General features: G+C 50.2%; 2 long non-coding RNA genes across 4 annotated transcripts; one reads left to right on the top strand and one right to left on the bottom strand.

The window, feature by feature from the left end:
* Positions 1-4,667: 4,667 nt before the first annotated feature.
* On the bottom strand, positions 4,668-15,369 carry LOC121136260. Of its 3 annotated transcripts, none has more exons than XR_005873407.1 (3): positions 15,276-15,369; positions 11,675-11,918; positions 4,668-5,132 (listed from the first exon to the last, which is right to left on the bottom strand). It is a non-coding gene; the product is annotated as an uncharacterized LOC121136260 (long non-coding RNA). The 3 variants fall into 3 exon arrangements; XR_005873406.1 differs by lacking the exon at positions 4,668-5,132 and adding an exon at positions 5,139-9,218; XR_005873408.1 differs by lacking the exon at positions 4,668-5,132 and adding an exon at positions 5,139-9,218 and having other exon boundaries at positions 14,128-15,303.
* A 35-nt stretch (positions 15,370-15,404) lies between these two features.
* On the top strand, positions 15,405-27,107 carry LOC121136259. Its single transcript, XR_005873405.1, has 3 exons — positions 15,405-15,500; positions 15,663-15,896; positions 26,843-27,107. It is a non-coding gene; the product is annotated as an uncharacterized LOC121136259 (long non-coding RNA).
* The last annotated feature ends 33,841 nt before the right edge of the window (positions 27,108-60,948 follow it).

Here is a 60,948-nt window from a genome sequence, read left to right as displayed (position 1 = left end):
GCTAGCCAGAGACGGAGGGGAGGGGACCTTGGGAGAGGTTAGGGTTAGATGAGGTCAGCAGGGTGGAAACCACAGGTAAGCCCCTGGTAGGTGAGGGACAAGGGACAGATCAGAGGACACACATGCTTGGGAACTCTGTTTCTGCGTGGGACACCCCTTCAGGCTGTTAGCAGACATGACTCCTCAACTTTGGATAGGACTGTAGGCCCAGATGACTGTCTTCTGTTTTGTAGCCCATCCAAGCCATGGCAACACTCCTTCAGTGTTGGAGAAAGGGTTGGTGTGAAGCTTCCAGAAGCCGGGACCTATATATGGGAATTCTGGATCTAGGCTCAGATTAAGCTTGGTGGCAGGGTGAGGGAGAGGACAGCTGGTATGCCATTGGGTCCCTAGAACCCAGTGTCCACTCTCCAGAAGGTGAGGCCCCTCCAAGATACATGTCATTTGTGGTTTCCTATGGTAGGATTTGGCCTTTGGACCTGATAACTTGTGTCATTGGACTGCCATTCCCAACATGCCAAACAGTGACCGTTCTCCATGGTTTCACGAGGGAGGGACACCAGGCCAGATGCCTCTTCCCCCACTTCTGTCTCCAGCTCCAGTCTCACTTTCCACGCTAATTTCTTCATTACCAGGAATTAGTTTGCAAATAGCAGAGGAAACTTCAAGGTCTGTCTTCCTAAGGAGGCTCATCAGGCCCCATAGAAATTCAGATCAGAAGCCTCAGTGTCCCTGCTGTTCAACAGGCACCCATGCTCACGTGCCAACACTAATTCTTTTATAAATAACTTGATCTTCATCAGGCGCGTATTATTTATAATAGCTGTTGTATTATTTAGATGTCAGCGGTGTCATGTTAATTACAGCTGCTGGGGCTGTCAGTGGTGCAGAGGTTCAAGGTGATGCAGGGGACCACAGCCTTCATTCTCTCGTCCTCCCGTGCCTGGTTCTGAGTGGGCAGGTGATGGACAGCCAGCCGACACGTGCAGCAGGCAGTGGGTATTATGTGAGTTCCTCTCTGTGGCCAACAGCCAGCCTGAGGGCTTATGAGTCAATCTGAGGTGGTGGAACCTGAAACCAAGTCTGCTGGTGAGGGGAGGCCTCTTGCTAAGAGGGGAGTAGCCAGTGCTGCGGATGGGTTCTCAGCCTCAAAGGTGAGGTGTGTGTGTGTGTGTGTGTGTGTGTGTGTGTGTGTGTGTGTGTGTATGTGTGTATACTATGTAGGTATAATATTGTGGGTGTGATGTATGAGTGTTTGTGTAGGGTGTGTGTGTGTGTGTGTACTATGTAGGTGTAGTATTGTGTGTGTGATGTATATGTGTTTGTGTAGGGTGTGGAGTGTGTAGACTATGTGTGGAGTGTGTGTGTGTGTGGTGTATGTGTGTTTGTGTAGGGTGTGGAGTGTGTGGAGTATGTGTGGAGTGTGTGTGTGTGTGCTATGTAGATGTAGTATTGTGTGTGTGTGGTGTATGTGTGTTTGTGTAGGGTGTGGAGTGTGTGGAGTATGTGTGGAGTGTGTGTGTGTGTGTGTGCGTGTGTGTGTGGGGTGCCCTTCTGTGTCACCTGCCATTGTCACAGTCAGGTCCCACTGTGAATCTGACTACTCTAAAGCTACACTGACCTGGTGTCAGCCACCAGCCATGTGTTCTCTTAAGTTCACTCATTTTCTAGTTAAGAACCCAGCAGAGGTGTGGACCACCATATTCCTGTGTGTCTCACCATATTCCTGCCCCAACCCCTGGTTTTTCGGTGGCTGTCTTCTTTAATGGAAGCCACAGTGCTGTGAGGTGGGTCATTGTAGGAACCATGACACATGGCCTGTGGCCCACATAGCACAAGCTTGCTTCTCAGTCATGGCATGGGCGGCTTGGTCCCCCAGAAGCGTTGCTCTCTGCTGTACAGTGTGATCCCCTGCATTCTCAAATTAGTTTGTGCTTGCTGTGCCCAAACTCTGAACCCCAAGATCACCAAGAGACCTGATCCTATGCAAAAGCAGAGTCTTTAATTTTACAGGCTAACTCGGTTCCCTCTCGGTCCACTAGACACAGCAGGTGAAGCAGGAGGACCTCGAGCAGCAGTGGGGCAGGGAATATATTAGGGTAGAACAAGGGGTGTGTCTGGAGTCCACAACAGTCTCAAGGTTGGTGCACTAACTGTCCTGAGTTGGTTTGCCAGGGGTAGCTGCAGCAAGGTTGCTATGCTTAGAGGCCCTCCCAGGGCAGTTGCTACGCTCTGTATTCCAGAGCCCTCCAGCTAACTTCTGATTGGTTCCTTGCCATATGGAGAGTATCTGGTGTTTATTCCCAGTAATTAGGGAAGGTCGGGGAAGGGGGGCTCAGCACATGTTGCTGAGTCAGAGGCCTACATCTTGCTGGGTCTTTTCTGCAGCCTGTCAGGGGCCTGGGTGAGGGTCTGGGTCCTTCATGCTTATGTTTTGGTCTCCTTTCTTAAAAGGTCATTCGTCATATTTTCTCTTAAACACCCTGACTGCAAACATTGTCCCACTCTGAGGTTCTAGAGTTAGGACTTTAATATAAGACAGTGGAGTCAACTCCTTAACAAGTCAGGTTGCCTAATTTATAGCCAGAGTAGTTGTAGAGAAGCACATGGTCAGTCATGGTAGCCTATTAGGGAAGACTCACACATGCCAAGACTTGGGGAATCATTGCTGGCCTTTGGGCCTCAGTTTCCCCACTATGCCATAAGCATGTGATTAGTTCTTTCATCAGCTTCTTCTGGAGATGGAGGAGTGATTGCCATCAGATTATGGGCATCGCTGAGTGGTGTGTGTGGGTGTCTCCACTCAGTTGTCTCTCCCTAACGCTGATCCTGCAGCGTGGACATGCAGGACCTGCCCAGCTACTCAGACCACTGGGGCAAAATGCAGGGTTAGGGTAGACGGCATCTGAGGTGCAGACAGTGGCTTTGTGCGGGGAAACACGGGCAGGAAGCAGTGGTGGATTTCCTGCAGGAGGCACCTTCATGGAACCATCCAAATCCAGGCCTCCCTCTGAGGAGGAGGGCTGCATGGTGCTGAGAGCCATTCCATGGATTTCAAAGCCAGCCCCACCACGGCGTGAGGGAGGCCGGGAGGAGGTGGATGGACCAAACATCAAGTCACCTGATCTGTGGAGGAGGACCCTTGCTTTGGGGCAGTGGCTCTGCTTTCTCCTAGAAGGTCCTGAAGTAGCAGCTGGAGGTCTGTCCCACACCAAGCCTCTCCTCTCCCCCTTGTCTCCGGAGAAACCTCACCTCACTGTCTCTAAGTAATTTGCATGGATTTGCATACATTGTTGCCTGGAGCTCTGTTTGTTTCTGAAGAGGCATCTTTAATCCTCAATGTAGTTACCCCCTCAGTCTCTTCTCTGCTGCCTTTGTCCTGACCCAGCCTCCTCCCTTGTTGGATTTTTTTATTCTAGTTTCTCATAATCATGCCTCAGTGGAAGGTGGGGCTTCTATTTTTATTTTTCATTTCTCACTTAGCAGCTTTCTTCTGTGGGAAGCTGGGGGCTCCCCAGCCTTTGGCAGAGCAGACTGGGGATGGTGACACTTTGATGTCCCAGTTGCTGGCAGGCATCTGTCACCCAGTAGGCAAGATGGCTGCCCTAGACTTTCTTGGCTTTCAAATGGGAAGAGACAATGAGGGAGCCCTGGGGATGGGGGCCAGTGTGTGGTCTTTTGCCTTTGGTGACTGCAAAAAAATGCAGGCTTAGAGCCTCCGGGCCCCAGGTGGGATGCTGTCCAGGTCTGGGTCTGTCCCTGTACACATCAGGGAGGCACCATCAGCAGAGGGACGGGGGTTTGCCTGCTGCTGCTGGCTCCTGAAGGCTGTGATCTGAAGTCACTTTACCACCATCCAGTGGCTCTAGACACCAATGCCAGCTGGAGCTCCCTGCACCCACCCCCACCAGCCTGCTCTCCTGTACCTTGGGATTTCTAAGGAGTCTTGATAGGGTGTGAGTCTCCCTCCCCAAGCTGGCATTTGAGCCCTGAGGACCTTGGCTAATAGCAAGCCCTCACTTCCACTCACTGTTGCATGGCTCTCCCGTTCCTGCCTGGCCTGCTGTCCTTGTGTGTCCATTTGGTCAGTGTGAGAGCGCCCCAGGCTGAAGTTAGAGCGGGCAAACCCTCTCTTTAAATGAGGAGTATGCAACCATCCGTACTGCAATACGGTACTGCAGCTACACATTAGTAACGAAGAATTGTAAGATCAAATTCCAAAAAAGTTTTTGCAAAAAAGCCATCATTTGTATGTATATATGTATGTGGTATGCATATATTTGCATTGCTTGGGAATACACATGTATGTGGGTACAGATGAACATGTGTGCACATGCATATGGAGTTAACCTTGTGTCTTCCGTGATTATGCTCCACCTTACAGATCGAGGAGTGGTTTCTCCCTGAACAGCAGATTGCCAATCTGGCGAGCCTCACTAGCCAGCCTGCTCCAGGATTCCCATCTCTGCTTTCCAAGTGCTGGGATTACAAACAGGCTGTCACATCCACCCAGCATTTATGTGGGTGCTAGCGATCCAAACCCGGTTCCTCACATTTGTGTGACAAGTACTTTTACCCACCGAGCTCTCTCCCCATCCCCAAATTCATGCTGAAAGTACATTTATGGTTTTGCGTTGGGCTTCACAACTAACCTCAGCTTCCTGTAGTGTCCAAAATGTGCTGAAATTTATACCCTGAGCAGGGCATGAGCGGTGTGAAAAGTTTCTACACCCAATAAGCCTCTCTGCCACCGATGAAGCAATCCAAATCAGACCAGATCAAACTGAGTTAGAAAAAGCCCCCATTTAATAGATATAATGCCCCCAGAGGAGACAATCATCTCTGGGGAGGGGCCACCATTTATCGGGCTTTTTGAGATGCAGCAGGGTTTGGAGGGAGATGGGGAGAGACCTGGGGTGGAACTTCCGCCATAACATCCCAGACTCTGGTTTATGGACGCACGAGTGTTCTTGTCTGGCTTCTTCCTGCTGACAAGGGATGATATGGGGGAGGGGAGTCAGGAGTCAGTGGGATCACGCGCAGTGGGTGGTATGAATGAAGAAGCATTTGGTCAGCTTCTGTCCTGTAGACCTCAGGCACCTGTTCCTCAAGGAGGTGGAGAAGGCAGGTTGCTAGGAGAAAAAATAGATTGTTGTTGTTGGCCCTATGAATGGGGCTAGCCATGGGAAGGGTGACAACTGCCAGAATGAAGGGACTGGAGAAGTGTCTGGTATACTGAGGAGGCCAGGGTGAGTGAGTGAGGCAGGAGCAGATGTGTCCTTTGTTGGGACATCTCGGAAAACCAGATTCCAGTTGTTGGGTAGGTTTCTTTTCATGGTACAGGTGAATACCAGCACTTGGGGAGCTGAGGCAGGAGGACTAGTTAAAGGACATCTGGGGCCACCTAGTGAGAGGGACCTTGTCTCTAGAAAACAGAGCCAAACAAAGCGAAACACAGAACAAAGAAAAAACCTGCTCAAAGCACAGCTTCTGTTCACTGTGGTGGTGTTTCTGCGTGCACAGTTGGGTGTGTGCATGTGTGTCTCACCATTGTCACTGCCACTCACGGGCTCGTCCCACCTCAGGCTCCGCCCCTTCCTCTCCCCAGCCTCCATTACACTTTCTGCCACCGTGCAATGCTGCTCTCCGGACACCATGCAAGGAACTGCCGCCAGAGAGGATTCCCCATGAGAGAGGGACCACACAGCACTTGGGATTTCGTGCCGGTTATTTCACCAAGCGTCTTGTCCTCAGGGCTTACCCCGTGGGTGTCCCCTTCCTGGCTGAATTGCAGTGCATATGAACTTAGCATGTTTCTGCTCCATGCACTGTCCACAGTGTGTTGACAGTTGTGAGCAGTGTTGTTATACACGCAGTGGAGAAACCTCTGTTAGAGCCCTGGATTTCAATTTTGTGTGTGTGAACAGATAGGCAGAAGTTGAGTTGTTGGGACCAACAGTGGTTGTTAACTTTTCAAAGAGCCACCAGGCTATTTTCCATACCAGCTGCACCGTTTTGTGTCCTGCTGGCCGAGCATCAGATTGTTTCTCCACATCCTCACCGACTCTGGCCACTTTCTGGCTGTGATAGTAGCCGTCCCTGGGGGCATGTGGGTGTTTCATGATCTGATTTGTTTTTATTGATTGGTGACTGTCTTTTTGCCTGCTGGTGGCTATTTGTACCTTCTATGTAGAATGGCTGCTCAAGTCTTTCCCACTTCTTTAAATTGGTTATATATCCTTTTGTTAATTCCTCTGACTGCTCCTTGGTTCCACTTTCAAAGTAAGCCAAGTCTGGATGGGTGTGGGGATCCAGGAATTCTGGTGACAGTGGGCATGGTGGGCGTGGGAAACCAATGACTAACAGATATGATGCTGTGAGCTTGGTGACACTATTGGCGCTACTGGTGGGATGATGGTGGTAATACCAGGGACCAGATTGTGCCCTGCTTAATTGGCCAGAGTTCTCTGACTCCTGGCTCCATAGGGGTTTGGTTTGTGAGTGGAGGAAGGATTAAGGGTCCTGCAGCTGTCACCAAGTCTGGGGACAGGATGACAGGCAGGCGGAGAGGAAGTGTTTATTGAGGACAGGCTTTAGAAGCTGATCCCTCTGGTTTGGAGGAAATTACAAGCTGGCCGATCAAGCACAGTCCCAACCAAGTCTGCAGCCGCATCTGACATTCATCCGCCTGCATTTTGACATTAAGAAACAATCCTGAAGTTGGGATTTGCATAAACCCTCAGAGGGGAGGGGTCACGGAGGGAGATTGAGCACCAGAGAGGAGCTCTGGGAGAGGGGACAGCTGTTTTAAACTGTTGCTGGTTCTAGAGGAGGGAGAGATCTCCTGCTGGCTGGGGCCATTGTCATTTGAAACAGCGCAGCTGGCTGGGGCAAGGGCCTCTGTGAGGCAGTGAGTGGGAGTCCCCAGCTGATAGGAACCACAGCTGAGGTCTTGACTGTCTTATTTTCTTTGTGAAGGTGACACATTGGTCACCCACTCTCCTAGGCAGGAAGACCACGATACACTTGGAGCTTGTAGTTTGTGGCAGACCCACCTGTGAATTGTGTCATTAGGATGGAGTCTTCCTCCACAAGACTTGGTCCTGTACAGGGCTCCTGGCGTGGTGGCAATGCGGTAGAATCAGTGACCCGGTTCGACCCATGGCTTTTGTCCTATCTACTGTCCTGGTTCCCAGGCCGCTACCCCGACGCTGGTGTGCCTCCTTTCTTGACTGAAGTGTTCCCTTGGCCTCTGTGTTCTAGAGGTCTTTCCAGGCCCCTGGTCCTTAGAGGAACCCTTGGGGTCCTTTTGGACCAAGTTCTATTCTCTAGTACTAATGGGTACAATGCCCCCTGTGGTAGCCAGGACCATCTGAGATTCCTCAGTGTGGAAATCTGCCCTGGTAGAGCCCAGAAGACTTGGTAGTGTCCTGAGTCAGTTCACAATCCACCAGTCCTAGGTGGCCCGGATAGTCATGCAAAGGCTGGGGTTAGTGAGAAGCAGGGACTGGAGAGAGGCTGCTCCTGAGGTGGCAGATGAAGCCAGGTAGAACATCAGAGAGATGCTGGGCAGTCAAGGCTAGACGGGGCCAGGCAATTGGGCCTCTCTGGTTCGCACAGGCATTGAAGAGGCAAGCAGAGTCCTCCTGGATTCTACCCTCTGGGCTGCCGGCTCACCCGCAGCTGTCACCAACATGTATCTTTGATTTCAGAAACTTGCAGGCTGGGGCTCTTGGAGTGTGTGTGTCAGATAAGATCCTAGAGGGGTAGGGGTGATCAGAAGTGTACCTTGGTTACGTGGCAACTCTTCTAGGGCAAAGTGTGGGCAGAGATCAGCTCCTCTCACCTTGGAGGGAGTGCCCCCAGGTGAGTGGACCAGAGCAGAGGCGTTGGCGTCTACCCCATCAGTCTGTTTGCAGTGCACCAGCCACGTGCCATCTGTAGGCTCCACACCCTCTCCGCCTCTTCTGCTATTCTGGGCAGCATAGGGCTGCCACTTAATAAGCCAGAGGCGGAGGCCATTATCGATCCGAAGGCCCTGGCTGCTCATAGCACAAAAAAAGTCAATTTTCCCCTTGAGCTCCAAGGATAGCTATCGAATGCCTACTAAGAGCCTGTGTTGAGGGCCTTGCCCAGTGGGTGGTAGACGGTGCTGGGAGAAGCTAGGTCATCTGGCCCTGCTCTGCAGTCACTGTCCATTTAACAGGGACATGCTGAGCTGGTGGCCCGTGGGCATCATCTCATCCAGGCCTCGACTCACACTTGTCTCCTGGGACTTAGGGAGCTTAAGGAGTTTGCTTGAGCCCAGCCAGCGTGAAGGATTCACCCAGCTTTCCTAACCCCAGAGCCCAGCCATACTGTGTCCTGCTAAGTCAGCTGAAGGCCAGGTACAAAGGCACTCGTGAGGTCAGGGGTCCTCTCTTTCTCCATGGCAACAGCGGCCCTACCATGGATATGGATGGCCGAGGCTCCTGTGCATTGACTCTGCCCCTGTGGCTATGGGCTTGCCTCATGCCTGGTGGCAACACCATTGCCTTGTGAGGAGCAGGGCACCTTCATGGGCATGGCCAGGAAGAGTGGCACTGAGAGAGCTGGGTGGACCAGCTTATGTCAGGTGGATGACTTCTCTGGGCCTCATAATGGGGATCCTGTCTGTATTGGCAGAACGTGGTGTCCCCGGGCTGCCGTGTGAGGCTGAGAAGCAAGAGCGGGAGAGTCTATGCTCTCTCTTTTGCTGTCCTGTAACCCAGGGCCCATGTCCCCTGCACACCGCCTGTACTCCGGTGCAGGGTTCTCCTGCCAAGGAAATGCCAGGGAGAAGACAGGCCACACCCACTGGAAACAGTTCTAAGGGTTTTTCTGCTGGTGACACCTGCTTGTGCAATGGTCTGGCAGGATACTGGATGGTGGCAGGTCCCTCGGGTCACTCCAGCAGGAAAGAGTGGAGATCTCTTTCAGAGCAGGATTCAGAGGTGGCCTGCGAGCACATTCTAAGTGACACCTGCTTGTGCAGTGGTCTGGCAGGATACTGGATGGTGGCAGGTCCCTCGGGTCACTCCAGCAGGAAAGAGTGGAGATCTCTTTCAGAGCAGGATTCAGAGGTGAGCACGGTCTGCCTTTTGGGTGCACGTGCCTTCCATGATCTTGAGGTGCTTGGGCACAGAGACCTCTTTAGGACGAGGCTCTGATGGATCACACAGGGCTGGCCCAGGAGAATCCTGTGGTGGGGAGGGGAAATGTCTCTTCCACTGACAGTGCTCTTCAGAGTCGCCTTCATACGACATAGATCTTCCAGCTATCACCCATCCCTTACAGCTCTAGCTACCTCTTCTCCTTTAATCCCGTCACCCACAGCCAGATTCCTTCAGATTGCCCCCTTTCCTTCACTCTCTCCATTTCTCCATCCATCCATCCATCCATCCATCCACCCATCCATCCATCCATCCACCCACCCACCCATCCACCCACCCACCCACCCACCCACCCACCCATCCATCCATCCATCCATCCATCCATCCATCCATCCATCCATCCATCCATCCATCCACTCAGTCGTCCTTCCTTCCCCTGTTCACTGATCCATCCACCAATCTATTCCCTTTTTTCTTTTTCCTCCTCTTCTTCTTCCCTCTCCTCCTCCTCTTCCTCCCCATCCTTCTTCTCTTCCTCCTCCTCTTTTTGTTCTCCCCCCTCTCCTGCCTCTCCTCTTCCTCCTTCTGTGTGTATGCATGCGTGTGAATGTAGTGTATGTACACATGTGCCTGGGAGTGTTTGCCTCGCTGTGTGGCCAGAGGAGGTTGATGTCAGGTGCCCTGCTATGGAACTCTCTATTTCATTCTTTTGAAACAAAGTCTCTCAGCGAACCCGGAGGTAGGCTAGTGTCTAGCAAGCCCTAGTGATCTGCTCCTCTTATATCTGACTCCATTGTGCTAGGGTTACAAGTGTTTGTCTGTGTACAGCCCCACTCGGGTATTTATGTTTTTACATGGATGATCTGAACTCAGGTCCTCATGCCTGACAAGCAACAGCTTTTATTCACTGAGTCATCTTTCCAAGTCTCCTTTTTTCTTAAAGAAAACAGGCAGCCAGGCGTGGGAGCACACACCTGTAACCCCAGCACTTGAGAGATCCCCAATCATCAGAATGAAGGCAAGAGGACCAGGAACTCAAGACTAGCCTGGACTATATGAACCTTGTCTGAAATAAGGAAGTTAAGAAAATAGTATTAACCAGGAAACCCAGGAGGCAGAGACAGGAAGAATATAAGTTCAATGTCTTTCTTAGCTAAGAACTGATTTTGACCTCAGACTATGCTGCATGACCACACACATTCGAAGGAAAGGAAAGGAAAGGGAAGAGAAGAGTTGAGAAGAGAAGAGAAGAGGAGAAAGAAAAGGATAATGAAAACAGATTGGAGACCAGCGTGGCAGAATATTGCCAGCTGATAATAAATGATGGGTGGCATTTCATAACGCCACAGTGTGGTCTTGTGGGTATCATGTGACTTTCTCTTTTTTTTAAGATATTTTATAGGACATTTAAACTGCACTGTTCACCTTCTCCTGCACTATCTGATCATGCCCCCATGAATCTTGGCTTGGGCATTCTGCTGTGCAGAATGAGGTCAAGCTGTCCTGGAGTGTCTCTGAAGGGCTTTGACACACTCTGGCTATGGTGGACCTGTCCCAGCCCTGAGGCTCAGATCTTCCGGGATGGCCCTCCTGTTTTGATAGGCTGGGTTGTGGGTCTGTGTTGAGGGTAGGGCTGCCGAGGTTTACAAAGAAAAATATAGAACAGTAGGGGAATTTGAATTTCAGATAAGAAGCCTACAGAGGTTTTTCCCTTAAAAGAATGCTTCCCACAGTATTTGGAACAACTATACTGCACAGTTAAGGGCTGATCTGACCCGAAAGAAAGGCTTGGCTCTGGGTCCTCAGTCACCTTTTTGCCCTTGGTTTGTCCAGCCTGATAAGTGCCTGATTCCTGGAGAACTCTGGGTTTGGCTGCACTCAAGAGAACGAAGGGAGACCATGGTCAGCTCCAACTCGGTGGCTGACCCTGAATAAGCACCCTACACTCCAAGTCTCAGGGAGCCTCAGATGTGCCGTGAGCCACGTCTGCCATCACAAGCCATCACTGGGACAAGGAAGCACAGTCTGTATGGGTCTCCAGAGAGTTCAGGGGCGTTCCTCACACATGTCCAGGTTGGCTAGCATCACCGAGATCAGCCATGCTGTCAGCACCGAGGCCGTGCTGAATCCAAGGAGTCCCATACTCTCCAGGGAGGTGCTAATCTGGGAGTGGTCCTGAAGACCCTAAATTCACAGTTAGTGTCAGAAGTGAATCCTTCTTGGGCATTCCTGGGCCTCCCGAGTCTTGGGGTGTGGGGCTGGATTCTGATGCGTTTGCCTGGGAAACACTCTCTGCAAACAGCTCCCTGCCCTTCTCATCTGGCCCTGTCCCCCCATTGTTTGGAACTGGCCCAAGCCTTGCCTGTCTCTCTGTGTTGAGTTCCCAGACCTGGGCCCTCAGTTGTTCTGTAGCTGGAGTGAGGTATACAAAGCCATGTGCCTCCAATATAGTGTGTACTTCCTCTCCAGGGTACCTTGGAAGTCTGATAGCCTCTGCTTCAAGTCTCCTCCCTAGGGATGGGCTTGCTGCCTCCCAAGCTCACCTGTGGTTCAACTGCTCATTCCCCTGTGTGCAGAGCACCGCCAGCCTCCTAGGTAGGGTGCTGAAGAGCGAAGCATGATGTCACAAGGAAGAGAGACAAAAAGTTCGTCTGCACAGAGTGGCAGGAGATCTAGGGCTCAAACTGACCGAGTGGCCATGCGCTGTTGTTGATGGCTGCCACCTGAACACGCCTCAGTTCTCCTTTCTCCGTAAAACACGTGGCTTGCACCAAGGCTCAGGGACTCCTGTCACAAAGAGGTATGATTTTGTGAGTCACAGCGCACCCTTTCCGGAACAGCAGTCAACTGTCAGCGGGGGGCCACATAGACACACAGAGGCTACACCCTGGATGCAGTGAGGGGCCTGGGGCTCAGCAGAGTCAAGGAGGCTAGACTGGGCCAGGAAACTCGTGCCCAAGCCACCTCCCCCGAAAGGAAGCCTGCAGGCTGGGAAACAATTAGGACTGCTCTGCCTTCCACAGTTGTCCACAGGGGTTTGGTCAGCTCTAGAGAGGGAGGATGGCCAAGAGTAGCCCTTGTTAGGCCTTGACAGCAATCCCCCCCCCCACCAACACACAGTTATGCACTATGATGACAGGACTGCAGGAGAGAGAGGGGACATAGAGGGGACATGGCCACTGCCATTCAGCATCTCTCTGGAGTGGCTCCTAGGACTCAGCATAGCCTCTGTGTTCACCATGGCTGATCTAGGTGATGCCAGCCAACAGGTGTCAGGAACTTTCCTGAACTCTCTGGAGGCTCATACAGACAGTGCTTCCTTGTCCCAGGAAGGATAGACCTCTGCCAAGGACGAAAAGACACCCTCAGACTTCTGCAGTGGGGATCAGGGAAGCTTCTGCTATGAAAGAGGCAGGGACAGGAAGCGAGCAGCTTGTGTGGAGCGGAGGGTGGTGGAGGACTCCAGGGAACCACACACAGCGATGGAAGATCGAGATGCAGACTGCAGCAGTCACCTGCCACGGGCAGCATGCTGTTACCAGGTGGAGAGGTGCATGGGTCCTTCAGCTCCACACGAGGTAGGCAGAGACCAAAAGAGAGCCATGTGAGATGGGGTGGCCTGGGAAAAGCCACCTGGCACTTCTGACTGTGAGGGATGATCTGAATACCAGGGGTGACCATGTGTGTGTGTGAGTTCATCAAGCCCTGAGCAAACATGTGCTAATTCTGAAAGCAACTGGTGGTTAATCACGTCTTGCTTGGACACACCTAGGGAATCTATGAAGCAGGGTGTCTGAGAGGACATTTGGGCATTTTCAGATCCTACTTGATTCTGAGGGCTTTGCTTCATCAATAGTTTAGATGTTTAAAGAGTCAAATCTTGATGGACTATTGGGGAGCAGCGAAACTGTGGAAGGTGGGGTACACTTGGAGGAGCCATGCCACTAATGGGGTATGTCTGAAGCGTGTAACTTGGCCCTGTCCCTTTTCTTCTTACTTCTTCTCTACTTCCTGTCTTCCATGAGGCGAGCTGGCTCTGTCTCTATGGTGCTTTCCGTACCACAGGCCCAGGAAGCAACAGTGCCAAGCACTGGGTGAAACCCTCTGAAACTGAGCCGAAGAAACTGCTCTACCCTTCAGGGTTTTGTTTTTGTTTGTTTGTTTGTTTCTGACAGGTATTTGGTTACAGTCACTAAAGCTAACTAAATGAAGAATCAAACTTATTTGCTGGTGTTCTGGAAAGTTCTTCAGGAAGATTTCAGTGCTTGTGTGAGTAGAATATGAGAACCAGGCACATGCTTCCAGCTGACAAGCTTGTCCTCCAGTTTTGCCTCCATGAAACAGGACAGTGTTCTTTTGGGCCACCAACAAGCTCCCAAATCACAGAGACCATATTAGTTACAAATGCTCAGCCTAGCTTAGACTCGTTTCTTGCTAGCTCTTAGGACGTAACCTGTTTCACTTTGTTTTTGCCTTGGGGCTTTTAGCCTTCCTTCCTTCCTTCCTTTCGTTATGTATGTATGTATGTATGTATGTATGTATGTATGTATGTATGTATGCATGCATGTATGTATGTATGTAGTGTAGTGTCCTATTTTCCCACTTCTTGTGTCTGGCTGCCTGACAGCTGCCTGGCTTCTGGCTCCGGGAATGTCCCGCCCTTCTTCCCTTGTTCTCTTCGTTCTTCTCTTTTGCCTGGATTTCTCCTCCTCTTTATTCTCTCTGCCTGTCAGCCCTGCCTATCCCTTTCCTGCCTAGCTGTTGACCATTCGGCTTTTTGTTAGACCAGTCAGGTGCCGTAGTCAGACAAGGCGTAACACATGCAACCCATCTTTACACAGTTAAACAGATACAGCGTAAACAAAATGTAGCACATCTCTGCACAGCTAAAGTACTGTTCCACAGCATAAGCACATCTTTGTCCAGTTAAACTAATGTTGCACAGCAGCACAGCATGAGAAGTGAGGTGGAGGTCTGTAGCGTTAGTAGAACTGACCGCGTCTGTATCCAACACCGGATTCCTGAGGCTCTGCAGTGTAGAGGAAAGCTGTGTCCTTGAGCCTCCATGGGCCTGGAGTCTTCCTCCACTGTCTAGCAGGGACCGAAGAGCTGGACTCCCTGAGAGAGTCCGGCCACAGATGGCTGCCCAGTTTCTAGGCTTAAAACAACATTACGGCGGAGGAACTGGGACTGGTCGGTATGAACTGGATCACTGTCCTGGAGGAGTCCCAACTCCACTCCATCTGAGTGTGTGTCTTGGAGATAAAGCCCAGTGAAAACTTTCATGATGAAACCCTAGTTTCAAGGTGATCTTGATAAGGACAGGGCGTTGCCAAAACAGCTACTCTTAGGATGTGTATGCCAAGGAGGTTCTTCAGACAGTGACAGCATGAATCTTTTAAACAGAAAAGGATAAGTCTAGAAAAGAGTTATAGTCCACCAGTGTTTCATCCTTGGGCAGTGGGTGGTGGTTCGGACATGTCTGTGTGTCTGCTCTGTGCTGAATTCTTCTCTCTGCCACTGAGAGTTGTACTTTCAAAACAAAAGGCCTCAAGACAGGAATATTGCTCATTCAGTTGTCCTTAATGTATTAATTCATTAGACATCTAATGACCTCTTTCTTCCTTCCTGTACACTGTAGAATATAAAACAGGGTGGTTTTGTGTGTGTCCAGGGAAGAGGGCAGAGCTGACAAGGTAGAGTGAGGCGGGTTCCCAGAGCAGGATGGAGTGGGGTGGGCTCTGGAGGAAGGCATCTCCTGGTGATGTTGGTGATGTGTGTTGGAGGCTGAGCAGAAGATGCTGTGGTGACTGATTCTCTTCACCCCCAACCCCTGCCACAGTGGGGGGCGGGTGCTCTGAGCCCATATAATTTTCCTCTAAGCCAAAGGTGCAGCTCGCTGAGGTGATGGTCACATGAGATGGGAGGAGAAGGAGATATTGCTGTCACTCACTGCTCCAGGCCTGTCCCATCCTCCTCCCGTGGAGAAGAGTCTGCCATAGTGTCCAAGGAGGGTCTGTGGCAGCCATCTGGACACACTAGGCTTGCATCCAGTTTTGTAGAGAGTCAATGAGAACCGGGGCTGGGTAGCCCGAGAGGAGAGAGGAGCAAGATGGACCTGGGAAGCTTTCAGTGTTCACTCACCCTCACACATTGAACAGTTCCTTTTGGTGGCTAGTGGGTGCTGGGTACCAGGCAGCCGAATGGATGAGGTAGGCCTGGTTGCTTCCCTACCTCTGTGACTGAGTACAGGCTTCTCCATGGCAACCCTGAACATCTCCGGCCTCACCCTTCCAAGCACTCAGCAGAGTTTCCCTGGAGTTTCAGGCTTTGCATTCTTGACAAGACCACATGTACTCCTTAGAGCTGGTATGTAGTACTGCAGTACTCCTTGCCCACAGGCAGGGGCTGTGGGGACTCTCTTGTATTGTTGGGGAGGGTGGTTGTTGCTGGCTAGGTGTGAAAAGGTTGTTGGATGGCTATGGAGATCTGATGGGCTTAGCTCATAGCTTGTGTCTCTTGTGAACTCAGGGAGCTATGGATAGGAAAAGCCAGGCATGGTGACCTCCTCTTCTGTGTCCCTGCCCTGCTGTGGGCTGGTCATGATCTGATTCCTGACTCAAGCATTTTCAAGATGCTTAACCCACATGAGAACAAGGGATAGAAAATGGCATTTGCTGTGGATGGGAGAAGCCAGACACATGACAATCGTCACACTGCTGCCAATAGCTCAGTGGAGAGCATGAAGCCCTGGGGTCAGCACAGGTAAGATACTATCTCCTTAGTCCACTGCAGCCCTGGCTGTGTTCCTTCTCTTTCCCCGAGAGAAATCAGGAGACCTTAGGGCTAATTCCTGCTGGAGACGGTAGAGTGTAAATCTTCAGTAGCTTGGCAGGGAACTGACTTCAGTCTAATAGGCCTGGGCTAGGATTTCATCTGACAACTCCTGCCTGGTGCTTTCAACTGTTCAAAGGGTTTCAGAGGGTGGTCCATGGGGTCTTGCTCAAAGACAAGCGGACACTGGGGTTCAGGTCCTCACAGAATGGATTTCTGAAAACCCCTGGGGGGAGGATGCTGAGTCCTGTGATATCACCGCTACCCAGTGTCTACTTGCATGAGGCAGAAGGGGAGAATAGTTAATATCACCATTCAGACCCACTGGGCTGGATCCCATGGGCACGACTGTTGGGGTTAGATTCTCTCCATCTCCCCAGGGGATTCAGTGCATGGGGACCCAATCCACCCAGCTCTGATGAACAGTGAATCTCCATGGCTGCTGCCTTTTGATAAACTTGGGCAGACTGGAGAGGTCATAGAGTACAAAAGGCATGGGAGAGGACACAGGATCACAGCAGCCAGGCAAACTGGGATGGGGTTTCTCAGAGGCATTCTGGCGGCTCAAGAGATCAACAGCACCAGCACTGGATGGCTGGTGGCTGGTCAAAGTCAAAATCATGGTTCCCAAAAGGCAAAAGGAAGAGCTAGAGTGGTTTAGGGTGTGTGTGAGAGAGAGAGAGAGAGAGAGAGAGAGAGAGAGAGAGAGAGAGAGAGAGAGGGAGAGAGAGAGAGAGAGAGAGAGAGAGAGAGAGAGAGAGAGAGAGAGAGAGAGAGAGAGAGAGAGAGAGAGAGAGAGAGAGAGAGAGAGAGACTTGCAGTGACCCCAGGTGAGCTGGAAGGCAGCTGGCATGTCTATCCGCACATCTCCAAGGACATAGCAGCTCCTTCCCTTCACTTTGAATGGTTGCCTGGACCACTACCTCCAGATGATCTTGCAGGGATTGGTGGGAATGGAATAGGTTGATTGGTTCTAAGCACTTGCAGGGATTGGTGGGAATGGAATAGGTTGATTGGTTCTAAGCACTTGGGTTTTTAACTTATCAGGATATTCTTTTTCTGTCACCATAAACCCACCAATCCGTCCATCTACTAACCCACCACTCCTCCCTGCCTCCCCCTTTTTAAAGTCTTTGAGACTCTCACGTTTTGTACAATGTATCTTGATTGTAGTCACAACCTGCCCAGCTCTTCCCATATCCACTGCATGCCTTCCCTACTCTACTGATTTTGTATTCTTATTTTTTTATTTTTAAATAAAATTTTACATTATAAACAAGGTTGCTTCACATGCCAATTCCAGGTCCCTCTCCATTTCCTTCCTCTCCTCCCTCACCCTCCCACCAACCCCCCAATGTCCCCTCATTTCCCCAGGGAGGGTGACGCCCTCCATGGGGGTGTCCAAACTCTGTCATTTCATCCCTCCCCCAAGAGTCCAGGGTGAGAGTGCATCTCTCATTGTTGGATGGGATACACAAAGTCCATGTGTATACTCGGGATGAATACTGATCTACAACCAAAGGCTCAATAGATTACCTAGGCCTCCTCACTGACACCCACATTCAGGGGATCTTGATCAGTTCCATGCTGGATTCCCAGCCATCAGTCTGGGATTTAAGAGCTAACCCATGTCAGGTCAGCTGTTTCTGGGGGTTAAACCAGCCCAGTCTTAACCCCTTTGCTCATCAGTCCTCCCTCTGTCATTGGATTTCTTGAGTTCAGCTCAGTGTTTAGCCATGGGAGTCTGCCTCTGCTTCCATCAGCCATTGAATGAAGGTTCTGTTTCCCAGACTCTCTGGCCATGGGATTGTAGGCTGGCACTCCCCAGATCTATGTCTAAAATCCATATATGAGAAAGTACATGCCTTGTTTCTCTTTTTGGGACTGGGTTACCTCACTCAGGATGGTTTCTTCTAGTGCCATCCATTTGCCTGCAAATTTCAGGATTCTATTTTTTTTTCTGCTGAATAGTACTCCATTGTGTAAATGTACCACATTTTCTCTGTCCTCTCTTCTGTTGAGAGGCATCTAGGTTGCTTCCAAGTTCTGGCTATTACAAATAGTGCTGCTATGAACATAGTGGAAGAGACATCCTTGTTGTATGAATGTGTATCTTTTGGATATATGCCTAAGAGTGGAGTTGCTGGGTCTCGTGATAGGTTTATTCCCATTTTTCTGAGGAATCTCCGTACTGATTTCCAAAGTGGCTGTACAAGTTGGCACTCTCACCAGCAATGGAGGAGTGTTCCCCTTTCACCACATCCTCTGCAGCATAAGTTATCTTGGTGTTTTTGATTTTAGCCATTCTGACAGGAGCAAGATGGTATCTCAGAGTTGTTTTGATTTGCATTTCCCGGATGGCTAAGGGTGTTGAGCACTTTCTCAAGTGCCTCTCAGCCATTTTATACTCCTCTATTGAGAATTCTCAATTTAGTTCTGTAGCTCACTTTTTAATTGGACCCTTTGGTGTTTTGGAGACTTGCTTCTTGGAGTTCTTTGTAAATTTTGTAGATCAGTCTTCTGTCAGATGTGGGGTTAGTGAATATCTTTTCCCATCCTGTGGGCTGCCTTTTTGTCTTGCTGACTGTGTCCTTTGCCTTACAGAAGCTTCTCAGTTTCAGTAGGTCCCATTTATTAATTGTTGACATCACTGTCTGTGCTACTGGTATTATGTTCAGGAAGCAGTCTCCTGTACCAATTCGTTCAAGGGTACCACCCACTTTCTCTTCTAAGAGGTTCAGTGTGGCTGGATTTATGTTGAGGTCTTTGATCCATTTGGACTTAAGTTTTGTGCATGGTGATAGACATGGGTCTATCCACATTCTCCTACATGCCAGCATCCAGTTATGCCAGCACCATTTATTAAAGATGCTTTCTTTTTTCCATTGTATATTTTTAGCTTCTTTGTCAAAGATCAGATGTTCATACATGTATGGGTTAATATCAGGGTGTTCAATTCGATTCCATTGGTCTACCTGTCTATTTTTGTGCCAATACCAAACTGTTTTCAGGACTACAGCTCTATAATAGAGCTTGAGGTCAAGGATGGTGATGCCTCCAGATGTTGCTTTGTTGACTAAGGTTGTTTTGCCTATCCTGAGTCTTTTGTTTTTCCATACAAAATTGATTATTGTTCTTTCAAGGTCTGTGAAGAATTGTGCTGGTATTTTAATGGGGATTGCATTGAATCTGTAGATTGCTTTTGGCAGGATTGCCATTTTTACTACATTGCTCCTACCTATCCAAAAGCATAGGAGATCTTTCCATTTTCTGAGGGCTTCTTTAATTTCTTTCTTTAAAGACTCAAAGTTCTTATGATACAGGTCTTTCACTTGTTTGGTTAGCATTACCCCAAAGTATTTTATGTTGTTTGTGGCAATTGTAAAGGGTGATGTTTCTCTGATTTCTCTCTCAGCCCTTTTATCATCTGCATATAGTAGGGCTACTTATTTTCTTGAGTTGATCTTTAGCCTGCCACTTTGCTGAAAGTGTTAATCAGCTGTAAGAGTTTCCTGGTAGGGTTCTTTGGGTCATTTATGTAAACTATCATATCATCTGCAAATAGTGAAAGTTTGACCTCTTCCTTTCCAATTTGTATCCCCTTGATCTCCTTTTGTTGTTGTATGGTTCTGGCTAGAACTTCAAGTACAATATTGAAAAGGAATGGAGAGAGTGGAAAGCCTTGTCTTGTTCCTGATTTTAGAGGAATTGCGTTGAGTTTCCTGTCCATTTAGTTTGATGTTGGCTGTTGGTTTGCTGTATATAGCTTTTATTATGTTTAGGTATGTCCCTGTTATCCCAGCTCTCTCCAAGACCTTTATCATGAAAGGGTGTTGGATTTTGTCAAAGGCTTTTTCTGCATCTAGTGAGATGATCATGTGATTTTTGTTTTTCAGCTTGTTTATATGGTGGATTATATTGATGGATTTTCATATGTTGAACCATCCCTGCATCCCTGGGATAAAACCTACTTGATCGCGGTGCATGATTCAATCCAATTTGCCAGTATTTTATTGAGTATTTTTGCATCAATGTTCATGAGGGTCTGAAGTTCTCTTTCTTAGTTGTGTCTTTGTGTGGCTTGGGGATCAAGGTTATTAAAGCCTCATAGAAAGAGTTTGGCAAAGACCCTTCTGCTTCTATTGCGTGGAACACTTTGAGAAGAATTGGTATAAGCTGTTCTTTGAATTTCTGGTAGAATTCTGCACCGAGGCAATCTGGACCTGGGCTTTTTTGGTTGGGAGACTATTTCCGTAGGGGTTATATGTCTATTTAAATTGCTTATCCGTTCTTGATTTAATTTTGGCAAGTGATAGCTATCCAGGAAGTCGTCCATTTCCTTTAAATTTTTGAATTTTGTGGAGTACAGGTTTTCAAAGTATGACCTGATGATTCTCTGAATTTCCTCAGAGTCCGTTGTTATGTCCCCCTTTTCATTTCTGATTTTGTTAATTTGCATGTTCACACTCTGCTGTTTGGTAAGTTTGGACAAAGGTTTGTCTATTTTGTTCATTTTCTCAAAGAACCAACTCTTCGTTGCATTGATTCTTTGTATTGTTTTCCTAGTTTCTACTTTATTGATTTCAGCCCTCAGTTTGATTATTTCTTGGTGTCTACTCCTCCTGAGGGAGTTTGCTTCTTTGTGTTCTAGAGCTTTTAGCTGTGCTGTTAATTCTCTAGTATAACTATTCTCCAGTTTCTTCATGTGGGCACTTAGTGCTATGAACTTCCCGTGTAGCACTGCTTTCAAAGTGTCCCATAGGTTTGGGTATATTGTGTCTTCATTCTCATTGAATTCTAGGAAGTCTTTAATTTATTTCTTTTTTATTTCTTCTTTGATCCAGGAATGGTGCAGTTGTGCATTATTCAATTTCCATGAGTTTGTAGCATTTCTGCAATTTGTGTTGTTGTTGAATTCTAATTTTAACGTATGGTGGTCTGATAAGATGCATGGAGTTATTCCAATTTTTTTTTGTAGCTGCTGAGGTTTGATATGTTGCCAAGTATGTGGTCAATTTTTGAGAAGGTTCCATATGGTGTTGAGAAGAAGGTATATTCTTTATGTGGATGGAATGTTCTATAGATGTCTGTTAATCCTAATTGGGTAATAACTTCTATTAGACCCTTTTCTTCTTTGTTGAGTTTCTGTCTGGTATTCCTGAGTTTTAGTAATGTTTCTTTTATGAATGTGGATGCCTTTGTATTTGGGGCATAGATGTTCAGAATTGAAACTTCATCTTGGTGGATTTTGCCTGTGATGAGTATGTAATGACCTCCTTCATCTCTTTTGATTGATTTTATTTTAAAGTCTAATTTGTTAGATATAAGGATTGATACTCCCGCTTGTTTCTTGGATCCATTTGATTGGAAAATCTTTTCCCAACCTTTAACTCTCAGGTAATGTCTGTCTTTGAGGGTGAGGTGTGTTTCTTGTATGCAGCAGAAGGATGGGTTCTGTTTTAGAATCCATTCTGTTAGCCTGTGTCTTTTTATGGGTGAGCTAAGGCCATTAATATTGAGGGATATTAATAATCATTGTTCATTCTTCTTTGATTTGGAGTGGTTGTTATTGGTGTAATTATGTGTAGAATTCCACCCCTTTGTTCTTTTGGCTGTTGGTAAAGTGGGATTATCTAGTGCCTATGTGTTTCTGGTTGTAGTTAACTTCCTTGGGTTACGGTTTTTTCCCCAGAATTTTCTGTAGGGATGGGTTAGTGGATATGTATTGCTTGAATCAAGTTTTGTCATGGAATATCTTGTTTTCTCCATCTATAGTGATTGAGAGCTTTGCCGGGTATAGTAGTCTGGGCTGGCATCCATGGTCTCTTGCTGTTGGTAGAATATCTATCCAGGACCTTCTGGCTTTCAGATTTTCCATGGAGAAGTCAGGTGTAATTCTGATAGGTTTGCCTTTATATGCTACTTAATATTCTTTATTTATTCTGTATATTTGGGGTCTTGATTATTATGTGGCAAGGGGACCTTTGTTGTCTGTAAGCTTTGGAGTTCTGTAAGCTTCTTGTACCTTCATTGGCATGTCTTTCTTTAGGTTGGGAAAGTTTTCTTCTATGATTTTGTTGAATATGTTTTCTGCCCCTTTGAGGTGGTTTTCTTCACCTTCTTCTATACCTATTATTCTTAGATTTGTTTTTTTCATGGTGTCCTATATTTCCTGGATGTTTTGTGTTAGGGATTTGTTGGGTTTAAGTTTTTCTTTGGTTGATGAATCCATTTTTACTAGTGTATCTTTAACACCTGAGATTCTCTCTTCCATCTCTTGTATTCTGTTGGTAATGCTTGTATCTGTAGTACCTGACCATTTGCCCAGCTTTTGTATTTCCGGCCTTCCTTCAGATTGTGCTTTTTTTGTTGTTGTTGTTGTCTCTATTTTAGTTTTCAACCCTTGCACTGTTTGAATTGTTTCTTGTAATTTTTGGTTTATCTTTTCATCCATTTGTTGCATTTTATGGATTTTTTTGTTTGTTTTTTTTTTCCATTTCTTTCATTTTTTGGTTTGTTTTTTCTTCCATTTCTTTCATTTTTTGGTTTGCTTTTTCTTCCATTTCTTGCATTTTTTGGTTTGTTTTTTCTTCCACTTCTTGCATTTTTTGGTTTGTTTTTTCTTCCATTTCTTTGAGGGATTTTCCTATATCCTCTTTTGGGGCCTCTATCACTTTCATGAAGTTGTTTTTAAGGTCATTCTCTTCTGCTTCATTTGCATTGGAATGTTGGAGTCTTGCTGGTGTGGTGGCTCTAGAATCTGGTGGTGTCATATTTGTTTTTCTGTTGCTGAATGTGTTTTTGTATTGTCTCTTTCCCATCACTTCTTCTAGTGGGTGCAGAAAGAGCCCCTTACTGGTCTGGTGGTTAGGAGATCAGAGTTCCCTGTCAGTGGGTGCAAGCAAGTCCAATACCATCCTAATTCTGGTCCGGTGGGTGGAGAAGAAGCCCAGGAATCTGGGGTGCATAGTCTCCCATCTGGTCTCCTGGTCCCTTTGGTGAAAGAGAAGACCTGGGATCTGGGGTGCTTGGCTCCCTCCGGGATGGGAATCTCTGTGGCAGTCCCCAGGTGATCCCCAGGCACTGGAATGCAGGCCTGGACACAAGGTCTGTTTTACCTGGTCCCCTGGACCTGCTGGTCCCCTGGTCTCGTTGGTGGAAGAGAAGACCTGGGATCTCCTCTTCCCTCCCTCCCTCCCTCCCTCCTTCCCTCCCTCCCTCCCTCCCTCCCTTCCCTCCCTCCCTCCCTCCCTCCCTCCCTCCCTCCCTCCCTCCCTCCCTCCCTCCCTTCCCTCCCTCCCTTCCTTACCTCCCTCCTTCCCTCCCTCCCTCCCTCCCTTCCATTAATACATCTATCCACCCATTTATCTACCTACCAATCCTCTCATCCACCAAACTACCCACTCATCTCTCTTCCCGCCCACATACCAACTTACTTACTCATGCATCCATTCCCTCATCTATCATCCACCAATTATTTCCTGAGTACTATTGTATACTAAACAATAGTACTTTCTGACCTAGACCAAGATGGAAAGATGGGGCAAGGGGACAGTTTGCCAAAATAAAAAGACACAGTCTCCACTTCTGACCATTCCCAGGTGTCTTTGTGGCCTGTTTCTGAGCGAGAACCCGTGGTCCTGGAAGTAAACAGGTGATCAGCATGGAGAAGGCATTTGTGGACACACACTCATACTCAGGAAATCACTGCCTACTGTTTGCTCAGGACTGACTCCCTCCTGTTCTGCTGACTCTCTAACTGGAGGCCTTTTTTACCTTTATTTCTAACTCTCAATTCATGATGCATTTCCCCAGATCTTGGCTTGCATTTCTAAGCCTTTCCTTCAACATTATCATGGGGCTTATCAATCACAATAATAAATCAGAAATCAATTCTCTTTGATTCAAGCTTTTAGCATCCCATTAGCTGCTGTGGGCACTCAGTTTCCAGAGAAGGTCACCAGCCTTGTCCCAGAGAGCACAGTGCCTGAGAGACACATGCAATAGTGACTATGGGTATGGATCTCAGGGTATTTGTTAGTTACCTGAGGGGAGATAGATGCAGGAGTGACATCAAGTCTTCTAAATGTACCATCTGCCCAGGGCGCCATCGCTCTGGGACAGGCTAGAGCTGGGGACAGGCTGGTAGGGCAGCATGGCTCCTGGGCCATTTGACCCTGGCTGCTCTGCACCCCTTTAGTCTGATGTGAGCTGGAGGGCATTCGCTCAGGGGAGGAAGGCCAGAGCCCCCTGCTGCAGCCTGCGTCCTCTCCATGACCCAAGGATCTATTAAACAGAAGGGGCCTCTCACCCGGGGATTTAAAGTGCTTTTAACAGGCGATTATTCAGAGTTTTGTAATTTCTGCTCCCTAAGTGTGTTCTCTCTCACCCTGACCTAAAGGGACTCATTTCCATATTCTTGATTGGAAAACAGGCCCTACTATCACAGGGCTCAGGGACCTCACCCTGCCCTTCTGCCTCCAGACTGGGGACTCTGGACTCTGTATGGTTGTCCCCACTTCCTGCTTGCTGAGGAAGAGGTTAACTCTTTCTTTACAGCACAGTTGGTGCCAGAAGTCCTTGGAGGAGTTCCAGTGCCCAAGTGTGGTGCGCTCCACTCACCTAACCAACACCGCCCAGTGTCACCCCATGAATGGCTTTTCCACGGTTCCCAAGGTGCAGGCTACTGAGACCCCAGAGGAGGGCCCTTAGCTCGCCTGTGGGCAGAGGGAGGGGTGTGGATGACCAGGTGTTCTGGTGATGCCAATGTCCCTCAGCCCCTCACTTCAGTGTTCAGACTGGTGTCTCCCTATTTTCTCAGGTCCAGACCTGAGGTATCCCGTGGGAGCCTACAAGAGCCAGGATCAGTAGCCTCTCATGGGGCCCTGGAAAACCACTCTCTCCCCTGTCTCCTAGTCTCACAGGACATGGACCCCATATTGATCAAGAGCCTAATGATTATGGGAGGAACCTGAGGTCCAGGGTGGATTTAGGATCATTGCTGAGACTATCAGCAGGTTGGAGGTGGTGGGAGACAGTTGTTTTGCTGGTCAATTGGAGTAAGGGGTGGGTGGCAAGGTTTCCAAAGTCACCTGGGTTAGAATAACATGCCTATTTTCAGAGAAGATGGAGACTCAGAGGTAAGTGACCTTAGCAGAGTCCTGAGCCAGGTTCATCCCATCTAGAGTTTGTGTCCTGGATTCTGACCAACATGAGACACAGACACTATGTGCTACTGAGAGCTTGCCAGTTGGGTTAGTTTTTGTAACCGAATAGCCACCAGAAGCAATCATAATTTCATCGGGCCAAGACTTATGGTGGGAAAGCATGGCAGAGCAGGGGAGCAATAAAGACATATTATGGTGGGAACGTGTGGAGGATGGGGTTGCAGAGACATTGTTGTGGGAACGTGTGGAGGATGGGGTGCAGGGCCATGGTGGTGGGAAACCGTGACAGAGCAGGGGAGGATGCTAGCTAGCTCTCTGCTCTCTGCTCCTTCTATTCCATCGGAGTCTCCAGCCCTCAAATTCAAATTCCTCTAGAACCCCCTTCACAGACAAATCCAGAAATGTACCAAATTCAGTCAAGTCGACCACGGAGATGAACTATCAACACATGCCCCGACTCTACAGCCACGGCCTACATGCCCAGGCCAAGGTTAATGCGTTTCCTCTCAGGAAAGCATCCTGTCCCTCCTAGGCCACCGGACCCCATGTCTCTCAGCCAGAGTTCTAGCCATAAGGCTGCTCAGCCCAGATTCACAGGGTGACCCCTGCTTTTAGGAGCAATCAGATACGAAGGAACTCAATGGACCTTCCCAGTTCCCCTTTCCTTAGCAGTGAATGACCCAGGTTCCATGTGATCTTATAGCTGAGTTATTTGCTTGTGGGACCTTAAGCCTGGGCTCTGCATGAATCTGTGAGCGTCCTTGGCTTTGATATGCTGTAGGCCCAGTGTCAGTACAGACCTTGGGTTCTCCAGGGCACTGGACCAAGGATGCTGAGTGGCTTTCAGGGAAGATGGGGTCAAGGAGAGGGTAGAGAGGTCACCTGAGTCTGGAGCATGCTTGCAGCAACAATGCCACTCTGTTCCTCATTCACAGCCCCAGATGGGCAGCCAGAGTATCTCCTTAGAGTTTGGAGAAACTGAGGGTCCAATTGTGGGGACTCCCATAGGGTCACTCTGCATCTTAGCTCTTCTTGCCCTGTCCCCAAAGTTCATGTAACATCCAGGCCCCAGGAACCCAAGGTCCCTTCTGCTTCCATGGCTGTCTTCTCTCTCAAGGGTTGAGGGGGTATTTTCCTCTGTCTCCTAAGTGCCCACATGTGACAGTAAACACTGTTTGGGTCCAGAGAATCTGACTCTAATTAACCAGCCTGCAGATTACAGCTTGGAGAGGCAGTGAAAGGGATGGTTTTGGGAGAGAGTGGGGTACTCATTAGCATGGCAGCCCGGCCATCTTTCCCTAGAGGCTTTCCTCTCTGCCCCTCCTGCTGCTCGCCTGCTGGGAGTATTTACAGTGGACAGAGGTGTCGACCTGGTCTGTGGAGTTTATTTTTTAATCTCTCTCTCTGTCTCTCTCTCTCTCTCTGTCTCTCTCTCTGTCTCTCTCTCTCTCTCTTTCTGTCTCTCTCTCTGTCTCTCTCTCTGTCTCTCTTTCTCTCTGTGTGTTTGCTCTCACTCACACACGCGTGTTCATGTGTGTAAGTGCAGGTGACCCAGTGATGGCTTTTTACCTTGTGTAAGACAGGATCTCTTATTTTTTAGCACAGGCTCACTGATCCAAGAGCTTTCAGGGATTTTCCTGTTTCTGCCTCCCATCCCCTGCAGGAACCCAGGGAGTACAGAGAGGTCCCATTTTGTCTGTCTTCACACAGGTCCTGGGAATCTCATTTCCGGTCCTCATGCAGCACAGTAGGAGCTTCACCAGGAGACCATCTCCAGCCCAAGTGTGAAAGGATTTGTGACCTCATCATGCACCTGACTGAATGAAGCCTGTCCTAGGAGCTGTTTTGGCTGACTTAGAGCAGCCACTGGGGAGCAGACTTGGTGACCTCTGAGGACAGGAAAGCTCACAGTTGGTCCCGTTTGAGGACTGGAAGGAAACAATACCCAATCCCAATGAAAACCACTAACACAGGAGCACCATTACTGCAGTTAGCAGCATCTCTGTGATTGCCACCACCACCCCATCAACTTGGTTTCTGCCCAGCATATGACTGACTATGATAACCGTTATCACCATCACCATGGTTACCACCCACCCACCTGACCCATAGCTACATTGCCACTACTATCATCACCACTCCCGTCACCATAGTTACCAACAACAACATTGCCATTGTTACAGCCATCACCATGGTTACCACCACCCACACAAACATGGGTATCGTTAGTACTGTCACCATCACTATGACTACGCTGCCACTAACCCATCACTACAGTCATCATCATCGTCATCACTGCAGCCACCACTATTACAGGTGTCCCCCCCCCATCCCTGCCAGCCTGGCTAGTTATTACCACCCACGGGGCTTTGTTCGATACTGTCCCCACCACTGTCGTTTGGCCTCTGGGTCCACTCTCATGACTCTGTGGAGGCTGGCCACGGTAAGATGCTCCAGAAAGCGGCGTCATTCTCTCTGGTGGCTTCCATCTGTGAGAGGTGCTCCTAAGGGGGATGGGGAGAGTGAGATGAGATGGTGTTGACCCTTGACTCCTCTGCTTGTCAGAAAACTATCTTTCTAGGTTCCCCTCAGAGCTTTGCCTGGAAGTGCCTATGGCCACTGACCCTTCTGGACCTTTCTAACCTTCCTGTCCCCTGCCAAAGTCCTCTATTACAGTTCTCTGCATGAGCCTGTTTGAGATACCTGCTTCTTCTAGGGCCTGGACAAGGAACCCACTGCCAAGGGTAAGGCACTGTCTTGAGGTCCTCACTTTGTAGTGTCTGTGGGCTTCCCATGGTGTAGGAGTGAACCCCACAAAGCTATCCGCCCAACAGGGCGGGGTAAAGGTAGAGATAAAAGGAAGTAAAAGGAAAAGGGGCTTCCCTTTTCGCCTGGAAGCCAGCCACGCTTCTAACTCCTGGTCTGTGCGACTCTTTCTCTCTCTCTGGTAAATAAATATATTGTTTTCCCTATATAGCTTCAAGTATCATTATACCATGGGGTATCCTGTGGGAAACTTTAGAGGCTCTCCTTCTGCTTCGGGGCTTTCCCGTTGTTAGAAGCTGAGATAAGGGACGGCAACCTTGTCCCCTCTGCATGGGAATACCATGTGAGAGACAAGGCTTGGTGACACTTATGCGCTCTTGGATCCAGCCTGCCCTGACACCTGTGTCCATAGGCCTCCCAGGAACACGGACCAGTCCGCGTGTCCTGGATTACACCAGCTATCGGGGTTTCTGTTCCTTGCAGTGCAGCAGGCCTCAGGACAGCAGGTGTCTAGTAAAGACCAGAGGGGCAGAGTGAGGTGTCTCTGTCGCTCTGGCCGCCTTCACTTACTGGGCAGTGAGGGCTAAGAGAAGAAGAAAGATGGAACCACCTGCCCTTCCTTACTGCGGCCTGGCCCTGGGAGGCCTAGTGTCCAGGCCCAGGGCCCTGTTGTATTTCTTCAGTGGAGCTGTTTATCATGATACAGGGCCAACAGGGTGACACTTCCTTTCTTGGCTCCCATCCACGAGGGCCAGAGGACTGACTGTGGCTGCTGCAGTCTGGCCTTCCCTGGGTTGCTGAAGTCAGGATGCCTCGCTGTCAGGACTCAGGGGAAATGCCTGTGTTTGCTCAGAGCAAAGCCAGGGAGGTTCAAATCCAAGAGGAGGCCAGCTCCAGCAGGAAAAAAAAGCCGCAGGAGCAGCAGCTGTGCAAAGGAAGGCAGTCCCTGGGAATGCTGCACACTGCGAGCGGAGCTTCAGGTTGCAGGTTGGTGGCTCTCCACCCTTGTAACAGGATGATAGCAGCAGCTTGGGTGGGAGCGTAGACATAATGGCTCCAGTTCCCCTGTGCCTGTCTCAGAAGAGGAATGCCATGCCCAGTGGAGGTGGCAGAAGGGTAATGACCAGGGCATCAGTATACGGTCCTCAGACATTGGTTTTCAGGATACAGAATCCCCCAGGGACTTTGCTGTCTTGGTGAGCACTAGGGCAAGCCCCCCCACTTCCATTCCTCATCTAGAGTGACCCAGACAGCTGAGATTTTTCTCTTTGTGGTTTCGACAAGGAGTCCACTTACTGCGGCTGGGAGCCCAGTGCTCTAGCGACTCAGCTTGCTTTATTCTGGTGGTGTCACGCATAAACATGCGGAATTTTCTTGGCTATGCATGAGGGTGTCCCAGGGAATCGAAGACTGCACATGATGGGGGCTAAGCTGCTGGCTTCACACCGCTCCAGAGTCTTAAATCGCTTTCACGGTTGGCAGCGGCTGTCTTCCAGGACCACGCTCAGCAAGCCCCTCCCAAGTGGAGGAGGCTGCCATTCCAGTTCTGAGAAGCCCAGGTGTACCTGGCACCAGCCCTGAGGCCTTGACTTTGAACTTCCTGTCTCAAGAGGACAGGCCATGCCTGTGGTTGTGAGCTTGCCTACCCTACTCGGTGTCCTAGGTTCTGGTGTCCAGCTCCTGGTTGGCACACAGCATGCTCACACCTCCATGTCCCTGGGTCTTAGACATTGAGGTCAGGCCTTCCCTGTCTGTCTGGAACTGCTGCAAATAGTCAGTGTGGTAAAGGGTGTGTCTTTGCACCTCCCCAGGGAAGGGACATTTGGGCTGAGGCTTTCTAGATTTAGGGAGCTTCTGATGGGCAGAGAAGTGTGCATCAAATCACCCCTAAGAATGACCACTCGTTCTAATGCCAGCCTCTGCCAAGTCCTCCCATAGAAAGTTCAGCATGGTCACCACCACCATTGCGGCTGTTGCTGGCCCTGAAGGAAAGCAGGCTTGGCTTGCTCTCTGAATTTGCTTTTTATGGGAGTAACTGGGCTTGGGCAGTGCAAATACACAGACATTCCAGAGTGCTGGATGCTACGGGGTCTACATTATGGGGTTAATGGGAATGCTTTGAGGAGGGGCCATTTGGGCCTAGCCCTGAGTGAGGAGGAGGAGTGAGCTGTGCAGACTTCTGGGCTCTGTTGAGCCTTGAGAGTCAGCAACTAGCATCTGTCCCAGCTCCTGGAGCTCACCCTGGGATAGGATAGTGAGATGGCTATGATCATTCCAGGAGAGTGCTGTGTGGGACACATGGCCCGTTACAGGAGTTGAGAGCTACCTAGCCAGGCATCAAACGTACAGGGAGGAGGGGTACATGGGCTTCCCCAAGATGGGTAGGACAAGCTGGGGTCTATCTTGCCAAAGGCCAGCCCTGCCATGGGCTTGGAAATAAAAGAGACCCAGTGGTTAGAAGATGGGGGAGACAAAGAAACCAGAAGCAAGGTGATGCCAGGTCCAGAATAGCAGTGTGCTGGGTCTTTCTGGGGACCAAGTCCTCTCCTCTTCTAACTCATCAATCCCCACTATGTGGCTACTGCGCCTCCCAGATCAGACTGATGACTGGTGACTCTCAGGTTCTATAGCTTTCCCCTGTAGCCTCTGGGGTTATCCCACAGTGAGCAGCCAGTTCCCAAGGCTTTTGTGCATACATGAATGCAGATGTATGTATACAGTTGTGTGCACAGTATGTCTGTTCACACATGCTGCATGTGCTCACATGCTGCCATTTTTGCAAGCCACAGTCCCTCAGCGTAGCATCCTGTGCTATTCAAGCTCCAATTACCACATGCTGTTAATTATGCAGAACTGTCAGCAATTTGTTTTTATGGAGTCAGGAAGCCCAGCGCCTCCAGCCACATTCTGCCCTCCTCTCATCTGCAGTGAAAACGCTGTTGCTTGGATCCTGGGATTGCTGCTCACCTTGGCCAGAGTTAGCCTGTTGCCAGCCCATCAGCATCTGCCAACTCAGGGGCCATCTTTAGAGCTTGTGGGAGGGCATGGGAGGCTGGCAGCCAAGAGTCAGCACGGACCTCCGTGGCCATCCCAACTGTGCCTGGCCATGTGACTGCCTCTAGCGCAGGGACCCTGGCCATGGGCCCCTGCATGGGCTGTTCCTTAGGATGCTGCCGAGTGGGGCATCTACTTCCTGAGCCCAGCTGTCGTGCTTGGCAGCCACGCCCTGCCCTTGCTCCCACTTTTCCTTCTTTGTCCTGTGGGTGGTCTTCTCCTGCTGACCGTTGGCATCACGGGTGTGGACTGGTCTGTCCGTCATGAGATTGTGTGCAGTGGTGGACCGTAGGGCTGTCCATCAAGAACTCCTACATGTGTGTGGGATGGCCACCGAGAGCAGTGAGTCACAGCTGCCTCAGGCAGAAATGACATCTCAGCTTGCAGGAAAGGAGGCACTTGACTTAGGAACAGCCCATTCCTACCAGGAACAGTTCCTGTGCTCTCACAGCGGGCCTGGTGGTCTGTGAAGAAATCCAATCTATAAAAATTAAGTTCTTTGACTGCCCAGATAGGTGACCGAAAATTAGAGCCTAAGCTTTCTCCAGCTAAAGAGAGACCACTGAAAGCTGGGGTGTTGTGGCTGAGGAGCCTTTAGATCTGATTTTTATCTTTAAGATAGGCTTTATTTTTAAAATCTGATTTGGGAGTGTTGGTAAGAGGGCCTCAGGTCCCCTGAAGCAGTAGCTACCGTAGCTGTGGGCAGCCTGACCTGGATGCATAGGGACTGAACTGATCCCTCTGGAAAGCAGCAAGCACTCTCAGCCATCGGGCCACACCCCCAGCCTGCAGCAAGCACTCTCAGCCATCGGGCCACACCCCCAGCCTGCAGTCTGCCTTTTCAGAGTGTCTAGTGTGGCTCCCTCCTTCCAGCCACTGTCTCTTGGCTCTCTGTGCACCTATCAGGTCTACTTTCTATTCAACGCCCAGTTTCATCCTGGGCCACCTCTGTGTCGTCTCCATCCCAGGTCAATGGTCAATCCCCCTCCCAAGGCCTGGGCCATTGTCCCCCAAACCCCATCAAATATCACCTCGCTGACTTCACACATAGAGCCTCAGGCCAGCGTTCTACAAGATAGCCATGCTGGCCCAGGTGTCTCTCACTACTAAGTGCTAGAGCAGTGTACCTTGTCCCAGAAACCGTGCCATGCCCATGTCTCGTACGCATCTTCTGTCCCTCACCCCACCCCATCCACTCATCAGCCCCAGGTGCTCCTGTGTATTGACACACCCATGAAGAAATCAGCAGATACCCGCCCACCTACAGTGGGCATCTCAGCATCTCAGCATCTTTCCTGCCTGTGTGACCGCAGGACTCATTGTCCAAATTGGGACATGGTGAGAGTATTATCACAAGCACTTTTCACAAATCATGGCCATCCGTGCCAGGACTGTGGTCCCTCAGTCACCCCACCAGAGCAGGCTGCCACTGCTTTCTCCTTTGCTGTCTCTTCTCTTAACTCTGTGGCTTCATGTTGACAATCCCTGTGGCCACAGATACTGGTGTGTGTTCCCTTTCACCAGATGTGAGCTCGGCAGGGCCGAGGTTGTTTCCAAATCCAGTTGCCACGGCTGCTCCATCCAGCTGTTCCAGCTGCTACATGGTGGGAGTTACCTCTCCAACCCTGAGTGACTTACATGATATGTCAACACAGTACCTAGGAGAACACAGAAACACCAGCAACGCCACTTTAATTACTCTTCCAAGATGAGGTAATGATCACTAATGTGTATCGGGTCTCATTAATTAACTCTCTGACTTTAATTAACTTCTTGCCTATTTCACCTGACATAATATATTATCACAAATGTCAACCTCGCAGAACATTTCCCTCTTGCAACAAAGCAAGATGCACCCCAGAAACATTGCATTTTTGACAATGTACAGGAAGGAAGTCCTCTCTGGGAAGTGGACATGCCACTGGTGGGACACAAAAGTGTCTAGCTGGATTATGGAGCTTTCTAAGCAGCCTCTAAGAATTCATAATTATAATCAAATTTGTTCCTAATCACACTGCCGTGACTTCTCATAGCATTTAGACACATTGCTAATGACGAACACACCTCACACAGCAGGTGAGGGGTTAGAAATAAAACACTCACCCGGAGGACTCCTTTAGAGCAAGTGTGGGGGTTAGAAGGCCTATGCTTGCTTAGAGCAATCTGGGCGTGAGAGATGAAGGGCAGCGCCTCTCAGCGGCTTCTCCCTAGATGCCCTGTGTAGGTCGAGCCTAGACAACACCAGAACGCTGACTGTTGCTGCCTCAGCTTACCTGGGCCCTCAGCATGCCCCTAAGAGCTTTGCCACTCAGAGCTAGGGAAGCTGCTTTCCATGGTGGCAGTTAGGGATGCCCAGCATCACCAAGCCCATCAGTGTGACTCCCTCTCCTCTCTGGATGCCCTTGTCACTCCTCACCAAGCCCCCATTTCCAGCTACGCCATCACTACAGGAGGTACCTTGTTGTGAAATATTATTTTAAGATGTGTTACATTCGTTTATGCTGTGGAACATTTTGTTTAGTGATGCAAAGATGTGCTGCATTCTTTTTGCTATTTTTCCCTGTCTAAAACACCCGATTGGTCTAATAAAGAGCTGGACGGCCAATATCCAGGCAATAGAAAAGACAGGCCGATCTGGCAGGCACAGAGAATAAATAGAAGGAGAAATGTGGGACGAGAGAGAAAGAGCGAGAGAAGGAGAGAGGACATCAGGGGCCAGGCACTCAGATATAGAGCAGGCCACAGGCTGAGAAGGAAAGAAAGGATATGCAGAGCTGGAGAAAGGTAGAAGCCCCAAAGCAAAAGGTGGATGGGAAAATCTGGCTAGAAACAAGCAAGCTAAGGCTGGGCACTCATAAGAAAGAATAAGCCTCTGTGTATTTATTTGGGACCTGGGTGGCAGGACCCCCAAAAGAACAAAGGGACAAAGAGTTAAAAGCAACCAGCAACATCACTTGCCTGCTTGTCCTTGCCTGTGACTCCCCCCCGCCCCAGATGCCCTGGTTATGGAGGAGGAGATCCAGGGTTGCACTCCCCCAGAGTGAAGACAAGAGCCCCACCCTCAGGTCTTCTTGTGTTTGCATCTGAAGGCATGTATCAAGTATGTACAAGGGCTGGGGCCAGATTTGGACCCTGTGGGGTGGTTGGCTGTGGTCGGCACAGGAACCCCCTGCCCAAGCTGACTGAAGGCTCTTAGAATGGCGGTCTTCAGCAATGGATTTCACTTTCTTTGGGGCAGCTGGGTAGAAACAGATGAATCCTTGACTCTACAGTTGGAAGTGACTTTTGGCTGAATCTCATACCTCAGTAGGCATTCCAGGATAGGGCCCCACCTGGTCCAGCCTTCCTTCAGCCCAGCAGCCTTCAATACATCTGTGTGGTTTTGGGGAGTCCTGGCCAAGAGGCTCCTTACCCTGCTTGTGAATGCACACTTAGACACACCTACATGCACACTCTGTACTCACATGAGACCAAAGCATGAATACATGCACAATCTACATGAACACACTGTGCATAACACACACCCATCCACATAGACATCTATGCACACATAGAACCTTCACCCATGTATATACAATATACACACCGCATGTGCACCTAAGAACAAACCATACTCACTGGCATATATACACACATATACACTACACACGTGAGTTCACTCCGAAACTCATACATGCATGAATGAACATGTAGGAGTGTGGCCGGCAGGAGGCACGCAGGAGGGCACACTGCTGCTTTCCTGCAGCCTGGAGGCAGGAGTCGTCATGCAGGAGGGCACACTGCTGCTTTCCTGCAGCCTGGAGGCAGGAGTCATCATGCAGGAGGACACACTGCTGCTTTCCTGCAGCCTGGAGGCAGGAGTCGTCATGCAGGAGGACACACTGCTGCTTTCCTGCAGCCGGGAGGCAGGAGTCTAGTTTCTAGGCCCAGCTTCCTTGTGTGTGCTGTGCTCATCTTTCTAAACCCATCTGTAAAGTAGCTTGTGGTGCTGATATCACATGGGTACATGGAACCTTCTGTCCCCATCAGCCCACTCCCTCACCCACCGTGGGCACAGCAGGGTGTGATGGCAAAATGCTCTCAGCTTGGGATGTGGTCACTGGGCTGAGGTCAGCGAGACTGCAGAGTGAGGACCTTTATACCATTGAGGGTATTGAGACACTGATCCTAGCATGGCTCACATCACACACACACACACACACACACACACACACACACACACACACACACACACACACACCTGGGCACAGAGTTCCAGTCTCAGCCCTTCTTGACCTGGGAGAATTTGGATCAGAGAAAAATGGGTGCATCCTGGAGCCAGCATTGTGAATATATGGCCTGGGCAAGGCTTCCAGGGATGGGCAGGCTCTGGTCCTGATGTGTCTCTCTCCACGTTCCAACTGTATCAGCCTCTCTCAAGTTTCTTGTGTGAGAGGGTCAGAGAGGAGATGGCCTGGATTGCTGATGCAGTAACAGCCTGACCCCATGGCTAGCAGAAAGGGGTGCGGAGATGTCTGTCAGGTGTACTGCTTGTTAGATGCTATGAGAAGAGGGGACCGGGATAGCCTGGATCAAGACCTGGCCTCCCTGAAGGCCTGCAAATGCAAAAAAGAAGCAAAATCCCCATAAGTGCCTAAGTGGAGAGGCTCACTTGTTGCTAAGTGTCATCAGAACACAGATTTGACTGGCACACAGTCCTTTGTCCCCCTGAGTAAACGTTCCAGCTGTTAGTCAGGCCTCCTCCTGCCCAGCGAGAGCATCCAACCTAGCTTACAAAGCTCCACGCAACCGCACACCCACCCGTCTCCTGGAATTGACTCTTCCCCTCCCCCCTTGGGATGGATGCCCCTCCCCTCACAGTTACTCCTAGTTTAGAGTTCACAAGGTGGTCTCTACCCATGAATTCCCTTTATCACAACAATGTCCCTGTGAGGTAGCGACTGGGAGGGACACCAAGGCACAGAGGCAGCAAGCATGCCCCGAGGTCTAGCTGCTGACAGTAGTGGCCTTGTTCCGACAGCTCTGGGTTAGAGTCTGTGCTCCATCCTGCCCCTTCTCTGCCTGTCTGTGTCCGTCAAAGGTGTGAGTGGACCAGGAAGACAGCCATGGCAGCGTGTTCAGGTGGAATTCCCAGTGGTGCCAATGGAGACTGAATCTGTCCTGTGGCCCTGCCTGCAGCTGAAGGTAGCTTGCAGGCCGTAGGATGCTGAGGGGCTGGCTGTGTCCAGTGGGGAGTGGTCATCAATGTGTGGCTCCAGAAGGACAGGGGATTGCAGAAATGGCGAGTCACCCACCATAGTCCCTCCTGAAATCCCCACTCTGCTGCTGGTGTGCCTCTCCCCTGCAGGTCAATCCAATCCAGGAGCAGGGCGACTGAATCCGGGGCCTGTCAAGCTGATGGATGAGTTGAATGGACTGCCATTTTGGCCAGGGTTCAGGGTAGTGAGGGCCTCTCAGGGAAAGCACACCTCACGTCAGTGGGCTCTGTGGATTTGTTCACTCACTTACAGCCTCTTTGCTGTTCTCTTGGCACTTGTTGGGGCCGGACATGGGCTCTGTCCCTAGAGTTTGGTGTCTGGTAGGAAAACAGACAGCAGTTGGCTTGTGAGGAGGGACCTGCACAGGCTTTGCCAACTGGCAGGTTGGAGATGCTCCCACCCATAGGATTGAGTATGCCAGGCCTGGGTGGGTGGGTGTCCTACGAATGCTGAGAGTCTCAGCAGGAACAAGGGCCCAGAGTCAATTCTCCTTATACAGCAAGGACTGTAGATGCTTGGCCATGAGGAGAAAACCTCTGTGGGTGACAGCCCATCTGCCCTGGGCCCTGTCTAAAGAATGCAGCCTTCTCCTAGATTCTTGAAAAGCCCTTATGATAGCACAGGTGGGTGGTAGGATGGAATGGACCACGCCTAGGGCCACCTCTGAAGACTGCACAGCTGTGCATGTGTGTCTGGAATCACCCACCATTGCTTCAGCCTATGACCTAAATGCCACCCTACCCCTTCACGTGGCAAAACTGCTCTCCCGCCTGCTAGAGGACCTTTAGGAGGCTCTGCCCTCAAGAAAAGGACCTGCCCCCACAAAGCAACTGCAGAGAACTGACTAGACCAGCAGTTACTGTGTCCCTTGTGCTAACTGCTGGAGAGTGAGGGAAACTGCAGTTTTCTGTCTACACTGCAGGTTGGGCTTACGGCTGAGTTCTTTCTTGGTTGTGTCCTTTTCTCCAGGAAGTTCCAGAGGCTGGAGCTTGCCTCATTACTGTGCAGGGCAGTGCACTCATTTAACGTGTTCAAATGCTTGTCACTTATGGCTTATGTGAGTGAGAGAGAGGGAGGGGAGGGAGAGAGAGGGGGAAGGGGGGAGGAGAGGTGGGGAGCTGAGACAGGACAGCCGTAAAACATCCACAAGACAGGACCCACCCCCAAAGCATTCCCACTCATTGGGCGAGAAAGTTGAGACTCAGTTCACACCCACTGGCAAGCAGTTTATGGACGAGTCTCCAGGCCTAGGTCCATGTGACATGATCCCACCTGCCCCCACCTGCCCCCAAGGCTCCTCCCTCTGTAACTCCCGGCCTCGTGCCCATCCTTTGAGGTCTTCCCCTCCCTGCTGCGTCCCATGTGATAGACCAGGGGGAGCTTGTGCTTAAAGTAGCTGGCATATGCCAGGCCTTCTGCATGGTAAGGACGGGTGCTGGCCCCGCTGCCCTATTCGGCAGAGAAGCCGGGTCATCTCGCAGAGAGTCGGGAAAGTTTCCTGGAGGAGGGGGCGCCACAGGGAGCAGACATCCGGGGGGGGGGGGATGAGAGAGGGCACAGCACACAGGCGGGAAGGGGCAGGAAGGACCTGGCGACGACTGGCAGGAGTCAGATGGTGGTGGGAAGAGTAGCCAGAGACCGGGGAGATGAGGGCCCTTAGCGGAGGCCTTGGAATCCCGCGTGGGGGTTTAGAGCTGATTTGGAAGATGGAGACAAGGGCCTCAGAGTAGGCCTTCCTCCTCCTCCTTCTCCTCCCTGCTCTCCTCCTCCCTCTTCTCTGTCTGTGTGGCGCACACAAAAGTGAGTGAGCTCACACACCTCCACGTGGAGGAAGACGCCAGGGTCTGCCTCCATTGTTCTCCACATTATTTCTGAAGACAAGGCCTTCCGCTGCACCCGAAGCTTTCTGTCTGGCTGAGCCGTCTCTACCCTCCAATGCTAGTCTCGTAGGCATGCACAGCCACGCTGGGCCTTTATGTAGGTGCAGAGGATTTGAAAATACTCTTACATTTGCAGAAAGCTCTCTTCCCCACTGAGCCATCGCCTCAGCCCCAGAGTCTTTCCTCTTCTCCCAGGTGACCTGCATACCTAATACAGCATCTCAGACACACTAGGGGCTCAACAAATATCCACTGAAAGGATAGGTGGGTGATGGATGGATAGGAAGCAGACATGGGGATGAGAGCTGGGGTGGGTGGGCCCATGGGTGATGGATGGGGAAGACGTGGGGCTAAGTGGTTAGAAGGTTGGATAGACAGGGTTGGAGAGAGAGGACATGTGGGCAGTGTGTATGGTGGATGGGTGAGTGAGTGCATTGTAACAGCTGAGGGAGGGAATGCTGCTGGAGTTTCTTGTTCCACCAGGTCCTGCTGCTTTAGCCCCACATGAACACACAAAGACTTCTATTAGTTATTAAACGTTGGCCGATGACTAGGACTTCTTATTGACTAGCTCTGTCTTAATTATTAACCCAATCTCTATTAATCTACATATTTCCACGTAGTCTTGGCTTACCAGAGAATGCCTGGACCTGTTACTCCTTTGTGGTCTACATGGCATCTCTTTGCAGTCTCCCTCTGCCTACCTTTCCCAGAATTCTCCTCGTCTCCTGGCCCCACCTATCTTCCTGCCTCTATTGGCCAAACAGTGTTTCATTCATCAACCAATAATGGAAACATGTATACAGAAGGACGTCCCCCATCAAGGGAGGGGCATGGGTCTTCATCTGCCGTCCCCAGAGCCGGGGCCAGAGAGCAGGGCATTCTTCTCATGGATGCACCCTCTCCCATAGGGAGCTCTGAGTGCTGGAGACTGTCAATCTTGTATCCACCCATGGCTGCGCTGCGGAGTGCATTCGTTAAAGTGTCCCCGTGTTTGTCACTTGTGGGGGAGAGGGAGAGAGGGAGAGGAGACAGAGGTGTGGAATTTGGTCAAATCATGGCTGGGCTCTAGCTGAATGATTGCCTGGTGTAGCCAGGTCTCAAACTGGCACCTGCCCTACTCGCCGGCCCTGGCCCATCCATGGGCATGGCTCTGTCTCCCAGGAGCCCCATGTCAGTGCTGATTCAGGGTTTAAGCCAGATTGACTCCCTCTCCCGAGGGTCTGCTTTTGACATAAAACATACCTGTAGTCTAGCCCAGGGACGGGTGCTCAGCCCTCCTAGGTCACAGGAAGGCAGAGCAGGGCCACCGCTATCCTATTGGGAAAGAAGAGTAGCTGTGAGATTGGCTTTAAAGGTCGTTGGAAGAGGGAAGGTACAAAAGGAGATGGCTGTAGGTGTGGCCCTACTGCAGTGCTGGGATCTCTGGGATGGTGCGCTGCTTCCAAGGCCGCTAAAGCCCACGACTGGACACACCCACAGCTGCTAATGTCTCTGGATACTCACTGTGGCTACATCAAAAGAAGCTGTGGGCGCCTGGGGCCCCAAGTAGAAGCACAGGGCAGGCAGTGCAGAGCTGGACTGCCCAGGGTAGCCCCAGCCGCATCCCCGAGGGTGATGTGGGAGGTCACCAGAGCTTTACACTCTAGCGCTCCAGCAAGCAAATCACTCACCCCCAGGGTCCCCGCCATCTCATGCCTCTGGGGCTTCCCGGTGAGCCCCTGACCTGCTGATATACTATTTACAGGAAAGGCAGACACAAGCCAGCTGGGCTCTCAGGAGCTCCCCTGGTGCCTCAGAAGCAGCCAGTCCTGTGCCAGCCTAATCTGGAATCTGGCTTCCAGAACTGGAAGACAAATTCATCATGTCATTGTCACCAGGTATGGTCCCCGTCCTGGCAGCTCCCCCACCCCCAATCAGAGGACTCCCTCAGCCCTGCTGAAGCATGGAGCCTCATGCCACACTATGCCCTTCCACTTTCGTCATGTGACCAACAGGACCACTTCCTCCATGCCACCCATCATCAAGGCCATCATTACCTCCCTGCGTCTCTCTCGTGGCATCCCTGCCTGAGCGCGGTGCTGGCATTCTGTGTCTCACAGTCCTAACACAGTTCTGGGGGGGGTAATCCTCTGCCCATTATTTCCTATCACCACTCCCCAAGAGACACATGGCCCTGTCTAAAGGGCCACATAGGGCTCTCCTTGGCCTCCCGGCCTCCCGGCCTCCTGGCCGTCTCCACCTGCTGTCTCTCGCCTGGTTTGGATGGTACTGAACGTGCTCTCTGGCTGCATCTGTGTGAGCCCTGGACACCGAAGGTGGCTCTGCAGGGAGAAGGCAGGGTCCCATTTGTCCAGTCAAGTTGTTCCCTTTGTTCGCAAAGAAGATACACGCCCAGATGTGACAGCAAATCTCTCTCGAACGACGGCTTGCACGGATCCCCAGATAAGCTCTGGATTGCGGCTCCTGCCGTCTTTCTGTCTGGCTTTATTTTGCCATAATAGAGGGGACGATGCAGCTGGTAATGACCCGTGACAGCTGCTATACTGATATTCACAGTCTTGTGGAGAGAGAGAGGAGAAGAAATAAACTCCTGGTAAAAGTCTGATTGAAGATTAATAGTTGTCAGCTCACAGCTCATAGCGAGCAGGCTGCAGAGCTGAGATGCTGAGCTAGTGTGCCCAGAGGGACCACAGAGTTCCTGTGGGGCCATGGGAGAGCCCAGTGCTCCAGTGACTGTTGTAGGCACCTTGGCCAGGGTGCTCGAAGATTTCCGGTGTAGAGAAAGCAGATGGAAATGGTTTTGGGGTCTATTTATTTATTTATATGCCACCATGTTCCAGGGCGGATTTTAAAAGGCTTAGAAATTGTTTTGTATAGAAGCCTGGATAATCCATGTGATTGTCCCAGGCGGGTGTAGCTAGCTTCTACAGCGGCTGCTTGGTGGGAGGGGCTGGGAGGCTGAGCGATGGGTCAGACCCACTCTCTCTGTGGATAACCAGGAACCTGGAGTCACTGAGTCACTGTGACTAGCCCAGTGTTGGGTGGTAACTGGGAGGCAGAGCCAAGACTGAAAGGCATTTGTTCATTCATTCATTCACTCACTCACTCATCCTTTCATTTGTTTATTTGGTCATGTGGAGTCACACATCTTGCTGCCTAAGCTTTGGTTTACCAGGAGAAAATAAGACTAGTTTGGACCTGGGAGAAGTTATCTTAGACACAGGCAGTATAGGTTGTGTCCAGTGTCTACACGCTCAGCTACACTACCTTGAGGGCTGAGGGCAGAGGACACACAGGAAGCTATGCCTGGACCAGATGAAGGCTCTAACCACAGTGGTAGGTGCCTCTGGGCTACAGAAGATGGACCACATCTATGTAGCCTATAGAAACGCCTCTGAGTCGAAAGTGAGGTGACCTTGGCTGGGGGTGGGGCCTGCAGTGAGCCCCACCCGTGTGATGGCTGTGTGGGTCACAGCTGGGGGACTGTGAGCCCTAGTCTATGTGATAGGACATGTAAATAGCAGAGTTAGCCGGTGCCGCGGTTCCCTGTGACTTCCCGGACTGATGATCGCAAAACTAGTGGCTTAGGGGAACTTTGGCTCCTGTCACCCTGGACACTGGAAGTCTGAACTCAAGGTGTTGCTCTTCTGGTCTCTCCAGCTCTGGTCACCCCTCCAGCCTGTGGTCTAATCTGGCCATGATACTGAGAGATGCTCTAAACTGTGAATTCTCAGATCAGGTCTTTGTTTACACCCACAAAGACCCTTCTCCAATCAGGCTGCTTCTGGAAGGAGAATCCAGACTCCAGGGTATTTGTCCCACCAGTACAGGTTGCAAAGCAACTGAATAAGTGAAAATAGAGTCAGTAAACATGCATGGAGAATACAGGTGCACCGGGCCCTTTAAATAAGGACAGTGTGTGGTGGCACAAACCTTCAATCCCAGCATTCAGAGGGAGAGGCGAGAGGATCTCTGTGAGTTTGAGGCCAGCCTGGTCTATGTAGTGAGTTCCAGGCCAGTCAGGCCTACATAGTGATACCCTGTCTCAAAACAAACAAATAAATAAGAACAGTCTAAGAAACATAGCGTGCTACGTCCTCAGCTTGTCTTCCTAGTGGGGTTCGGGGGTGTGTGAGGGAGTGACATATTCCTGGAAGGGACTACTGCCAGTCACAGAGTGCAGATGAGCCAACAGCAAGAGACCCAAGGCCGGGTTGTGGGTTTGCGTGTGGAGACTCTAGCAGTGAGGGACTTCCATGCCTAGATCCCTGCCTTGGAGATTTTCCTTCTGTGTCTGTGCGAATGTGTGTGTGCATGCACGCATACAGAAGTGTTCATGACTCCAAAGTCATGAGTTCGAATTCTCAGTTCAGTGAAAGAAGTTCCCAGGGAGAGATGAAACTCCCTGTGCAGTAGGATAGGAAGCAGGGACCCAGAGAGGCTCCGAGCGGCCCCTCCGTGTCCGAGTGGGCACCGCGTGCCTGGGAGGCTGCGGTCGCTGTCATGGGCACCGCGTGCCTGGGAGGCTGCGGTCGCTGCTCTCACTGCAGGCAGGGTTTGCCGTGCCTCTCTGCCCCTTGCATCTTCACATACCTTGCTGCTTCGTGCTGCTGTTTCTTTGTTCCGTTTTATGTATCTTCATAAGCTGCCTTAAATCCTTTTTGAACAAGGCAGGACATAAATAGATAAATAAATAAAACCCCCATGCTGCAAATTTCAAAGCATCTTTCCCAGAGCCCTGCTCATTCCAGGAGAGAGCCATTCATAACCACTGACAACTCCCCGTCCAGGCCTGGGTGCTTCTGGGCTCAGAAAAAATGAGCTTGTTTGGGAGCTGGCTTCATTGACATTTACGATGCAACCTCCAGGTCCTCCCACAATGCCGCCATACAGCAGGCAGCCCCAGCTCTGTCTCTGTCCAACAGAGGCTCCACAGACCAGAGTAAGGAAGGGCAGCATGGCCTTTGCCTCAGACTCTGCCCAAGGGAAGTTGCAAGGGTTTGGGAGGCAGCCAGCTCCAGGCTGGGCTCACGCATTCAGGTAAAAGGACCCAGGTGTGCCCAGCCCAGCACAGCCAGTGATTCTTGTTCTTGTGGACCTGCTGTGTCACAGTGGCAAACACTCGAAGAGAGCTCTTGCCTTAGCTGTGTATTTCTGGGAAGCAATCCCCTGCCTCACCTGATGAAAAGGGATTCAGCGCTGTGTACGTGCTTGGCATCACACACATGCCCTGGGCTGTACATGGGGCTAGCAGGATTCTCAAGGCAGAGAACATCAGCAAGTGTTTGCTATTGACTGAGCAGCAAAGAAAGACACACTGTAGTGTAGAGGCTGGACTCAAAGAAGTCTGTCTCCTCATCAAATAGATAGGGATGTGTGTGTGTGTGTGTGTGTGTGTTTGTGTGTGTGTATGTGTATGGTCTGTGTGCAACTGTGCAGATGTGTGTGTCTTTACATGTGCGCGCATGTAGTCTGTCGGCGTGTGATCTGTATGCAAGCATGCATGCTTGCAGTGTACACATGCATACATGCATTCTCTGTATATATGCATGTGTGTACATATGTGTTCATATGTGTTCTGGTATACATATATATGCATATATATGCACATGTGGTATCCACAAGTGTGCATATGTGCATTGGTGTGCATAGGTATGATAAATGCACATGTGGATATAAGTGTACATCTATATGATGTGTGTGCAGTATGAAGGTGTGTGTGTGTGTGTGTGTGTGTGTGTGTGTGCGCGCGCATGTAAGCAGTGACTGATATGCACTGAGGTACATAGGCATGTCTGTGGGTTTTGTGTGTTCTGGATGCACATGGGTAAACAATGTTCTTGTGTGTACCGGTGATTCTGTAAATGCACATGTGCTATGGGCTTTTGAATCATCACCAGGGCTGGATCTTTCTGCCCTTAACTAAATATTGTTGGCACTTCAGACGTAAACCAGTTGCCAGCTCTGAGTGTGACTATGTGAATGGGTGTGTGACCTGGGGACACATATGCTGCATAGTTGCAGTTCTACTACGATTATGGATAATCTTCCCCTCTTTCCTGGCCAACACAGGCCTGGTGAGTTGTATTTCAGAGGCAGGTGAATCCTTAAATAAATTGTGTGTCCAGGGCCACTGTGACGAATGTGGCCCCTCCTCACCAGTCCTGATGTCAGAATTAGGACACCTTCATTTTGGATGAGTAAGAGATAAGGGTATGGGTGCATCAGGCTTGGCCACTGTATTTCATGTGTAACTTCACGATTTACTTCAGAGAGCAGCCATACTTCAGTATCAAGGGCTTCTATCTCATAACTCAGAGTCACATGGCTGCCAAGTCATGCCTGGAGCTCTGGGGTTGAAGGGACAGTATTCTTGAACACATAGGCACTGCACTGGATGAGAGTTACTGGGGAAATGGGTGGGTGTCAGCTGTCCATAGACTTGACCTTGATGAAGAAATTATTGGCATGCCGACAGAATCCTGGTTTGGCCCATTCTGGCCTTTTGCCAATGTCTCTGCCCCCTCAGTTTCCTTACCTACAACATAGCGTCATAGCAATGGTTCCTGTCTTGCCTACCTTTTGATACTCTAGCAAGCACAAACCACACACAAGTGTCATGATTGATAGAAGTCATTCTCTCTCTCCAGTGTCATTTTGTGCAGAACAAGGGTGACAACTTTAAACCCCCACACACCCTCTAGTCTCACAGGAAATTAATGGATGACTAGGCAGGTAGCCGATGTAGGTTCTATTTCTTGACCTGATGCTTGGGTGGGGAGACTTGGGCAGACCCAGAAGTGAGAAGTTTAGGTCAGCAGCGTAGCATGGTTTACCATCTGGGGTTCATTATATGTGAGCGGTCTGCATTCTTCAGTTGAGTGAAAACTGGGAACTTCAGCCGGCTCCTGCCCAGCCTCGTCTTCAGCTTACCCTCTGCTGCCATGCTCAGGCCACAGCCAGCTTGTCCCCTGCAAACTTGTGCTGTCCTCAAGCACAATGACCATGTAACAATGTGGCCTGCACAGAGCCCTTAGGGGAGAGAGCTGCTCCTGGCCTTCTTCTGGTCTCTGCACCAGCAGGCATGGCTGGCAGGCCTGGTGAACTTGTGGGTGGCATTACCGTGCATCTCAGGTAGAAGAGAGGGATGTGATGGGCCAGGCTGGTGCTGGCCCAGGCTTGGCCGCTGCTGCGTTGCACAGCTTTGGGCTCACTGAGCCTTAGTTCCCTTGGATGTCAGTGTGGCACTGAGGCGTGCCGCCTTGCTCACCTAGGACATAACCTTTGTTGTCAATAGAGTCTTCAGGTGCAACTATTCCAGAGAGGCGATGCATGCCCCCATCCAGTCATTGATGCCCCTCTAAAGTAGAAATATGGACTCAGAACCCCTGGGGATGTGGAGAGGTCACTGCAGAGGTTGAGACTGTGAGTCTGTCAACTAAGGGACTCCACGGCAGCTAGTGGCCCCAGAAGCCAGGAGAAAGGCAGATGGACTCGCCTCAGCATCTCCTGAAGGAGCTGGGGTCCACCCCTCAGTCTGAAGGTCTGCTTCCAGGTAGGGGTTAAGCTGTGGTCAGCAGCTCTGTTACACAGCCCGAGACAAGCACACGGCCAAGAGGCCTGGTCCCCTCGGGCCTCCAGGAGAGGGGTAAGACAAGGCAGGTAGCGAGCCCCCAGGTCCAATGTTGCAAACCCTGATCTAAGCACAGGAGGCCTGTAGCAGGGGGTCCAATAGTGCATCCTACCTTGGCTGCTGTAGGGCACCTCTTGTTCTGTAGGGTCTGTCCTCTGGAAGTAGGGACAGCCTGCTTTCCCTTCACCGAGGGCCATTTTCCAGGAGACCGACAGAGGGTACTGCCCACCACTCCTTCTTCTAATGTGTCTCACAGGCATTTGGCTGTGGCATTTGGCCATGGCTGATCATTCAATCATGCACAAGTTTGCTCTGGGTTAGATTTAATACAGGCACAGGTATAAAAGAGCCGCTGGGTGCTCACAGTCTAGTGGGGTCGTGGAAATGAAAGCGAGTGACCTTTTATAAAGTGCCAAGTGCAAAACATGAAATACACATGAGGTTGGAGGGAGGAGGGGGAAGAAAGGGGTTGAGCAGTAGGCAGCTTCCTGGGGGAGGGGACACTGAGCCACCAGGACAGGAAGGTATGTGTTGAGAACCAACCTCTCATGAAGAGGGCGACAGCAGTTCAGCATTCAGGGCTTCTGTGTGCAGAGCACCTGCCCTAAGAACAGGCAGCAGAGGTGGAGGCAGGTAGTAGGGATGGAGGCAGAGAGCAGGGATCAGTGCATATGACAGGGTAGGGGTGGAGGTGTTGCTCGTGCTGCTACATCTAATCACCTAGCAACACCCAGCATAAGAACCAGCAGGAGCTGCAGTGGTGGTGGGTGTCAGGCCTGTCCAGACAGTGTCTCACAGGGTGACTCTCTGACCACCACCCTCCAAGCCTGGGAGGATGGGAAGCTTTGGAGCACTTCAAACAGTGGTCACAGGGGCCTGGGTGTAGCCTCCTTTGCATCTTAGGGAGAAACAGCAGGGATGTTATGCAGGGTGCAGGAGTCAAGAAGAAGGTGGGGGTTCCCGTGGAGGATGACACCACTGTCCTGTGGAGGACTCCTACTTAGTATTTGAGCAGGGAGGAAGCTGGACATTATCTGGGCTGTTCACACACATGCACATGCCAAGCCCATGAGATGACATGGATGCCTGGCAGTATTTGTTGAATAAGCAAATGTTGTGTGTCCTCGCTCCTCCTCCTTCTCCCTCCCTTCCCTCCTCCCCCTCCTCCTTTTAGATAGCATCTCACTGGGCAGCCCAGGTAAGCCTTACTCTTGCCTTGGTCTTCTGAGTGCTGAAATTACAGACACACCCACGTCCCACTGGCTGAGGTCTCTTCTTGTCTTGACCGGACACCTCAGCTCCTGTGTTTGCTGTCCTCCTACTCTGCTGTCATTCTGGGCCTCCTACTTCCCTCTTCTGAAAACCCTGATTCTCTCAGCCAGTCTCTCATCATTTTTTAATGGTGGGTCCAACTTGTCCCTTCCAGGGTTTGGCTTCTAGTTTGAATTCTAGTGGCATTTCCTTCTGTGACAGTGAGAATGATCCAAAGACATCAACAAATGTCCCTTGGGGGCTGACATGGGCCCCAGCTTGAGATGAATAATTTGGGGATAGAGACACTAGTGTTGAAACCTAGCTCAGTACCTGATGTTGTCAACTGTCCATCACTAATGGACAGGGCCTGTCCCTGTTGCCATCCATGGACCAGGTCCTGATAGGGATATGAGTTAGAGCCCTGGCCTTGGCATGTCCTAACACATGGGTAGTTCCAAATGACCCTTGCTGTGCCTCACTGCTTTCCAAAGCCTAAAATGGGCTGGACGAAGAATTTTTCGGCTTTTCTCATGCCCTGTAATGCAACTTACTCCTTACCCTGACCTTGGAGAGCGAGCCCAGGCCAGCAGACCTAAAAGTAAGCAAATTAGAAGCAGTACTTCCGCACCAGAGCTGAACCTCTGTGCTACCCAGGTCCCGTTTCTGACTTTAAACTTTGGTACCTCCTGTAAGGGCTCAAGTGTGCTTGGCTGAGAGAAGTTGGGGGAAGGGGCTCTGGAGAAGGGGACCTGCTGACAAGATTTTCTGGTATTGTGTGGGGAGCCTAGAAACATCCCCTAAAAGTAAGTGCCCCCCAGAAGCCTGAGTCCCCTGGGTGGAACAAAGACATGTTAAAGGAGCAAGCTCTGGGGGAGCAGGTGGAACTCCTGCTAGGAGGAGCAGGCGTGGGTCTCAAGTGTGGGGGTGACATTAGCAGGTTTGGGAAACCCGCCTTAGGGGATTCTTTTTCAATCCCCTAAGCAGAAGGTAACATTTACTCATTGAATTCAGGTTAAATTACCATATTAATTATTCAACAAACTTAATGCCATCAAACCAGAACTTGGGTACCGGATCCAAGGGGAACCAGAAACAAAATCAATGGGTCTAAAGACACTGGCTACTAATGAATAATTGAGTCTCCAACCTTGAAGTCTGATGGTAACAGTTTGTAAGATATCCAGAGGACACAATGGAGAGATAGACACTCAAATGGGGAGATAGAAAAGGGAGGGAAAAAGACACAGATGGACTGACAGACAGATAAACGAGCAGACAGATGGACAGGCACACACACACACACACACGTAGATGAGTTCGCAGATGGACAGGAAGACAGGGTCTGGGTGACTCCAGTTACGCTTGTGTCCTGAGACCCCCTCTTTTGTGGCCATCAGCCCGGCCTGCAGCCACAGCGCTAATCCTATTTAAAATGGCTACAATTTCACGCTTCTTTCAGAGTGACCTGTGGTAGGGCTGGCCCCAGTGTGCGCAGCATAGGTTTTAAGTCGCCTATTTATATCTAAATCAATTCTAAGTGGGTTGCAAGCCTGGCTTAATCGAATCTGTCGTCCTTCATACACAAGGATGAGACACCTGACCCCTGTCCTTGCAGGGGGCCTGGTCCCCCAGGGAGCCCAGTGCCTCTTGTTCCTGGTCAAGAAGCTGAAGGAGCACAGCTTGGAGCAGCCGAGGAGGCAGCTGAGTCCTCTGCCCTCCCCTCACCACTGGCATGCCTGTGAGCTGATCAGGGTGTTGAGGGCCAGTCTGTCCTGCTGTGTGAAGTCCAATGGCCTCCACCTCTGTAAAGACTGAGATCCCAAACAGCCCTGGGAGGGAGGAAGCTGAATGAGCAACACTGGCTTATTTGAGAGAAAGTTTACCTCCCAGAGGCTAGACAGCCCTGGTCTTCAGCAGCCAGCTCTGGGTACCTCTCCTCCTCTGGTTCTCCAGTTTTCTGAGTCCTTACTCATGCTGAAAGGCAGGAGTTTGCCAAAGGGGGAAAACTTCCCTTCTTCCCTATCAGGCCTGGAGCTTGGGAGATGGTTTCTCAGCTCAGAGACAAAAGCTTGACTCACCGTCCTTTGCGGTGGCCTCCGTTGTGGTGATATCTCCTTGTACAAATAAAGTCTGAAGATCAGAGCTAACCATAGAGGTCTGGAGGTGTGTACAGACAGACAGGAAGTGAGGTGGCTGGGTGGAGAGAGGATATTTGAGGGAGGAAACAGGAATGTGCTCTCTTGTCTGCTGGGAAGCTAAGGAGGTAAAGGTGGCTGTGGCTTGCTCCTTCTCTCTGATCTCTCAGCATTTTCCTCTATAACTGACTCTGGGCTTTTATTGTTTCCACCCATTAAGAACTTCGTTTACACTCCACATTCCCTGCTGCTCCACGCAGACCTCCCACACAGCCATGAGATGCGGCAGTGACCTGTGACCTCTTGCCCCTGTGGTCACAGAGGGTTTTGCAGACTTTCTGTTCTGGGTTGGCTTCTCACAGTTCTCTTTTGTCCTCAGGACCTGGCCTTGACCTCTTCATGTTCTGTCTCTTCTCACCCCTCCCTCCTGCCCTCTTGACAAAACTCTCTGAGCTTGTGTCAAGCCTAGAAGTGGTCTCTGGGGGACAAGGTGTGACAATTTGTGGAGCCCTGACCATAGGGCCTAGGACTGCTTTTTGTTATAGGGCCCAGAGCCATGCATGCCAGGCTGTGGAAAGAGCTAAGAGCCTCCTGTATTGGTCTCCCCTGATCACTTTCCCCTCAGGCCATCCTGAGGTGCCATCCTCTGTCCTATGGATGTAGAGAACTAGAGAGACAACACTTGCAATTTCTGGAATAGTCGGGTATATGCTTGGGATTGAGAGTCCTGGGTTCAAAACCCATGTCTGCCAGAACTTTGCATGGCCTCCTGGCAGGCCTCTCTTACATACTTCCTACCTGCGAAGTGAAGGTAGCTAGGAACCAACTATTGCCTGAGCTCCACAGAGCTGTGGGGTCAACTGATAACAGTAGTGAGGATGGTAAAAACTACAGGTGGCCGTTACCCTAGCAACAGGGCTTCACAAAGCTAATGAGTGCTAGGCCTGCTTCTCACCAGTAGTGTGTGACTCAGGTGGATCTCGGCATCTATAGGGCACATTAGACCTGATACGTCCCATGACGGCCTTAGACCAGCACTTTAGCAGCAGGAAGTAATGGGCAGATCTGGAGATCTGGGATGAGCCTTCCCCCATGGGCCTACTCTACCTGAGCAAGGGTTTCCTGGGTCTTCAGGCTTCAAAGCTGCACCTCCTCCCGTCTGGCAGTGTTCATATACCCTGGTCCAGCCCTGTAGGGTACCATGATGGAGCCGCCCAGCCAGGCCAGAGTGTAGACTGTGCACATGGATGGGGTATAGAGTGGGGCGGGAGAGATGCTGGCTGGAAGCTGGGGACATAGCTGGGAGCTTGAACCTGCAGTATGGGAGAGCCCACCTGCCATACACCATTTTTAGCAAATGTGGCAGAGCCAAGTGGGCCCCCAGTGGCATAGTAGGGAGGCAGTGACAGAGAGAGCCCTAGAATGTAGATGGTGCTGCAAGTCCCTAGAGGCCAACAGGACACTGTGTGAACAGCTGAGGAACTGGAATGGGTGCATCCTTGGGAGGGGACACAGCCTGAGGGACTGGCAGGGTGTGGAACAGCTAGGTGTAGTTTGGCAGCCCAGGATCAGGAGAGCATTCCTTGCAGAAGGGGCTGACCACGTGGGACTGTCGTGCATGACATAACACACTCTTCCACGCTCCTTCCTCCTGGGTGTACTCCTGCATCCTGGCCTCTGAACACTGGGCTCAGCCCCTTGGGTAAGGGCCAGGATGGGGAGGTCAGGAACACGAGGAAATGGCATAATGCAGGGCAGATGTGCTTCCTATTCCAGGGATGTGGCTAGATCCCGCACAGACCCTACCCCACCTTGGCCACAGGCAAGGAACAACGTGGCTCAGGTGGGCCACACCGCTCACAGCCCCAGGAGTGGTAAGGTTTGCAGTCAGTTCCGCCATAGGCCGGATGGGAAAAGGTCAAGGTCATTCTGAGCCTTGGATCACCCACTGCAGGCCCTTCTTTTTCCTGGGAGTTTTGCTGGGGGCCCGCGTGATGGCGTCTGTAGTTACAGCACAAAGTGGCTCTCTCGGGCTGCTGGCCCCTTCCCCTCCTGCCTGTCCCTAGTGTTTCTGAACACCTGGGACAGTTGGGCTTTGGTCTGGGGCAGTGGCTTAAGGACAATCAATGGCTCCAGTAATTGCTACTTCCCAGCCAGGGCAGTGATGAATGGAGCCAGCACCATGTGGCTCTGGGATCAATATCGTAATATCTTCATACACAGGAGGATGGTGTGGGAAGCAAGCAGGTTCTTGAAGACGTCCCTGGGAGTCTGTGGAAGCTTGGCTGCAGGGCTGCTGGATGTGTTGAGCTCAGCTGAGTCAGGCTATGGGTAGGAGGAGGCGGTTCTCCAGGACTGGGATCCTGGGGAGCAGAGGGCATGAGAACACCTATGCACACAGACTCAGGGCACAGCAAACCATTAGAAAGACACTGAGAGTCTCTGCCCCAGTATCTAGCTGCTCTTTGACATTTCAGGCACCTCTGCTGGGGCAGTGACATATTTGCCACCTTGCACAGAATACAGCAAATGGCCCCATTTCCTGACTCCTCCTGTGAGCCATGTGCCCTTCTCGAGGAAGCTTCACGGGCTCCTCCTGTTTGCTCGGGTGGGTTACTCATTTTTCACATCCATCACCTGTAAGGAGACATTGGTACTTACCCTCTGCAGATACCAGGGCTGTGCCCAGACTGTCTGCCAGTCAGTGTATGCTGCTGCTACCCGCGTTGGGCTGAGGACAGGGTCCTGGGGTGGAGGAACCCTGGAAGCCAGTGGAGCAGCACAGGCTGCTGTCTACCTGACAGTATGACACCGTTTGGTGAGGGTACAGTCTGCAGCTCAGGACGGGTCCCCACCTGAAGAGAGCGGGTATGTCACACACTTGAGGAGAGAAATGCATGTGATTATCCTGATTCATCAACCATGAGAGGTAATGGGTTTGGTGACTATTTATAAAGCTTTTGACAGTTTGTGGGAAAATAAGGGAGATGATAATGCTCCTAGCATCTCTGGATACATTGACGAAGGAAAAGAATGAGCTCTGTGATAAAATTAACCAACTTTTAGAATCTCAGAGTACGGTGAAGGACAACAATGTACTCAGTGAAAAAAATTGACCTGTTCCAGATGTGCATAAACAGTCTAAAAGTTGCTAAGTGTGCCCTGGAAGAGAATGTCTCCAGCAGCCACTGAGCTCAAGTTGCAGAAAACCACATGGAAGTGTTTGTAGATGGCTGGCTAGATTCCAATCCCAGCCTCAGAGGGTGTTTGTTGCTGGGATGGGGATGTGTGGGAGGACCCTAATGAAACCGAGAGCTTCGAACCCTTAGATTCTCAAGGGATCATCTCACCTGAGGAAGGAGACTCTCCACCCTCAGCAGAGGATTGCTCCCACCCCATCCCCCTGCAATAACGCCTTTTCTGCTTTTGGCTGAGGAAATAATCCTTCATTGTCTACTAAACCAAGAGTGACTTTCATTGAAGGAGATGCCAGGCAACACAATACTGATGTCCCTCAGGGCCCACCAATAGTTTCTCTAGACCTAAAACCAGGCTCGAGGCTGAGCAGGCTTCTAGAGGGGAGGAAAAGAGTGCAGTTTATAGAGAGGTTGCTACACTACTAAAGAGATTAATGCGTTTGCTGATTCATTCAAGAAGGATTCTGGGAGCATGTGTGGGAATGGATCTAAGGCCATGGGATGACTGTGGAAGTAACTAAAAACTGTCTTTGGCTGAGTTTATTGATATGGGCCCTCTGAGTGGAGAGTCTAGGTTTAATATGGAAGCTTGTACAATTCAAAAGGTGTCAAGGGCTGAGAGATGGCTCAGCTGTTAAAGGTTAGAATCACAACACACACACACACACACACACACACACACACACATATATATATATATATATAAAACAGGTGTCAAAAATTTGTTTGAATTATTGGCCGAAGCATTTGTCAAAAGCTGGCCTACTGAAAAGGAGTTGGAGATGCCTGATATCCCTTGGCTTAGTGTTGATGAAGGGATCTTAAGGCTCAGGGAAATTTCAATGCTAGAGTGAATTCACTGTGTAAAACCTAATCCTCCACAATGGAAAGGCCCAGGAGACACGTCCTTCGTAATCCTATACGACACAAAATGGTGAGAGGGTGTCTTAGGGTTTCTGTCGCTGCTACAAAACACCAGGTCCCAAAAGCAAGTTGGAGAGGAAAGGGTTTATTTCAGCTTACAGTTTCATGTTGGCTGTTCACCGTCAAAGGAAGCCAGGGTAGGAACCTGGAGGCAGGAGCTGATACAGAGGCCATGGAGGGTGCTGCTTACTGGCTTGCTCCCCATGGCGTGCTGGATTTATAGAATCCAGCGATGGTACCACCCACAAATGGGCTCAGCCCTCTCCTTTCAATCAGCAATTAAGCAGCTGGATCTTACGGAAGCATTTTCTCTGCTGAGGTCCCCTCCTTTCAGGTAACTCCAGCTTGTGTCAAGCTGACATAAGACCTGCAGGCACAGAGGGACAGCAACACGTTTGAAAGGCTTTGCCGCAGCTCCTTTCCTTGAGTCAGACCTTAGGGTCGGAGTCACTGCTACTCAATTGGACGGATTAAATGCAAGGAGTTTAATTGGGCCCTGACGCAGTAAGGGCCAGGTGGCGGCACTGATCACCAAAGGCAAGGTGACTGTAGTTATCGTAATGGGCAGCACAGACAAAGCAATGCCCACGGCGGCCTGACCCATAATGGGCAGCAAGGCAAAGGGGTTTTTATGGTGGCATGATTCATACGACATTGGCTAATCAATCATGGTGCTTCTAGGCACGGAATAGATAAGAAGCCTACTGCAGTTTTTGTTCAATTTGTATAAACGGAAGAAATCTCCAACAAATGAAAGAAAGGCTGCACTGGATCGTGGCAGAAGGAAATCTCGGCCCATGAGCCAGTTTCCAGACTGAGCCAGTTTGCAGACCCAGAACCCCTTGAATGAAGAGATGACCAAGTTCCCTTAAGAAAGGACCTTGACAAAATACCTAAGACTTTACTGTTAGTGTTTCTCCAGTCCTTCCTCAGAAGGACCCTGTGGCCTCTGACAAGGGTAACTGACATGGGGGGCAATCAGACTTTCTGGGGTCTACTGGATAACAGTTATGAATTGGTGCTGATTCCAAGAGACCCCTGCAAACACTGTGGCCCTCCAGTTAAAGCAGGAGCTTATGGAGGTCAGGTAATTAATGGAGTTTTGGCTGAAGTCTGACTCACAGTAGGTCCAATGGGTCCTCAAACTCATCCTGTGGTCTTTCCCCATTCCTCAAAATGTAAAACTGGGATAGATACACTTAGGAGTTGACAGAATTCTCACATTATTTCTCTGACCTGGGGAATGAGGGCTATTCTATTGGAAGGGATACATGGAAGCCCTCAGAATTGTCTCCACTAGGGAAAATAGTAAGTCAAAAGCAACATTGCATCCCGGAAGGAACTGCAGAAATCAGTGCCACCATCAAGACTTGAAAGGTGCAGGGGTATGGTTCCCATCACATCTCCATTAACTCTTCTAGAAGACAGATGGCTCATGGAAAATGATGGTTGACTATCGAAAACTCAATCAACAGTGACTCCAATTACAGCTGCTGTACACGATGGGGTGTCCTTAGTTAAGCAGATTAACACGTGTCATGGTACTGGCATACAGAAATTGATCCAGCAAGTTTTTACCTGTCCACAAGGACCACCAGAAGCTGTGCTTTCAGTTGTCAAGGCCAGCAGGACACCTTTACAGTTTTCCCTCAAGGATATATTAACTCTCCAGCCCTGTGTCGTAGCTTAGCTAGAGAGGTATCTTGATCTTCTGTGTCTCCCATAAAATACCACACTGGTTCACTGTGTTGGTGATTGTACGCAGCTTGGACCAAGTGAGCAGGACTTGGTACCACATGTTCACATCAGAGGGTGGGAAATTAATCCAATCAAAATTCAAGACCCTTCTACCTCAGTGAAATTCTCAGGAGTCCAGTGGTGTGGACATGAAGAGATATTCCATTTAAGGTAAAGGATATGTTATTGTACCTGCACTTGGTCCTTTGCACCACCGAGAAAGAAACACAGTGTTTAGTGGACCTCTTTGGATTCTGGAGACAGCACATTCCTCACTTGAGGGAGTGGGGCCTGGAACAGGAAAGGGCTCTTCAACAGGTCCAGGCTGCTGTGCAGGCTGCTTTACCACTCTAACCACAGGATCCAGCAGACCTGATGGTACATGAGGCACCAGCAGCAGACAGGGATGCTGTTTGGAGCCTTTAGCATGCCCCTAGGTGAATCACAGAAGAGACCTTCAGGATTTTGGAGCAAGGCTCTACCATTATCTTCAGACGACTATTATCCCTTTGAGAGACGGCTCTTTGCCTGCTATTGGGCCTTATGGAAACTGAATGTCTGACAATGAGCCACCAAATTACCATGTGACCTGAACTGGGTATTATCTGACCCACCAAGCCATAAAGTAGGCTGTGCATAGTAGCATCCATTAACAAATGTAAGCTATAAATATGTGATCGGGCCTAAGCAGGTCCTGAAGGCACAAGCAAGCCACATGAAGAAGTTGCCCTGATGCCTATGGTTTCTACTCCAGTTAGAATGCCATCTACTGCCAAGCATGCACCCATAGCCTCATGGGGTGTTCCTGATGATGGGTTGACTGGGAGAGAGAAGACTAGGACCTGGTTTACTGATGGTTCTGCCCATTATGCAGTCACCACACAAACCCCTTTCCAGGATGACCCTGAAAGTCACCAGCAAAGGGAAATCTTCACAGCGGGGCAGAACTTCAGGCAGTGCACATGGTCACAACATTTTGTTTGGAAGGAGAAACAGCCAGATGTGTGACTGACCATTGATTTGTGGGCTTGATGGCGAGGAGCGTGGAAAGAGCATGATTGGAAAATTGATGAGAAAGACATCTTGGGAGGGGTATGTGGACAGATCTCTCCAAATGGGTGAAGGGCATGAAGGTATCTGTGTCCCATGTAAATGCTCATTGAAAGGTGACCTCAGAAGCAGAGGAGTTCAACAATCAAGTATATAGGGTGGCCATTTCTGTGGACAGTCAGCTTCTCTCCCCAGGCAGGCTGTCATTGCCTTGAATAAAATGGCCATGGCGCAGGGGTGGGGGCCATGCATGGGCTTGACGACATGGACTGCTACTCACCATGGTTGACCTAAAGCTGAGGGCCAGATAGATTGCCAACAGCAGAGACCAACACTGAGCCACAGATATGGCATCATTCCTTGGAGTGACCAGTCAGTGAGCTGGTGGCAGGTTGACTACACTGGGCCACTTCCTCTGTGGGAAGGGATAATTCTTTGTCCTTACTGGAGTAGATACTTACTCTGGTTACGGATTTGCCTTTACTGCACGGAATGCTTCTGCCAAACTCCCATCTGTGGGCTTAGAGAATGCCTGATCCACAGTCATGATATTCCACACAGTGTTGCTTCTGACAAGGGAACTCACTCCACAGCCAGAGAAGTTTGGCAGTGGGCCCACAATCATGGACTCTACTGGTCTTACCATGCTTCCACCATTCTGAAGCAGCTTGCTTGATAGAAAAAATGGAATGGCCCTTTGAAGACACAGTTACCGTGCCAGTTAGGTGACAGCAACCTGGAGGGCTGGGACAGGGTTCTCCAGAAGGTGGTATGTGCCTTGAATCAACATCCAATATATGGTACTATTTCTCCCCTAGCCAGGACCCTTGGTCCAGGAATCAAGGGGTGGGAAGGGGAATAGTTCCACTCATCATCACCCCTAGTGACCCACTAGGAAAGTTTTCTTTCTGTTCCCACAACCATAGGTTCTGCTGGCCTAGAAGTTTTATAATATGAATTAATAAAAACCCAGAGACAGATATTGGGGTTCAAGCTGGAAGATCAGAGAAGCAAAGCAGCCAAGCCAGTAGCTCTTACCTCTATCCAGGCTGAAGCCATCCTGCCCTGTACATAACTGGAGAGTAATTGCCCAAAATGCCCTAGACTGAATATCTGCTCCTACCTTATACACTTCAAGTGCTGAGATTAAAGGCCTGTGATCCCAGGTGCTGAGATCACCGTTGTGTGAGCTGTTTCTCTTTGAGACTGGATCAATTTCATGTAGCTCATTGCGGCCTTGAACTAACAGAGATCCATCTGCCTGTCTTCTGAGTCCTGGGATTAAAGGTGTGTGCCACCATCGCCTAGCTCTAGGGCTAGCTAGTGTGGTTGCTGGGATTAAAAGTGTGTATCACCATTGCCTGACTCTATGGCTTGTGGCTAGCTTTGCATTCTGAACCCCCAGGCAAGCATTATTAAATTATAAATAATATATCACCACAAGTTTTGGTTCCAGAGAGGGGAGTGCTCCTGCCAGGAACCACAAAAAAATCCCACTGAACTGGGTGCTCAGACTACCCCCTGGCCACTTTGGGTTTCTGAGGCCATTAAGCCAGTAGGCAAAGAAAGAAATGACAGTGTTAGGAGAAGTGATTGCTCTAGATTACAAAGGCAAAATTGAATTGCTTCTCTACAGTGGAGGCAAGAAAGATTATGTCTGGAGCACAGGAGATCCTTTAAGGTGTCTCTTGGTGCTAACACATCCTCTGATTAAAGTCAATGGGAAACTACAGCAAACTCATTCAGGCAGAATGACAGAGGTCGCAGATTCTTCAAGAATGAAGGTGTGGGTAACTTCTCTAGAAAATCCTGCTGAGGTTCTTGCTGAGGCTGGAGGACATACAGAATGGGTAGTAGAGGAAGGTAATTCTAAACACCAGCGGAGGCCATGTGACCAGCTGCAGAAGCAAGGATTATAATTGACGGGAATGTTTCTGTCCTGTGTTAAGAATGTGTTTGTACAGATTTGGGCTTTCTCTCCTCCATTTATTTACCATGTAACATCAATTAAGAGGAACATCAGTGGTTACCATGTTTAAGTTTAAATACTAAAGGAATATCCCTCAAGGGACATTGCTGCCTGTTGTAAGTTTATAGTGTGCTTGGGATTGTATGAGGAATAGTTCATGTTAGGTTAAATATGTAATGCATGTGATTGTACATGGGATAGTTATGTCATGTTAGGCGTACTTGTGATCTGGCTATTGTTTTGGGTGGAAATTGAGCAAGACATAAGGAGATATGATGTGTGTCAAGTTGACTCGTGATAGCTCTTTTGGCTGTCAACTTGGATGCACCTGGAATTAACTAAATCCCAAGCGACTGAACACACCAGGTGTCTGTGAGGGATTTTTCTACTAATTAAATCACTGGGAGTGGGAAGGGCCACTTTAAGATTCTTTTGAGGGGGAGATCCACGTTTCATCTGGCCACACCTTTGCTGACAGCCACACAAAGGGCGTGGAAGAGGGACGAGTATCTCTTAGTGTGTTTGCTCTCGCAGACACACCCATTCCCACTACGGGATTCTTGAACCTTCTGTTGGTAGGCAGTTATTGTTGGACTTGCCGGACCACAGCCAGTCTAATAGATGTGTGTGTGTGTGTGCGCACGCGCCCCCTTCCTGTTCAGATGAACAGTGTCCCAGGTTATGGGCTGTGTCCCCATCAAGTGGTGGGTAATATCTATATTAGTCTGGAACAGAACTTACGGAAAGAATAAACACACACACACACATACACACACACACACAGCTGTGTGGTAGCTTCACTGGTGCAGTGCTGCTTGGAGATCAGCCAGCTCTGCAGGACAGTGACTGGAGGGTCTGCCTGAGAAGGAAGAGGGAGGGGACATGAGGACCAGGACAATGTAGGGAGTAGGCTTGGGAAATTGCATTATTTTCCAGAAGAATTCAGGACCCACCTGCAAGGTACCCCAACACAGAGACCCCATAGACAGCTTAAACCCAGGATGCCATGATTCCTCAGGGCTTGGGTGGGAGCCATCACCTCCCTGGATACTGAAGAAAAGCCCCCAACAGGCTTCTGGGAGTTCTGGTCCTAGCTACGGAAGAGAAGTCCCCAAGTCCTAAGAGGTTGAGAGGAACAAAGTCTAGCCTCTGCCCCCAGACTGTCCACTCAAGAGCCCTGGAATTCGACAACCAGGTCTTCGGCCCACTGTGGTCCCCAAGATCAGGCAGCTGATCCCTGTGTTGGGCTGATGAAGGGAACCCTCCTCTTCCTCAGGCTATCACTGGACTACCTTTACCTGGACTATCTGCATAGATGCTTAGATAGCATCCTGGACCAAGGTCCAGAACACACTATTTAAGCAGGTGGGTGGAGGGAACCCATCCCTCTGGGTTTCCAGACCACACGCTAGTGCTGCCTAGGGCACAGGCAAGGAAACGGAAGTGAGGAGTACCTGGAAAGGGGGCTAGTAGAGTGTCTCCCAACACTTGGTCCCTCTGATCCAGGGCCTTCCTTTAATCGACCCCAAGCCCTCTCCTTTGCCCTTGCATGAGCCTCACCCCTGCCAAAGCAGAGTCCTCCAAGGAGCAGAAGCAAATGTCCTCTCAAAGGTCGGATATGGCATGCAGTGGCTCACTGGCGTCAAGCCACCTCAGATGCCATGGCGATGCGGCTCAGGGCTACAGAACAGCCTCTAGGAATCAGGCATTCTCTTTGAGCCTAAATGCATGCTGAACAAACCTAGCCATCAGATAGCCTCACCATTCTCCAAGGGCTGCAAACAGTTCCAATGCATGCCCAGGTTTGGAACGTTCATTCATTTTGTTCAGTTTCCTTAATACTCACCTTTGTGTGAGCCATGTCTCGAGTCTTTGACTCTGGCATCACTGTGTGCTGATCACAGGGACTCCATGCATTAAGATGACCCAGGTCTGTTCCTGAAGGCCCTGACCCCAGACTCGATGCTGAACATTGATGCTTCCATGGCAGAGGCCCAGGGGCAAGGGTGGCTCAGTTTCCAACAGACCTAGGGTTGGGCTGATGCTGAACTTGGCACCTTTGCCAGGCAACGGATCCGTCCTTGAAGGGCTTGGTCCAAGTCTGCCATGTCTCAGCAGAGCATGGGCTAGGGATCAATAGTCCAGCGCTTCTCAGAGCTCATGCTCAGAAGTCGTCCCTACTGGTATTGCAGTCAAGCCTCTCCTGTGTATCATTTCAGTCTGTTGACTAAACCATGGCCAAAGCCTTCCTGGGTTTTATATACAAAGCTGTAGGCCCTGGCTCCTTGGCTCTAGGCTCCAATCCCATGCGTCAGGACTGCTCTATATCCCCTTAGACACAGGCCATAGTCTGACACTGCTGATTGTGTGGCACCCTGAGGTGCATAGCTTCTGTGTATAGCATCTCCTCTCACCAACCATGTGGAACAGAGGGCAGGCATCTCTTACCATTGACTTGTCTGTGAGCCAAGAGAGGATGTTACATACACATCAGGACTCAGAACTGTCAGGATACATCAACAACAGGGTGCTGCTGTCTCCACTGCTGGCTCTGCCAGCTGTTGGAAGGAACAGATGTTCTCCAGCTGAGGCCCTGACCATTGAATGATAGGTGCCCAGTAGAGTCTGTGCTTAGAACTGTTGGAGTGGTAATTTCTGACCTGCTGTGGTGTTTTGGGTCTCCAGGCTGATGGCATGATGGGAGTGCGTTCCTGCTTGGCTGCTGGCCACCTCTTTCTTACAAAGGGAGACCCACCTAGAGTCCAGCTTTGCAGAAGCTAGGCTGTAGAGCTGTGGTTCTGGGTTCGGGGACTCTCCCTGGGATCAGTCCCCTCCTTCGTCTTCCAGAACCATAGTGAGCTCCTGAGGGCATAGGTGCAGGGCAGCAGGGAACCTTGAGAGAGCTGACAAGGACATGAAGGTGGACAGAGGAGTCAGTGGCCTCTCAGGAGATCTC

Source organism: Mesocricetus auratus, unplaced genomic scaffold (genome assembly GCF_017639785.1).
Source record: "Mesocricetus auratus isolate SY011 unplaced genomic scaffold, BCM_Maur_2.0 Super-Scaffold_100055, whole genome shotgun sequence".
Taxonomy (NCBI): Eukaryota; Metazoa; Chordata; class Mammalia; order Rodentia; family Cricetidae; genus Mesocricetus; species Mesocricetus auratus.
This window is presented reverse-complemented; position numbering and strand designations above follow the sequence as displayed.